Source organism: Diadema antillarum, unplaced genomic scaffold (assembly GCF_040938485.1).
Source record: "Diadema antillarum isolate AM-2024a unplaced genomic scaffold, OU_Dant_1.0 seq00001177_RagTag, whole genome shotgun sequence".
NCBI classification, from domain to species: Eukaryota; Metazoa; Echinodermata; class Echinoidea; order Diadematoida; family Diadematidae; genus Diadema; species Diadema antillarum.
The window spans coordinates 149-72,237 of record NW_027271980.1 but is presented as its reverse complement, the minus strand read 5'-3'; the positions used below and the strand labels follow the sequence as shown (position 1 = coordinate 72,237).

Sequence of the window (72,089 nt, the reverse complement as noted above, 5' to 3'; positions counted from 1 at the left end):
ATGGGTAGTCCCACATGTGCAAATTAATGTCTTTATGTTATGCCTTCTTTCATGACAACTGATATAACGAGATATCGGCTATAACGAGGAAAATGACTCGGTCCCGACCATCTCGTTATATCGAGTTTCCACTGTATCTATTTCAGTCCCCTCAGATTGTTTTCTTTTATCTTCACACTTACTATACCAATCTCCTTCTCCCTTCCCTTTTGACGATAAGAAAATTGGCGCAGTGACCAGCGCAGTGAATCCTTTGGCTGTATGGTGGAAATAATTGTTTGTCTCACAAAGAAATACCTTTAATAGATTTCTTCACGAACCAACAGTTATTTCTACCCCAAAGCCACAACATCCGTTTAATTTTTTGTAGAGATAATGAGAAACCTCATATGAAATGTGAAAGAGCATGTAATTCCATGAGGAATTCAACATCTATTTGATGGAAATTGGTTTTCAAATGGCTGAGATATCATCAACAGAGCCATTCTACTAAAGTGTGGGACCCACCTTTTATTACGACTGCTTTGTTTTACTTTGTTTTTGGATGTTTCAGTCATTCAAAACCCAATTTTCATCAAATAAACTTTGAATTCCTCTTAAAATGGTATGCTCTGTAATATTTCATAAGTATTTTCTTGGTATCTCGCAAAAAGTTAAAAGCCCAATTCTCATCTCCACCAGTACTATACCATCCCTTTAAAGTTGTCAGCTCACCTCCTGTTCTGAGTGACTGAAGAGGAGGCCGCTGCCAAGGGGAAGAGGAAACTGGAGGCGCTGGCAGGGCTGATGGGGGTGAAGGGCGGCATGTCAGGCAGGTCCATGGAGAAGGAGAACCCAGTGGGGATGAAGGTGTCCATCAGGGTGGGGCCGCGCTGCCTCGTCACTTTCTGGGATATCTCAGCTGTTGACATGATATCAATATTTACCACATTTAGTACATATGATGAGTTTGATCGAAAAAACGGGCTCAGCGTCATTCTAAAAATTTTGAAGTAAGATACATATCCATGATTAGAAATTAAACCTTATCTGCGATACCTCACTTGCTACAGAACTCAGAATATTTTTGAAGTTAAGATTACGAATGTCTCATATTTTATCATTTTCTTTGTTCTTAGCAGCCCCATTTGCATATTATCTCCAGTTAAGAAGAATCAAACACTTCATATATTTACAGTGAAGTCTTGACTAAAGACTGACATGATTAATAATGAAGACATGAAAGAAAAAATAAAACTAACAGTGTATGAGCTCATCATCTTGTTCCAATTGCTTCATGCTGAGAATGTAGCATCATAATATTTCCTATGTTACAGCCTACTTAGGTAGGCTGCATTAATTAGTATATTCAGTATTGGTATGACTGGTAGACTTTGAGCATTCTCCTTCTGTAATTCAATTGTAAATCTTGGCTCTTACAGTATTTTGGTTTCTTTTTTATCTTTTTTTTTTTGGGGGGGGGGGGGTATCTTCACAGTTAAAATTGGTCTGTTCACTGAAGGAAAACTTTTTATCTATCTGACTTCCCTTTACAATATGTTATTTTTACCCTCCATTATCATGCCTTATACAGGTAAATGAATCATCGATGATGAAATGAATAATGACGTGGTAAGATTGTGAACAGGACATGAATTTCCATACTTTGCACAATCTCTGTTTGTGGTCCAGACTCAATCTTTTCTTCCTCAACCTCCTCCTCCTCCTCCTCCTCCACTTTCTCTTCCTTTGGTGGCTTTGCATTCACAGCCGGCTGCTTCACAACCTCCCTCTTGGATCTGGTTTGGACCGGATTGGGCTGCCTCGATCTGGTCTGGGCAGGCTGCGGCTGCTTGGATGCGGTCTGAATTGGTTTGCCCTGCCTGGCGGCCAGCCTGGCAGACTGCCTGGTAGAGGATCTGGTGGCAGGGCCACTCTGGGGCGGGACAGGGGCGGAGACAGGTCCCCGTCTGGGTCTCTTTGTGGGGACAGGTTCCTATGCAAATGAAAATGGAGGTAGAAAATTGATACTGAGGGCAACAAAAAAAGAAAAGAATTCTCCAAACCATTCCCGTCCAGGGAATCCTGTTCATGTTTGCTCAAAATGACTAACACATGTGAGATCACTTATATTGTTACAGAGATAATGCCATACCCTGCTTACTGCATAAGCTGTTATTTAAATTGCGAATCAGGGTGTCACGGATGCTTTTCGCGAGGTGTTGTTTTCACGAATTGACACCGAGGCTTTCGTAAGTTTGATATTACACTAGTGCATGGCGACACTTTCGTGTGTCGTTACATTCATAGTTCAACAGCAATTTGTGAAAATTAAACCCTCACAAAAATAACAGCTTATACAGTATACTGTGTGTGGGTTTCAGTGCCTAGTCGAGGAGGTTTGAAAGCCCGCTCTGAAAAAAGGGCCTCTCGTCTGTCTATAATCTATAGGGAGGCCCTAGGAGGCCCAACCTGCTGATCCCCTCTGATACACGGCACAAGCTTGCAAGTGTGCAAGTTGTGCAGGTTTATCAGCAGGGATATTGTACATGACGGCTGGGTGGCCGACTTTCAGCAATAACTTCTGTTTGGGATTTAAACAAAACAGCTTCCTCTAACCCCCAACATTCATACTGCAGCAGAGGCTGCTACAGCAGGCTCTGAAACCACCCCCTGTAGGTGGTTTCAGAACCTGAATAGATCAGTCCTGACTGGATCACCTTTGTCTGTTTATACTGAGCTAAAAGGCTACTTGAGGCAGATATAGTGAGGCTTCAGAACCCCCTTTTTGCTTGATATATCGGGGCTATTAGAGTGATGTATTTCAATACTTGCTTATAACAAGTAACGATAAGTGAAGTACTGTAAGAGTGTTGCCATGAAAGAAAGAAGCAAACATACACTTTATTATAAACAAAATCAAGGAAATGCTGCTTCATAAATCTGTTCCAACGAACACGTGATTTACATTACTATTTTAGGATCGAAAGCTCAGGCCCCTTTTGACTCCAAACATTTGCAAGCATACAGACACTGTGATACACACGATGATACTTAATCATGTACATGTGTCTTATGCCAACGCTGCACACTGGCACTGGTCTGACGGTCCCTAACCAGTAAAGAATCATTGTCGTCGGACCAGTTAAAAATGGAAAAATTGGGTACCTACTGATCTGACAGACAGGTCGGACAAGTAGAAATAAAAAAAGGGTTAGTGTGCAGGCCTGCTTATGCTTACCGCAACCTTGGCTGGAGCTTTCGTCCTTCCTGCATCCTTCACAGTGGCTGAGGTCGTCCTTGTAGATGACCTTGTTCGCGTAACTGGTGCAGAAGTCACTTTTGCCGTTGGTTTCTGAATGTGAAGGACAAGGAATGTGATACATGCATTCAGAATCATATCCAGTCACAATATTGCTCTAGTCTAGATGATAACAATCATTGAAATAATCATGATGAAAGGTGTAGTAGTTTCTAAGTAAACATTAAATGCATTCCTTTAAAAAAAATGGAAGTGAAATACATGTGTCTGTGATGTTTAAAACTTTTTGATAAGGTTCATGCAAAAAAAAAAAAAAAATGGACTTTCAAACAAATTCTAAATGTGACCCTGCACCTCAAAACAAACAAAAAGTCGCCAGACAAGAATTTTTAGTTCAGACCATATTCTGCAAGAACAGACTTTAAGCTTTAAAATGATGTATAACTCAAATCAAATGGACTCTCCTAACCTATCTAAATATTGGAAAGAAAGCACAAACTCAGGAAAAGTGTGAACTGAGAAAAGAGGCTCTGAAGTACAATGTCTATTCAAGCGCTTAATCTTTACCAAACCGTGCTGGCTGTGCGATGAATGGGACAAAAAACAAGAAGTAAACCACCAGAGTAACAACAATGAAGGGATTATCAGATTAAAGTGAAATTAAGCATGCCTCATTAACACATCCTGTCCATAATTAATGCCTACTTTCAAAGCAGTAGCACTATCCTTTCGAACGTTATTAGAGTTGAAAGTGAAGAGTGTGGACAAGGTTTTTCAGAAATTAAAAAGGGATTCTAAAGACACACCTAATCACACTATTCTACCAAAAATGTTCGTGATAAACTGCTAAAAAAACACACTTTCCTGCCCGTTTTATGATACCAAATTTTAGCATAATGTAAAAGAAGACCCACTCTTTCAGAAAATATGAAAAAGTCAAGTTCGGCTAGGTTGACCCATTTCACTTATTTTCAGTCCTCACGCAAAATCAGTGTGTGCGACTTTGTGTTCGTTTTGAGGTGCACGGTCACAAAAGGACAATTCGTTTCATTGGTTATGGAGAACACTAGAACTGCCTTACAAATGAAGCCGTGGCAGAGAAGTAATACTGCAATACACTCTAATACAGAAGAAAGTGTTGAGTTGAGGTTTAAGGATTAGATGAAGCGGTAAGAAGTACATATAAATTAATCAAACACAACAACTCAAAGTCAAGACCCTTTCCTTTTTTGCCTGTGTGCATGTGAAAAAAAAAAAAATTAAATCGCAATTCGAATCACAATTTTTCCATGGGTCTGAATGTGCCTGGTGGAAACAGTCGTGGAGCTTAACCCTCACCTGAGCTGCTTTGGAGTCAGACCGGAACAGGCTGCTATCTGATTTGTGGTCCACTGTTTTGGAAACTCTGAAGACCTGGAAATAATAAGGTCAAGAACCTTTCAAAACAAGATATACCTCCACCAAGGCCAGCGGGTCAAGAACACCACAGAACTGTGAGCACATCTTTGAAAAAACAAACAAAAAAACAAACCCCACTTTTCAAACAAACCTTGTAACTTGGAACATATTCCCCTGAAAATCTCATTGAAATCTGCATGACACTTTTTGATGTAACAAATAATATAACTGACCAACAAACAAACAAACAAACAAAGGCCAGAAAAACTGTAACCTCCTCTGCAGAGGCTTTTAAAAGAGGAAATGAAATTCAGGTGCCAGTTTGACAGTGGTATGGTTTGAATTCCTAAAACATCTTCCCATTAACCTCGTTACACACAAATAAAGATAAAATCAAACATACGCATGTAAACCAGAAAATGAAACAGAAGTCCGTTTCCAGCCAATCAGAATTGAGTATTCACAGACTTATGTTTGTTTTCCTGACTCATGTTTGATCTCAACCTTTGTGCAACAGGGCTAAGGACTTGAAAGGTTGCGGAAACGAGGAATGTTTGTGTGCATTTTGATTTCGTAAATTTTACAAGAGGCAATAAGATTCGCGAAATTAAAATGTACATGAAGGCTCTTGTCTACACCATACACATTGAATGCCAGCTCTAGGCACATCGCAAAAAATTTCATGTCGTGAGAAATGCCGTCGGCTCCAGTACGCGAGGATTTCATGCCACTAAAATGTCATGTTTTACAGTAGTCAAGCTCTAACGCTGCTTGGATACCTGAGGCTTCTTGCTCTTCATGGCCATCTGTCTTTTCTTCATCTCTTTCTCCTCCTTCCATTTCATCAGCTTCTCTCGCCTCGTCATCCCTGCCGCGGCCGCTGCTGCTGGTGGTGGAGCAGCTGTTGCCCTGGGGCGGGGCTCCGCATCTTTCGCCGGAGTCTTGCCGGATGCTCCTTTACCTGAACACGTCACAATGGGTAGAAACTCAATGAACAGGGACGGGCAGATGGAGGGAGATTTGCAGCGAATTCAAATTCACCCATAGACTTCTCTCAGGTGATGAGTCAGTGGAATGTAATTCATACGCTAAACTTTCTCTCTGCATCATTTGCAACTTTTTTGAATGCATACAATGTAAAAAACCCCAAGTCTACAAACTTAAAGGAAACTAAAACCCACAGAGAAATGTGGATTGAGTAAAAACAGCAACATTAGTAGAACACATCAGTTAAAGGGGAAGGCTAGTAACTGATCAGTGGGAATCAGTGGAAATGCTTGGAGATGATTGTTCCAATCCTTATGGGATTCATTCAAGAGTTCATTGTATATCTATCGTTGTGTGAAAATGATTTGCTTCAGAACGGTCTCATATTCAAGTAATGTGCAGATTAATGCTCCGTCACTGACCAGGGACGCTAACCTGGAAGCATTAAACTGCACATTACTTGAATATGAGACCATTCTGAAGCAAATCATTTTCACACAACAATAGATATACAATGAACTCTTGAATGAATCCCATAAGGATTGGAACAATCATCTCCCAGCATTTCCACTGATTCCCACTGATCAGTTACTAGCCTTCCCCTTTAAAGTTTGAGAAAATCTGACAATTGATGCAAAAGTTATCAATTCTTAAAATTTTGGTGTCAGAACTGCTGGATGAGGAGACTACTAGAGATTATGGCATCATGGGTGGACAATACTGTAAAGAAAATATAAAGGGAATTCCACAAAAATTCACTTTTCTAGCATAATGAAAGTGCACTTGACTAACTGCTTTCAGAAAGCAGGGGGAATAATTGCTACCCTTAACATACATGTATGTCAGCAGCAAGTTGATGGAAAGTGTGATTTTCATGAAAAATCAACTTTTGTGGAATTAAAACACAAAACACAAACCTTTCTTTGCCTTTTGAGGAAGACTGGTGGGAGGTGGCATCAATATCTTAGCTGGGTTCTCCTTCTCCGGTGAGAAAATGATGTCGTCCATCTTTCGGTGGTTCATGAAAGACTTGTTTCGGATGGCCCTCTGGTCAATGGAGCGGCGGTGAAGTCGCGCAAACTTTGTGTCGACTGTGGAGCCTTTCTTTTTGAAATAGTCTGCTCTGTCCATTTTTGTGTGTCTGTGAGTGTTAAGATTCAGAGGACATGGAATGGGGAATGACATCAGATGAATAGGTCCCTGCATGCAATTGAGTAAAACCAGCATTGTTATCAATGTTACAAAATGATCAGATATATATATCTACAATGACACAATAATGTAGAACCTTTTTAGTAGAACAACGTTCTTAGCATTCTATTTCTAAGCAGAAGTTGATTTTGTATACGCTATATATTTCGCGGGGGTTTTATTTTCACGAATTTCGCGAGTCGGGAGCTATTCGCGAAATTAACAACACGCGAAAATATTACCTTCCAAAATGAATCCCTTGCCTTGATGATACGAACATTTCAGTACTTCTAGTATACCATGTCACGGCTTACCGTACAGACCATACTGGCTAAGCTTGTTTACGCACATCGTCGTCCACGTCTACTTATGAATACTGTGGAGAGCCAATCCATTATCGCAAGGGGACCACTCGTCAGAAATCTAGCGTGATGGACTTAACCACTTCAAAAATGTTGAATTCTAACTTACTAGTTCGCAGAGTTTGGTAAGTTTTTTTCATGCAGTGTATAACTAGAACTAGAAGTATCATTCTTATTTGCTAGTAAGTTGAAAATTCACACTTTCTTTGTCACTTCATATTTTCTCTGGTCCCCCAATCGCGAATTTAACCACTCGTGAAAGTGTGTGACAGCGGCAATTCGCAAAAATTTATGTACGCGAAAATTATAGCGTATATAGTACATCATTGATTGCATCATTACTTAGAGCAACTATCTACTGCACTCTGCAGAATGACCTAGAGCGCTATAGTCCTAGACCTTGGAAATAATCAAGTTTTTGAAAATTGGTGATATAAAAGATGTCAAGAGAGCCTAGATTTACCAAATACTCGTTGTAAGTAGGCCCTACTGTACCACTGATATCCTCACTTGATTAATGGGGGCATTGTGGCATAGTGGATTTAAGACTCCCTATTCCGACTTCCAATTGAAGGACCCGAGTTTGATTCCTGCCCAAAGCTCACTTCCTTGGACTATATACAGTATGTTTTTACCCACCATGTTTCTCTCGACCACAGTGTAAAAATGGGTACATTGTACCCTGCAATGCTAGCCAGGTAATAATAATGGCATAATGACAAGGCCCTCTGGTAGAGTAGTGGCAACACTGAAGAGCTCAAGACATGAGGCTACCCTGGACTAATAAGACATTACTATTATCATTATTATTGTTATTAGCTAATCAGGCCATACCCAGGGGCGGATCCAGGAATTACATGAAGGGGAGACGCATCTACAAAATGAAAGGGGGGGGGGGGCATGCGCCCCCATATTTTCTCTTTATTTCTTTTGTTTTAACACAAAATAAACAGGGCACACATGCTGGATGCGCCCGCCTCTGGATTTGCCACAGATACCGTTCATGTCACTGAATTATCATTAGCCGATTACATTAACCAATGATCATCTAGGAATGATGATATGGATAAATATTGCTCAATGAATTTGGAATGTATATCTCTATACTGTAGAATTGTCACCGGCTTTCATTATCATTCAATCACACAAAAATGACAAAATACAGCCTGGTTAGCACTGGTTGTGTATACAGTGTATACTTGGGTGACCCGCATCTCGTCATAGTTAATGTTTGCGCAGATTTGAATCACATTTCGCCATTGAAATTCAACTCACTTACAGGAAAAATGCTGAAAATTCCAATGGAATCACAAGTTCACTGATCGATATCGAAAATTTGCAGCTATCATCGTTAAACGCGAGCGATGCGAAAAAGTTGCGTGGTATTAAAGGAAGGGGCCCACACCTCGTCACCCGCGTTCCCATAGACAAAGCACGTAAAAGACGTGTGCGGGTGACCGTGATGCTCCCATAGACATACACGTAAAAGATGCGTGCGGGGACAGTGGTGATACTTATAACACATATTCCGATTAAAATTTCAGATTTTCGCGAAAACTGTTCGGTTTTCATGATTTCATCACAATTTGCTTGGTTGTGGTAATCCTGCCAAGTTTCAAGCGTACTGAACACAGTCCCGGGCATAAATGTTTGTTTAGTCCGCTTAAAACAATCTTAAGTGGGGTAATGATATTCGGGCCCTTGACGAGGTGCGGGCACCTCCTCACTATACTCCCTCCAGCTCCCTCCACTGTGCCTTCCGCCTGAGAACGCATGAATTAAAATGAATGGCTTCATTTTAAGATATTTGTTCAAGTGCTGTAAAACATGCAACATTACACAGTCACAGTCAAACACTGGTGACACTATCAATTAAAGATTACTGAAAACAGACTCCCAATTAGACTTCTTCTTCTTTGTTCTTCTTTCTTTCTTTCTTTATTCTGCTAACACTTAACAGTTAAAAGGTAAAGTTAACATGTTTCAGATCTAAGTTAGAAATTACATAGGCCTTGTTGGGTCGGAGGCCTCACGCACATGCACACCGAGCCGAGTACCGAGCCAAACTCACCTGCTCACCGAGCCAAACTCACCTGCTCACCGCCCTCATCCGGTGCATCTGTAGCAGCACAATGAGTCACACTTTCATTTTCTCGCACTACTAAGAATTGTTTTCGTCCACTCGCTGACCATATCCGCTAGTGGTCACTCTACGGCGTAATACAAGCACATTTTTACGACCGCTCTGGCCCTCTGTATCGCGAGCATTCATATATTATCATCTGTCACATTCCTCGCGAACAGCGTAACTTCACCTCCGGTCACTCCTACGGTCACCATGACAACGCGAGATGGACATCATTTCTAACCAATCTCCTTCTTTCTTCGCTCCACTTCTCGAAGAAGTTTCGCACGCGTGTTACAACTCTCCATTCACAAAAATCAACTTTTCACGCACACACCACTTCTTGACCAGCTTTCGACGTGAAAGCACGAAAACGCCAAGTTGTCAACTCGCCAAACTTCATCATCAAACATCGGACTCGCGAACTTCTCTCTCTCTCTCAATCTGTCTATCTCTATTTTTCCTCTCTAACTTCGCCGTCTTCTGGAGCATTCTACATTGTGCTACTTCGCCTTATTTACTGAAATTATACTGTGTGTCGCGTTATGTTTTTGTGTATATACCAAACGGGAAAGTGCAATAACTGAACTCTCAATTGGAGGACCATTTCCTGCAACAGCATCGACTCCAGGCGCAGCTCGGCAGCACGGGAGATATTGTGTTATAAAATCAACGAATGGTGAGTAGAAGGATACATTTTCTACGTTCTATTAACATCCTACTACGAAATCCCTTCACATCCATCATGCTCATTTTGTTAATACATTGTAATAATATATCTATTTCGTTTTCTAATTTTTCAGACTCCTTCTCCCAAACTCTCGATAGCATATCACGGTACAGCCACATGCGACTACCTCCTACTAACGTTAGTACTACAGTCACTTGTGACGTGTATACAGCGACGTGACAGGGTAGGGCAGGGCTGCTGTCGAGCTACTGACTGTGTGACAGCGATCATTTAGGAGCATTACACAAATTGCAATAGGTGGGACCGTTATGCATCTACTCGGTATGCATGCGCAATGCTCGATACATGTCACTTTTGACACCATATAACTGCAATGAAGTAGTATTCTTTCTTACCAAGTTGATCAGATGTTGAAGAATAAATTGAGAAACTATGTGCCTATAATATATTTGTTTTCCCGTAAACCATTTACAAATTGTAGACTTCCTTGCTTGCGAAGGTTCAGGCACTCGGGCAAAGTATCACTCGTGTCACTGCATAATATGCGCAATGCAAATTTTGTCTGTAGAACCTACTGAGTATTTTGAATTGACAGGCCGTGGGGAAAACACGTTTGTGATTGGTCAAATCTGTAACTAGCTTTATTTCAGGCGCCACCTTACCGTAGTATAATGAAATGCATATTTCATCGGTATATTCAGGCAAGAATGATTATCAGTAACCAGTGATTATCCTTTTTCTGAGAAAAAAGTCATTTTAGGAATAGAAATGCACATTCATATCATCGTAAAAGTATATAAATATGATTGGTGGTGTAATGGGTACCTTATATTTTGAAAACAACGACTTGCATTACGAAATCGAAAATGAATAGTCTCAGTCTTCTAAACCGTAATGAAGTTGAAGCCACAGACTGTAGACTGGACCCTGTTGCATTTAAAAAGTAAGTCAGAAAATCAAGCCTTTTCTTTTCTTTTTGAACAAGTCAGATATGATCCTATCAAAAGTTCTTATTCAGAGACCTTTGTTTAATTGTTTTATTTGTTTTTTATCTCTCTTTGTCTTTTTTTCTTTTTTTTTTGCAACATAGGGTAGGTGCCCACTCTCAGATCAATGCTGAAGCTGCCAAACTGCCCCACTAACACACATGCATTGAACTACATTTTGAGGGGCTTTTGGCTCTTATAAAGAAAATCCCCCAAAGTCAGGGTATGGAAGCCACAAGAAAAACCACTACATTCTTAGAGTCTCTGTCAACCCCCTTCATTAAAAAATGAAGTAGAAAGAAAGAAAGAAAATATGTCTAGTTCCTCTTTACACCTGTAACTGGATAAGCAGGGTTTAATCGATGATTAGCCCGGAGACTATATGCCTAAATCTCAGATAATCATCAGTTCATTTTATTAGACGAGTGTCTTATTTTATTATGGTAGTCGTTTTTGTATAGGCCCCACTGAATGAGAGGGCCCTGTTTTGCATTTTTTTTTGTGTGAATGTTTGTGCATTTACTTACAGGGATCGCATAGACGTTGGGTTGAAACCTACACATTTGTAACATCAGGTTTCTAATATTTTTGGGTTAGATTACTTACTTGGGATTACTTGGGTGTAGAGACTGGAAGCAAAGCTTATTTGTCCCTCGTTACAGTTCTGTCCCGTCTCAGGTAGGGCTCATATTTGATTGGGTTGTTTCTCCAGTGTCTTTCTAGGGACGACTTGAATTGGTTTATGGATAATGAGAAACCTCTTATAGAATATGACAGAGCATGTAATTCCAAGAGGACTTTAATGTTTATTTGATGAAAATTGGTTTAGAAATGACCGAGATACTCAAAACAGAGATATCTTAATAAAAGTGAGGACCCACTTTTATTAAGATTGCTTTGTTTCACTTTGTTTTTAGATTTCTCAGCCATTTCAAAACCAAGTTTCATCAAAGAAACTTCAAAATCCTCTTAGAATAATATTATGCTCTACCAAGAGGTTTCTTGGTATCTCGCAAAAAGTCAAAAGCCCATTTCTCATCTCCATCAATACTATAACATCTCTTTATCATATCTTGTCAATACAAACACTGGAAAGCAGTTGCAACAATATCCTGCCGAAAGACTCTTCAATGTCGGATATAATTTTTTTCCAACTTTTGATTTTACAAACCTTGTAAATTCGTCGTTGTCACAAACACAGTCAGGCTTAGATTTCAGACTAACTGTATAAACAGCTGCTCTGGTCATGCATATTCATTAGACGTAACGCGGAAGTAAACCTGCACAAGGCTCCCGTAGCAACCATTCATTGCCGTACCTTGGCAACGTGGATCACACGCGCGACATAATACACACATGCTGTCGATGCCAGTAGAAGAAACGCCTTGGTAGAGAGCCAGCATCAAGTAGCGAGAATACACTTGAAGAAACCATCGTAGATTTAGTAGTGCCGTCAAGTTATTTTTTACAAAATATGGCAACGGTTGAAACAAGTAAGTTCTTATCATTCTCTGTCCGCAATTTTAAAATATTCTGAACACTTTAAAGCAAAGATTTCACTCTTTTACACTGACGTTCTTTTTGTCTTGTCTTCAGGTTCCGCGAGGCGCATCGACGTGCTAGCCCACCCCAAGCAGCTGCCGCCTGGATACCGGGAGGACAGGTAAGGCGCGACCGTAGGCGTAGACATAGTGACTAGTATATTGCCCTAGTTTGCATAGTAACTCTCCCTCGGTCCGGGCCCTTTCAAGATGAATCTTTGCACATCCGTCGACTGATAGCAGAGCGCCATGGGACGTCACTGTCTTCAGCTTCTATTGGTTTCCTAATCCTATCACATTGTCGTATAGTCATTACCTATTCGCTTTAGTTCTTCTTCTTCTTCTTCTTCCGGGTGAAGTACTGACCTCTGGAAAGAGTATTTTCGTACTTTGTGCAGTGCTGAAACTAGTGTGCCACGCTGCATTGTTTGATTTTTTAGTTTTATAATACATGTAGAACTTCAGAAGCTAGAATCGATCATGCAGTAGGACTAGAAGTATACACTTGTAACTTTGAACAGTAAGTGACAGTATTCAATTCAAACTTGCTTTTGATGTCCACAAATATTTTGTTTGTACCCAAAGAGTGTTGTCATCGTCACTGAGTGTTTGTGAGCAAATGAGGTCAAATTTGTTTCAATTAATTTCATAAACATATTTGTTTTTCTTTATCATCTTGTGTGGACATCTACATTTACATATACCAAAAATATTGTTTGTTTTTGTTTACATCATCACTGTGCTGTATTGATATTTACCTTAGACATCTAATACTATTTTTACAATATTTCTTTAACATATATTCCAACTACCATGTTTCCCTCCAGGCGATCGGTTTACTGGGTCGACAAGCCACCTCTTATGCCTGGCCCAGATGGCACCACAAAATTTGGTAAGTATCATATGCACCACTAATATTTTACTTTACTGTGATACTGAAATAATCAAATTTTAAATGAAATAGATAATCTCAAGCAAATAAGAGGGTGAAATTACTGGTGTTGTTGATTTGTATGCAAAACATTTTATGGTGGTTTTATTTTCTTGAAATTTGTGACTCTGCTAATATTTGCAATATTAATGACACAAAAAATATACCCCCTGTGACAAATAATCATTTACTTAGCTTTAAAAGGGATAACTACATTAATTTCTCCTTCTATCACTGAGATTCTTAACCATAGATTTCTCCACTCACAAACTTGTCTTACAAGTCCCAATTTGAATAATATCTTAAGATATGCATACCATACCATGCCGACAATTATTTTTGACTCTTCAGTTTTTATCATATTTGATGCCTTAATGAATTCAACTTTGCAGTCATTCATTATGAAACTTGTTTTTTAGTATAAAAATATAAATGACATTCATTTGCAGAAGATGTAAAATCAAGGTGTCCATTCCATGGGTAATTGGATATGATGCATCTACCCTTTTTTATGATTTCTAACAATCCAATAGTTAGTCATTTTGCTGGGAAATATATGCACGATGCATTCATATTTTATACCCATTTGGCTTTAGACACAATGTATGTCGTCACTTCACAATTTGTTCATTGTTTGCATCTCAGCAACAAGTCAGTTTATACTGATTCTCCATTTTTCTTTGCAGGTGTAACACAGTGGGTCGATGGCCTTAGCAAGCACAAAACCTACAGTAGATATATCAGTGACAGGTAAGCTACTGAAACAAGGGTAGAGCTTAAAGTCTACTGAAACTCTCCTCTCTTTTTTTGTCATTTTGTTCTCACACTTCTTGCACTCACTGTCTTATGATCTTCATACACAGTGATAAGATTTTGTTCGTTTGTTTGATATGGCCACATCATACACTAGGGCCATTTTATGTGCCTTGTCTTAAGTCATGCTGTGCAGGTTATGAAATTCATATCCGTTATAGAATGAACTAAGCAAGATTTTGCAAGGTAGATACATTGCACTTTATTTATTCTGTTTTTATTTCGATTTAGACTGTTTTGGAGGATGCTCATTTCCTATGTCTAATGAACTGTGGCCCTAATGACGTATTCTTATTTTCTCCATGTTGCATTTTACAGACCGTCCCCCAAGTGGCCTGTGAGTAAAGCAGCTCAAAAAGCTGATGCCAGTGCACGTGTAGAAGTCCTCGCTCAGCCTAAGAATTGGGCCAACTACTTCACTCTCCATCGTCCTATCATGACGACTGTTAGCGATGCGGCCAAGAACGCCGCACCTTCTGCACGCATCGAGCAGCTGGCAATGCCCAAGACGTACCAGCCACTCAAGATCAAGGAATCGTGGGAGTTTGACTGCTACCGCTGGGACAACGAGATCACGGACGCTGCCAAGAATGCCCGCTGCTCGGAGCGGCTAGAAGCACTCGCAGAGCCGAAGAGCCTCCACAACCATTTCCGCTTCGCCAAGCCCATCCGCTGGAAGACGGAGGACTCGGCCCTGAAGGCCATAGCAACGCTGCGCCTCCAACAGCTTGCCCGCCCCAAGAGTAGGGGCAAGTCGGAGCAGTTTGACCCCTACAAGGTGTCGACCGCTGCCACGCACGGTAGGCCGACCCCGCGCATTGAAGAACTCTGCATGCCTATACCAAGGAAAGTCCGCACGAAGAAAGGTGTGACGGCATAGAAACACAAGACAATTTGCTATTTATGTGTGCTCGTATAGCACCCTGTGCTCAGATATGGCTATTTCTGCACTGGAACCATGATACCACCATGGCTGTAGAGTAAATGTGGAATGTTTCTGCTAAAAGGGAAGAAAAATCATAAATACTGTATCTAAATTTCCATGTTACTGTGTATCAAATTGTCATGATGAAAAATGCCAAACTTTGATGCAATAACTCTTTATCTATGTAAATGATTTTCAAATGATTGACTTATTTATGCAAGCTCCCATAAAGCGTTATCATTCTCTCGGTTTTTGCTTTCTCTACCACATATCACAGTTTATGCATTTTTTTTAAAATCTATGCAAGTTTCCTCCCATATTCCAGGTGGAGAGAGTTTCCATATTTGTGTTCACTTGCTGTCATACATGCAATGTGTTTCGCATGCAGTGGCATCTACCTATTACTTTTGTTCCGTCCAAATTCCAAATGGCATTATTAATACCTAATGTATCATTTACCCTGGGGATAAAAATGGTGCAATCTATATCATAGTAGTTCGTGATCTAGGCGTGGACAAATCGTAGTTGTTCATGATGTAGCTATAGATTAAAAATTGTTCCTATCGCTAAGGAAAAGAAAAATTGTCTATTTCTTACAAGACAGACCATGCTGAGTTTCTCATTACACCATACTTGCTTGGGCATTATCCTAAAGAGCGCTTAGATGCATATTCTATGTCATCACGTACATGTATTTATATATCATGGGCATATCGCGCAAATGAATCAACTTTGTTACCGTTCAAGTTTCTATCCGTATGAGTCTTTATACCATCTGCTTTGTTTTACTCTGCATAATACAGACTGCAGGTCAGTGTTGTATGCATGGTAAACATCCTGCTGCATTGGTAAAAACACAAAGTGTGCAGACTATTAAAGGGATGGTATAGTTTTAGTGCAGAGGGCAGGATCCCAATTCTTTGGTAAGATAGTGAGGAGCCTCCTATGAAATAGTAAAAAGCATACAATTCTAAGAGGAAACCTAAGAGGAATTCAAAGTTTATTTGATGAAAATTGGTTATGTAATGGCTGAGATATCCAAAACTAAGCAATCCTAATAAAAGATGGGACCCACCTTTTATTAGGATCACTTTGTTTTACTTTATTTTTGGATGCCTCAGTCATTTCAAAAGGGAATCTCACCAAGTAAACCGAATTCCTCTTAGATTTGTATGCTCTTTCTTATTTCATAAGCAGTTATGTAATTATCTGGCAAAAAGTTAAAAGCTGAATCACCATCTTAACCAAAACTATACCATCTCTTTAAAATTGTCAATGTTTTTAGCATTGATTGTCGGTCTCATGAAACGGATGTTAGTACACTGTAGAGTGATGATACAGCGTACACTGTAGTGTTTTGAAGGATGGAAAGAATATGTACTGCAAATAACAATACAGAGCCCATATGATTTGAAGGAAAACGGCCCTGATAGACGTTCACCTACTGTGGCTAAAACTTGAATATCTGACATGATCAGCCTTTGATTATTACCTGACTGAAATTTCTGTACCATGATCTGATATGTGACATTATAAAAAGTTTTTCATGGGATCTGTATTTTTCTTATTATCATTTTTCAAATTCTTAACATAAACCCTGATCTATGCAACTTGGTGGTGGTTATCTGCGCAATCAGTATCTTTATTACTCATGCATGTACATATGAATGAATTTTATGTTCTTCTTTGAATGAGTATTATCTTATTTGCATGACGAATGCATAATGGTATTATTTTTCACTCCCACCATCATTTTTCAATCCCAGCAATTTATTCAAATAAAATGGATTTATGCATGTACCAAACAATATTTAGTGATCGTTCTCTTTCATATTGATGGTCTTTTTATTTTCAAAGCTATGATATGTATGAAGTGGTTCGCATGAAAGCACCTGTTTGAGAATGTTCAAGGTGCTGTTTAACAAAGAATTTTAGTCGGTCTTGAAAGTTGAGATCAACATAGAATTATGGAATGCTACTGATATCTTTGTTTAGTTTTACTGAATGTTTTCAGAATCCACTTCAAAGCGGTATCAACATTTACAGAGAAATTCCTTTGTCACTTATCATGGCTACATTAAAGGTAGGGAATCCCATTTGCACGCCTTAAATGAAGAGTTGTATAAATACAGTGGTATGTTGAAGAGAATATCATTTTAGAAACTCCCATAAAGTATTGAAAGTGGAAGGTAACATTTAGTACATTTTTTTGACAGTTAGATTTTGAATTGAATTGTTTTCGGGGCTCACCGTAAATTCCAGTACATTACTAGGCTACCTTTGCAGACCCATGTACTGCATGTGTGTCCATCATGTATATTTTGTGAAGAAAGTTCATCAACACTCAATACATTCTTACCACACACTCTATATGTTATTACATCAGCTCTTGTACTTTTAGATTTGTGTTTATAGATCACAAATACAGAAGAATGCAACAAAAAGGCTTAAGTGTGGCTGACACACAGAACTACTGAGTAGTTGAGTTTTGTGCATTATTCAAATTTTAGATAACTGTTGACTTCCAAATTTCTAAGCAGTGGCCTAAGCAAGTCCCCTGAGGTTCATATTTAATGTTTTGCAGCATTTTGGGAGGTCTGTAAAAGGTATCCCCTACCTTTAAAAAGTCTCCGAAGTTTTCATTTTATATGAGGAGCCCTGAGTCACATGACCATTAAAGACACATACAGCATACCATAATAATTTATCAAGTTGATCTGCACTTTTAAGATTGTGACTCAAATTCTTTCTGAAACACCCCTGGAGATCTCTGGTTTTGTGTCATGATGAGTGTGTGCATGAGTGCAGGTGTAAAAGCAGGTTGTTATAATGGTGTGCATGAATGCTTTTTTGCGTTGTGCTCCATGAGCTGTGAAGGATAAATTATTCACTACCAACAGGGAGATAAATTGTAACAATGGATTACTTTGTGAATACTACCTCTCCTGCACAGTGGGGTTTGAAATGCAGCTTAAGATTCAGGATATTTGTGAATGTTGCCTGTGTTGTGTGCCTCATGACCCATATGTAGGATGAATTCATATACAAACATGACGGGACAAAAGAAAAATGTCACTATGTACACAGGGCGGGGGGGGGGGGGGGGGGGGGGGAGGCGGGCGGTTGAAATGTAGCTTACATGCTGCCAGTTGCCTTCACCCCACTCATATACACGCATCCCAGACATGCATGCACACACACAAGATGCAAAGATGACACACATGCACACACACACACACAAGCAGTATGTAATCGTACCCTAGAAAGATTGCTCAACCATATAGTTCAATTTTCTTTTAAACCACACAACGCACTTAGAATGCACACATAAATATTGTCTTAATGCATTTCCTCCTTTATTTGAAGAGTTTTATCACAAAACGAGCTAAATCCATTTTCGTTAAGTAGAGATTTTTGTGATTAAAGCTGTTAGATACAGAGAAATTATAAGAAAATACGGGATATATTTTATGATAACTTCTAGAATATTCCTTTGTTATGTTACAAGTGAGATATTACTGGAATGGTTTAGTTTTGCTCTATCTGATGATGGACTTACTTTGAAATGTTTAAAAATGGCTCAATTTATCGACCATTTTCCAATAAAACTCTTCATGTGTACAGTGTTACTATTCTTAAGTTCTATCTGCCTAGTAACTAAACCCTACCTCTGTATGTTACATTTACTATATGAAGGGTTTGTTCGCAAAAACCGATAAGTCCATTTTTGAAGATTTTGAAGTACGATCTCTGTCATAAAGTACAAAATAATACCTTTTAAATGATATATTGGGCACTACATATAAAGATATATTTTTTAAGTTATGGTCGAAAGAAGCACTAAAATTCTTATTAATCTCTTTATTTTTCTTGACCTTTATTCGCAATTATCTCCAATTGACAACTATGGACTTATCGGTCTTTGCAAACAAACTCTTATACCTCACCGGGGGCCCGTTGCATAAAACTTACCGTTGAATTTCAATGGTAACTACAGTCAAAATTAGGCATCACAGCCAATCAGCATCAAGGATTATAATATTTACCGCTAATTTGAAGACTTACCGCTAGAAAGGAGCGGTAAGTCCAGCGGTAAGGGTTTTATGCAACAGGGCCCAGGTGTCTCATTTCATATAAGATGTTGAGATAGCAAATCTAAGAATATCACCATCCCATAGCAACATCCAATCAAGAAGATGGATTCTTGTTGTTACCATGACACTTGCCATTCCAGCAAGAGTTGCCTTCATAGCAACTTTTTTTTATTGAAATGCAACCCACCCCGACCCCATCCCCACCCCTTTGTCATTTTTCATGATTGACGGGTAGATAGCGACATTATTATCAAGAAATTGTTGTCACTGTGCCTAAACAAGTGCACTCTATCACCTGGTGAATTGTACGTGTATTTAGGCGGGGAGAAACACAATGCGTTTTATTACTAGACAAAGGCTAAGAGTATTGATTCTCTACCAAATTCTAGGCCGGGACAGTATGGACCTTAGATAAGGATCTTTGAACACAAAAGAAAGCGCCACCTGTCGAAGCAAATGCGAAGGTACATCGTGACAAGGTGCAAAAATCAATATTTAAATTATGTTTTTTCTCTTTAACCTTTTATTCTTCATTGTTACCGTAACGCATTGTTCGCCACCTGACAATCACTCTGCTGGAAAATAAAACATTGGATACGATTGTGCAATGAAGTTCATGGCATTCATCTATATACTTAAAGGGTTATGAAGCCGAAATAACATGGGTGGATTAAAGTGAATACAATATTCATCAGCAAAGTTTAAGGGAAATCGGACTGCTCAAAGCTATTAATATTTTCAAAGTTTAGGAGCCACCATCGCTGGCTGATAAGAAGATTGCTACAATTCGAGACATTACGCATGTACAGTATAACGACATACAGAATATGACTAGAATATAATCCACAACATTTCACTTGTAGTATGAAAAGTAAACATTCCGTCGACTTATTACTGATATAATGTCAAGGGTAATGTTAATTCCCCTGCTTTCTGACAGATGTAAGTCAATCGTTCTTTCAACATATTATATAGAAAAAAAAGTGAAAAATACAGACTACAGTCTGTACTACAGTATTATATTGAATTTTCCATGGTATCTTTACTATAATTATCGTTTTCCATGCGTGACGTTTCAAAATGTTGTCTTCCCATCCATGTGATGGCGGCATGCACCGAACCTTTCATACATTCACATTCATAACTTTTGAACCAATTGCTCGATTTTCTTCAAACTTCACTGAAATGTCTACATATAAATATTGCTGTTTACCCTCATTCCACCAGTGGGACTGCATGCATATTGGGATATAAGTTAGTCTGGATAAGAAAAAATAAATTCTCACGAGTTAAACGGTAAAAATTTGACTGTAATCGGATGACAAATATTGAAGTTAAGACATTTTGATTTTTTTCTAATTTCTGCAAAAATTTCTTATACAGTGGATAATATGGATATGCAAATGAGTTCACCATGTCATAAGAACTTCACAATTTTCCATTGATCGTGTTAAAAAATGATGAAAATTCAATGTTTCTGTCATTGAAATCTGAGACATGACATTATTCCTGGTTGAATAACTTCCGAATAGTGATCAGTAATAGATACCAGGATTTGAGCCTCGAGCACAATTGCGTTTTAATGAAAAACTGGACATTTCAAAATGTTATGTATACAAAGAGGATGACATTGCTCAATTTTCCATTTGCATATTCATAATTATGTAATGACTGTTCAAGAACATGTTTCCTGAAAACTTAGTAAAACTTCAAAATGTCATAACTTCCTTATTTTTCCACTCGATTTCGATCAAAAATTTTACCAGTGAACTCAAGATATTTACTCTTTCTCATCAGACTAACTTATATTTGGAATAGATTTCCCCTTTAAGTAAGGCTTGTCATTGGAAATAACATATGATGGAATTCTAAGTTCTGTTCTATTCGATTACAAAGCTATTGCAATTGGCCAAGTTTTGAGTAAAAAGAAAGGTGGGGGACAACATATGACTGATATTATGTCCCACAGTGTGGATGATAAGTTGACGACTATTAGGTAACTAGAATAATTAGGCATGGTCGCGTCAAAGGTCGGATATTCTTATGTACCCATTACACTAAACAGGGGGGAGGGGGGGGGGGGTGTGGTAACAACAATATCCAAGGGATAGTATAACAAAGGTGTGAATGACTGCAGGTCTCATTATTACGTTAGCATGAAAGAATCATTCGTGAAGATTGAATAATCTATTATAAAATGCATTTTTTAAAGTAACGCCATCATCTTGATTGAGAAGAAATAGATATTTTCAATGGTAATGCACTCCTTACCATGTCAAGAAATATTAGAATTTATGCATGTAATGTTTAAACTTTTTTCATTTAACAGCTCAAATCTGTAATAGGTTGATTAAAACTGGATAGGCTATAACAATATTAGGAAGAAAGAACAATACTTGTTACTGTCCACGCCGAACCAATGGCGCGTGCTCGGCACTTGGTGACCGAGAGATACCAGTACAACCTATTCGAAAGAGGGCGGCAGAGATGTAAACAAAACTTTTGTTCTGACCACGCCCACAAGCCAGTAACATTAGTTCTATTTACAGACAGCTGTCTTAAATAATGGGATGTTAGAAATTTATACTTTCTTTTTCGCAAAAGTATTTGACTTGTCTCTATCGAAATTATTTTAAAGTAATAAAAATATCAATGCATGTTGCTTATATGCAATTTTAAACTATTTTTGGTGGAAATAAAAGTAACTTATCTCTGAAGTGTCTTGCTTTATAGACTAGGGTTTCCGTGATGGGCTCCTTGATGAGTCATCGGCACATCATCGCACTGTCTGCAGAGTCCTAGTGTGTATGTGTTGGCAGGGAACGAAAGTGCAGTCAGTGAGGCGGACTTTCGGTACAGTCAGCAGGGGTCAGGAACTAGACGGTATGAAACTGCGACGAGCTACGAGTAACCTGAATAAAGTAGGCGTACCTTGCTGCCAGTTTTGCTGTCAATCTGCCCAAGAAACAAGACAACGCCATCCACTTCAATTTTACATCATTGTCCCTCTTGAAGAGTAAGGTATGTTGACCCAAACACCAAATATATCTTTTTATTCTTATACGAAAATAGTAGCGCGCAAAAGTAGTTGGTGATCCCGGAAGTAAGCAGTCATTCACCAATGTTCACTGCGTGGACGATGGACGCTATGCGACGTGACATACACTACACGTATGGTGTAGATCCTCGATCCTCCATTCGTCCTGGCAGTACAAAACATCTCTTGTATTATTTCTTCTGCCAGAAGTTCTGGTTCACATCGTCCTCTTCTTTCAAATTGATTTGATTTTGGGAATCGGTGTATGTTTTTTTCTTTTTGGGGGGTTATTAATGTAAAGTAAACTAAGTGTGGTTAAGTCACAAGAAATGAATGTAGATCAACACTGTTTTACTCTGGCCTCTCTGCCCCTGGGTATAGTGTTAGTATTTAACTTAGATAGGCCCTAAAAGCAGAGACTCCAACCCCACCCATGCAGCCCAAACTTATGTAAGTTTAATTCTGATATCTCAAGTACTTGAAGTAGATTCTCCCACATGAACCCTTGGAAATGGGAGACTCCAACATAATGTGTGCGAAGCACAAAGTCCCTTGGGTTAGTAGGGTTCTGGTTGACCGAAAGATTGGTCTGTATCTGTCCGTCGGGGAATGTTCCGCGGAGACTGCGTCTGGCTTCACAGATCCCCTCCACGGAGGACAGCGTTAATGGCAAAAATATAAAAGAGTCCTCCGGACAGACGGATCTTTCTGTCTATGGTTCTGGATGCTCTCTCGTGCTATTGGGCTTGTGTTTCAACATACGATGGCACTGTTCCCCACTAAGTATTCATTGTCTTGATTCAAATAATATTTTGGCTTAATAAAAATTCATTACATATGATGCAGATTCTATTAATGAGTGCATATGGAATTGACTGGCATCTACAAAACCGTACAAGTGCGAGACACAGAGCCAAGGCCGGAGGAATTTAATCTCAATCAGGAGAACGGGAGATTTTGCGAAAATGGCTTTTCAGTTGGTGGGAAATATCTCCGTCAAAAGCGGGGGAGTTGGAGTCTCTGCTTAAGAAATTCTGTGAAAGTTTTAGTGAAATGTGTTCGGGAGGCTTCAGATTAATATCTCTCTTTCATCCTCGTATGACGTCTCTTTATAGATTTCATTGAGTACAAGTTTATAGCAAGCAGAGGTTTCTGAAGATGGAGTTTGCTATGGAGGAAGACAGTCGCATGGAAGATGATATACATGATGACATGGTTGGTGGGGCAGAGTCAGAAGAAGAGCTCTACAATCAGATGGTTCAAGGACAGAATAGAGGTAACTTCTTGCCAAGAGTTGATCTGCTGATGCTTATAGTAATCTTTATTAGTGTGTATTAAAGACAGGAGTTGCTGTTGTACAAAGTGGTGTAGCAGAATTGAAATGAATTCTGGTGTGATCAGTACTCCATATATCAAAAACTCTTTCCTGCCCTAAATAGATTATAAATTGTCAAATTGAAACTGCCTGATATCTACCTTCAGTCTCCTGTAATGTACAAATAACCAGTATTTTGATAGCATTGCAGATTAATTTCATATAAATGACTGCTCATCATGAAGGACTTTACAAAATCTTGTGGAAAATCTTTAAAGGGAAGATAAACCCTAAAAGCAATGTGGATTGAGTGAAAGCAGCAACATTAGTAGAACACATCAGTGAAAGTTTGAAGAAAATCGGACAATCGATGCAAAAGTTATGAATTTTTAAAGTTTTGGTATTGGAACAGCTGGATGAGGAGACTACTAGAAGTTATGACGTATGAGTGGACAACAATACAAAAAAAATATAAAGAAAATTCTACAAAAATCCATTTTTCATGAAAATTACAAAGTCCGTCAACTTGATACTAACATATATTAAGGGTAACAATTATTCCCCCTGCTTTCTGAAAGCAGTTAGTCAAGTGCTCTTTCATAATGCTAGAAAAATGAAATTTTGTTGAATTTCCTTTATATTTTCTTTGTATTGTTGTCCTCTCATACGTCATAACCTCTAGTAGTCTCCTCATCCAGCGGTTCCAATACCAAAACTTTAAAAATTCATAACTTTTGCATCGATTGTCCGATTTTCCTCAAACTTTCACTGATGTGTTCTACTAATGTTGCTGCTTTCACTCAATCCACATTGCTCTTTGGGTTTACCTTCCCTTTAAAGATAAATGTGTTTCTTTCCCGAAAAGCTAAACAAATTCAGGATTTTTATAGTGAGAAAAATATGAAAAGGGTGCTTTTTTCCTTTTCACAGATTAATACACAAGTTAGGCTAGTGACCTCCACATCTTCAGTACATTGTCTAATTTTTTATCAACTGAAATGAAATAATTATAATTCATGTCATGCACTCAAATCATGGTGCAAATGTAGGCCTACCTTACTAACTTAATTATCAAAGATGACATTAAAGCTTGAGAAGGTTGAAGTTCTTTCACTAAATCATAAGCCAGAATATAAACCTATAATATTTTTATTGAAATAAAAGTGAGGGAGTTGTGAGCAAATTATGCCATCTCTTTATTCAGTGTGCATATGACATGATATGGGTTTTGACAATCTATGTCATTGTTTGTGAAATCATGTGAAGTTGTAGAGTTTCATAACTTCCTATTTTCATATTTATATTCATAAAATTTCATAAGTTGAATGAGACTTCTATTGTTTGTGGTTTAAAAATTCATAGAAATTTCTACAATTTCTACAATATCTCCTGTTTGTAGTATGCTTGTGAGAAAAATAGAGAAAAGCCTACCAGGGCTGAAGACGACGTAAGATTTAAGGATGGTGAATGAATTTTATTTTATGACTATATGAATTTTTGTGTACAGTATGTCCTCAAAAAAATTACAATTGGATTTTTGCATGGATAACACCCAATATGATTAAACTGTCTAAATGCTACTTCGGGGTCTTGAAATATAACATCTTAGCTCTATTTTGCAGAAAACCCCATTCAATTTGGTTGAGCAGTCACAGAGAAATGTTGATTGTTATAAAGCATGTCATTAGTCTTGGAACTGCATTTGTGTGAACACAATAGACAGAACTTGGAAGGAAGAGATTCCTGACATGCTCTACAAAATTCCTCATTTCTCTTTGACCACTGAAGCAAATCAAATGGGGTTTTCTGTAAAATGTGGGCATTGAGTTATATTTTCATACACTGAAATTGCATTTGGATTGATTTACTATTTTTAAAGGTTCGTTGCAGAGGGTACTGCTGTATTTTTTTTATTTTTTTATTTTTTGCTGCGACATAGGGTATACTGATTGCCGCCTTCAACATGGGTATTGGGGATGTGTTTAGTATTTGCAGAGAGGATATCAGAGGCAGAGTATGCCAGACAAAGGGATCTCTTCACAAAGCAGTCAGTGGCGAACCTGGTCCAGAGCCAAGACTACCTGCAATGGCACCAAGTCTGTACCAGGTGAGCCATATACAGTAGCCATGGTCTGGTGCCCTCTTTGCTGGAGACATTGCAAAGAGAAATCAAGCAGAGGGTAGTGGTACATGTATGAGACACAGAGTCATTCAGACCTACAATGTCTCACAAGTACATGTATCAGGCATGAGCCTCTCAACTCAGGGGTCTTAATTCTCGTGCTCAAACGCATGACAAGCTTTTTCTCATGCCTCACAAAAAAACCCCACAACAACAACCCCAAAACAAACCCAACAACCTAAAACAAAAACATAGACTAACAACACACACACACACACACACACACACACACACACACACACACACACACACACACACACACACACACATATATATATATATATATATATACAATTGTATATATGTATGTATATATATATATACGTTATGATACAAAATATTTCAACACGTGTGCCCCCTTTACTACTGCTTATTTCTGTGTATTTTTGTTAATGCGCATGCGCAATTGTTTGTTGTTGTCATAGAAGAAATCATAACAAAAGAACGCTTTCATCCACTGAGCTGTTCCGAGTCCAACGTTACCGGACACCCCGCACTCTCGCTTGTTTTGTGGATAATTTATCCACATTTAACACCAGTTAATATCGGTGGCTGAGGCATACTCTCGCCATCACGGAGTTTGTCAGGACTTTGTTGTCTGTCTCCTGTTTTAACGTGCACAGCCTGGATCACGATGGAGATGGTTTAGCTCTCTACCTTGAACACAGTGTTGCGTTGTTTTAGGTTTACATTTTAATTTCATTCTTTGTATTCTTGTATTCCAAAATATATTGTTTTGTAATTGTTATTCAGATCTAAAAATAAATAAATAAATAAATTTATTATTCAATTTAAAAGAATTGCTAATAATGCGTCGTTCTTTCTCCCCCAGTCTTCTTATTTGAACAACAGATTTAGAAAATTGCTCTCCCACTTTGATATTTATATTTCTTTTGTATTTACTTAAATACCGAGTGGACGCCTAATTGTCCCGTCGGTGACATATATATATACATACATACATATATATATATATATATATATATATATATATATATATATATATCTTGCAGGTTTTTTTTTTATTTCCATGAATTATGTGAGTGGTATGCTCTCATGAACTTAGCCACACATTAAAATGTTAACTTTGATCAAGACATGAATGCGATCGACGTAACACGTGTTCATTTCTCCATCTAGCATCAGTAGTGTACTCCACAATTGTAAAATTGTCAGGAAGTCCTGATTTGCAAAAAATTAGACTCCCTAGATATGTGGCATATACTTACTATAAGTCAGTGTTAAGTATGTACCAAATCTAACTTCTTACAGCTTTGAAAGACTAAAGCTCTTTACCGCTGGAAGGGGGAAGGGGGAGTACGTTCCTAACCCTTTAATGTGAAGGATGTTGTGACTTCTGATGGAAGAATGGATGTTTAATCCATGATTTTACACCATATATGCAATGCTCCATCTGCTAATCTTGAGGTGAAGTTTACTTAGGAATCATGGAAACAATGTCTGCTCTATAGACACAAAGACTAACAGAAATGTTTGGATCAGTTGTCTGTGTGATTTTTCAAATATGCTGCTCTTGTTTGTTTCAGTTGTCATGCCAACTGGTACCATGGCAACTCCTCCCCTGACTGTAAGGAGTGTGATGGATACAGCATGACCAGACCTTGTCCAGTGTGCAGAGGGGACGGAAGATGCAATGCTACATGGAGGAGAGATGTCGCAATGGTAGGCATCTTTAATTACTCTTCCGGTATTTTTTTTTCAATTTCTCATTTCTTGATGACTTAGAGAAATGCTGCTTTTTCTTTCCTAGCAATTTACAAGAATTACTACATTTCCTTTTCTTTTTCTTTTTATTCTTTTCTGCCATTCCTCCTCCTCCTCCTTCTTCTTCTTTCTCCTTCCTTCTCCTCTTCATCTGCTTTTCCTTTTTCCATCTTCTACTAGTACTTCCCCTTCTTCCCCCTATTTTTCTCTGTTTGTATGGTAGTAATGTTCTTGCTCTTCGATGACACAACATTGGAAGTGTTTGTTTGCAAAAAACGATAAGTCAATTTTTGAAGATTTTGAAGTACGGCCTCTGTCATAAAGTACAAAATAATACCTTGTAAATGATATATTGGTCATTACATATAAAGGTACATTTTTGAAGTTATGGTCAAAAGAAGCAAACATTTTGTTATTATTCTCTTTATTTTTTTTGACCTTTAATCGCAAATATCTCCATTTGGCAAATATGGACTTTTCGGTTTTTGCGAACAAACTCTTCATTTGCTCCTGCAACAATTGCGTGCTACTGCAGTAAAGTAGTGTTTGAGATTAAAGATTTTTTTTTTTTTATTCAACTATGAAACATGTGCTCTTTCATTCATTACTAGCATGATTAAGAAAAAAAAAACATGTTTTTATATGATTTGCTCTTGTTTTTGTTTTTCTACATCTAGTCGCACAGTTTCCACATGGGCCACTGGTGCGGCAAATGCAATCTTCCCGAGGCTGAGCAACACGCCCTCATGCTTCGGCACTTGGTAGAGGCGGACCCCGACTCCCTGGCCGATGCCCTGGAAGACCTTGGCAACAGGTGACCCTCCATCTCCGAGTTTTCCCCCAAGACATCATCTCTGTACCACAGTTTCTGTTCGTCTGTCTTCTCGTTTGCTTCCCGCCCACCATCATCAAATTTGAAGGCCTCAGAAATTGTTCTAATCTTACATGCTGAATCTGGTTTGTTTTGATGGTTGTGTGCCTATCGTATTATCCTCTTATCTAACCTGTGCTATTGGAAAGAGGCAACATGTTTAAAAGAACTTCTTTTATTGTTGTCTGCTGTGAAAAAAAAATGAATATCTGATATTCAACTTATTCATATTCCTATCCCCATGAGTGTTTCATGGGCCGTTCGGTTTGATTGATGGTATACAATATTGGTATAACTTTGAGACTGTGTCGTAAGTTTAGTTCTTGTATCATTATTATGTTTATATTTTATAAGCTGACTAAATGGTCATTTTCACCTTCCAGATTGCTTGCATTTAGCATTTCCTATTCAAGGTTCACTGGGTTTACTACTTTTTTTAATATGAAAATTTATCTCTATGCAGTATATTTTTTAAGACGTTAAATTCTTTTTATATTTTGCCCAGTCTAATCTATGAGGTCAGCCACCAGATTTGTTTTTTCTCTGGGTTTATCCATTTTCATGCCTTTTCTTGTCAATCACATTCTTTATGATGCTATATATGCCAATAAGCCAGTTTGAAGTTCCAATTTGCTCATGAGCAGAAAAAGGTCATTTGTACTAACAGACATGTTGGTTTTTTTAAATTCACTGTGATAAGAATGTGTAATGTTAAGATCATTTGTGTTATCTCAATAAATGGTGATTGCCAGCACTTCCACCCAACAGCAACAGAGTGTTCATGAAAGCCTAGTATTTGACAATATCAATAGAAAAAAGAAAATTGTTTCTACATTCAATGTAAAACAGGGACGTGGATGCTTCTCAAGTGTTAACTAGCTGACAGGCCTTCTGGTCACTGGTCTACACAAGTTCATTCTTTGTTTGAACAAGAAATTCATAGATTGTTACGTTGGGCAAGTTCATGCATTATTTTGCTTTGAAAATGAATCAAGAGCCTATTCCAGCTGAGAAAGAAAGAAAGAAAGAAAGAAATGTCATTTGTCCAACTGTGCACATGAGCCAAATATGAACTGGCTTATTGGTACTGGTGTCCTGGAACTTAAAGGACAAGTTCACCTTCATAGACATGTGGGTTGAGTGAATGCAGCAATATTAGTAGAACACATCAGTGAGAGTTTGAGGAAAATCCGACAATCCGTTCAAAAGTTATGAATTTTTAAAGTTTCTGCTCAGTCATGGCTGGATGAGAAGACTACTATAGCGTGTGATGTCACATGAGTACAACGGTATAAAGAAAGTATAAAGAAAATTCACCTTATTTTCACTTTTCTCGCCTAACAAAAGAACACTCGACTTCTCTCTTTCAGAAGGCAAGGGGAATAATGTTATCCTTAACATACATCAGTAACAAGTCCAAGAAATGTGCACTTCATTCAAAAAGTAAAATTTTGTGAAATTCTCTTTTTATTTTCATTACATTGTTGTACGCATGTGACATCACACACTGTAGTAGTCTTCTCATCCAGCAGTAATTGCGCAGATACTTAAAAAATTCATAACTTTTGCACGGATTGTCGGATTTTCCTCAAACTTTCACTGATGTGTTCTACTAATATTGTTGCATTCACTCAATCCACATGTACATGAAGGTGAACTTGTCCTTTAATGGTGATAAAGTGATCCTTGAAAGAATGTTCATGTCAATATTGCTTACTATTGGACTTATTTTTTGTTGTTGACACTGTAGTGTTTCCATCTACCTTCAACAATGCGATTGTCAAAATTATTGGGGCATTAACTAACTGGAGTTTAAAGAGTTTGCAAGTTCAGTGCAACATAGGTATATGAAGAGTACATGAAGCTATTTTGTACTATAGAAATCTTATTTCAATTTGCATCCAGTGTATACACATTATCTACAAATTTTTTTGGCAAAGCTTTCTAGTAATGTACATTGCCAGGGTTCTTCCCATGATGTGTTAGTTGATAGAGAGCAGAGTATGTCACCACAATTTTTGTGCCTGAATATATATCATTTGAGTTAAAGATAGAACAAATTTGAGTCACTGTGCAACTCATATTATCAGCTGCAAAATTACCTTGTTTCACCCCCCAAAGAAAATTGAGTGTTTGCAATCGCAATCGCAAAAACTAGTATGAAATTAGATAATAACCAGAAGGTCAAAAAACAAAATACTGTATGTTGTTTAAAAATACCTACAGGTGCCAAATTTCTATATTTGCTACTGTATCTACCGCACCACCAAGAGTTGTTGAGTTCATCAAAACAGCAACTCTAAAAAAAAAAAAAGTTGGTACTATTGACATCTGCAGTTACAGATTACACCTGAAGTTCTGGTTGCCGTTTCATTGGAGTTTGGTGCAGTGAAAGTTGAGTTTTAGTTGACACAGCAGTGAGCTAGTGCACCAAGCAGTACTCAGGAGGTTGATCGTACATGTAGTTTGGACAGTGACTTGACATTTTATGCCTCTAAAATGTAGAGATATTGTATCATATTCCACCTAAGATGGTCCAGAATAATGTCTGTTGTGGTTCACAAAAAGGAAACATCTGGTTAATGTCATCCAAAATCATATACAAAGCATAAGAATGGTGGGTATTGTAACATAGTTATGGTTGAACAAAATTTTGTTTGTACAGTACGTGATATAAGCAAGAAAAAGACATTCCAAAATGATAATGTAAGCATGCTGCAAAATGAAACTTGAAAGGCATTACACATACACTGTATATATATATAATTATACACATGCATACATACATTTATGTAATAAACACACACACTTATGTATGCCTAGGCCATTGTGACATTGTGCCTGTACCTGTTATATACTCTGTGTAGTTGAATGATCTTACACTACTAAGTGTTTCAGCGCAATGTAACAATTTGCTGCATCAAATTGATGAATGAAAACCTTGATACAAAATTTGTGTTTTCTCTCCTCTTCAAGCGCAGCTGCTTCTTCATTTTCTCTGTCACAAAGGTGTCACATGAATAAAAGTATATATTAATGCAGCCACAAAACAGTCCCACTTGTCAAAAATTGATGTATGTACATGTGTCTCACCATATCATATCATGGTTCTGGAATGCTTTGTGCATTTAAACTCCATATCTATGTTTTAATGTGTATTTTAGATATATTCTATGACTAATGTACCTATTATTGCTTTTATTTGCCGCAAATCAGATCATGTTAAATGCATAACAACAAAACATATATTATCATGGTGCAAAATTGTGGGAAACCAAATCAGATGATTGCTCACTTAGCCTGCTCGGAAAAAGAAATGCAAAGAATATATTTGAGCTGCAGTAATATGTGTATGTATACCGCATTATATCTCTCGACCTGTTGCATATCAACCTTACAGAACATCTCTTTCCTTACACCATACAAAGGAATACATAAGGAGTCGTCACTTTGGGCCCCCCCCCCACTTTTTTACCCCGGAAGTACGTAAGTGGCACTAAAAGAAATAGATAGAGATCTTGAAGTGTGAGTGCGGTATAAGGTTATGTTTTTGCACTGAAGACCCCCCCCCCTTTTTTTTTTTGCTTGTCAGCTGAAGAAACCCGGAAGTGGAAGGAGAAAGATGAGCTGAAGACTTTTTTTTTTTGCTTGTTAGTTCATGAAACCCGAAAGTTGCCCCCCCCCCCCCCACCCACTTTTGAAAACTCTCCGCCGGCCCTGTCTTTTCTCTCACACATTCTCTCTCTCTCTCCATCTCTTTCTCACTCTGTCCCTTTCTCTCAAACTGTTTTGCCTTCTCCTTGATCTATACTCGTGTCAGCAAACCCGTTGAATCTCTGATTTGCAAGCCTGAGTACTCGTAAGAATGTATATCTGCAAAGTAAGACAGATAGAATGATTCTTGGTATTTAAATTAAATTGAGATGAAGACAAGATGGCAGTTCTCTCTACTGTGGTCGGTCAAATGTCATTACTTGATCGCTGCCGCTAATTCATAGTTAATTGCAGTGGTCACTGTCAGCAGTGCCTCGTGGTTTGCGCTTTGTGATATTTTTCCTTTTTTTTACTGACAGGAGCATTCATTTGTTCCAATTGTTAGCATATGGTATACAGTGTAACTATTTGGTGCCTATTCGTGTCTTGAGCACTTGCTCATACAGTTGTATGGACTTGGCTCAACGAATTATCTCTCAATAAAGCTCCTGACTTTACCAACTGCTCAGTACACTTGTGTCTGTCCGAGATTTTCTTGCCTTCTGCTTTTGTTATAGTGAGAGGTGTTACGATCAAGTGTATTCTTGGCGAACAATGAACACTACCCAACAATGAAATATTTGTTTATTAAATATCTATCCGTCTATCTATCTATCCGTCTACCTATCTATCTATCTCTATTCATCTATTTATCTGTTTGTCTATCAATGTATGTGCAGCATAATTATAGTACTAGTTGAAGATGATATGGATAAAAAGCATAACTAAGTCCCAAATAAGTACAATATAATATACAAGTATTATACGTTCTTAAGACTTTAAAACTATCTTACCTTATGTTAAATAGGATGTATGACAACAGCAAAAACAACAACAACAACAACAACAACAACAACAACAACAACAACAACAACAACAACAACAACAACAACAACAACAACAACAACAACAACAACAACAACAACAACAACAACAACAACAACAACAACAACAACAACAACAACAACAACAACAACAACAACAAATTTGAGCTTTCAACCAACCATGACTGGTAAGCTTAAAATTATCCACTACTGACAGCGGGCTTTCTCAAGATGTGAATGATTCTTGTCATGCCTCCTCCATCTGTCTGGTGAAAGCTACACTGTATTAAGTTGGGTTAACACTCTATAAATATAAAAACTATCAAGTTGGGTTAAAACTCTCTAATTGGATAGTATGGTTGCAAAATGAGTCAACTTCCATCTTGTTTATTTGAAATATTTGCATTTAAAACTGCTAACATAGAAAATGATAAAATACTAATGAAATCTTAATCTTAATCCTAATATCAATTAGGTCCTACTCCTTGTTATTTTTAAAGTGAGGTACCACAAGGAAGATTTTATTTTGCTCCGTATCTGATGATGGGCTCACTTTAAAGTGTTTGAGAATGCCCATTTTAGCCAATTTTGCTGATATATGAATGTTGAAGGATATAGGCCTAGTGTTTGCACTATGAAGTACCGTAGTTATAGGCCTATTGATACTTCCACCAAGAACATACTATATGCCAACAGATTAGAAAGGGTTAAAAGCATAATCCGGATGCCATGAGTGTATATAGTTTCCATCATACCCCCTCCCCAATCTTTCCTTCTCTCTCTCCCTCTCTTTCATTTCTGTATCTATTTCTCCCCTTTTCTATCTTCTTCAATTCAATTCAATTCAATTCAACTCAATTCAATTTTATATGTTCAATTCCACCAAGAAAACAAATTACAGAAATTGTAATATTGGGTGAAGACAAGAAATCAATGATTAGACAAACATGACAGATAGCTAAAAAAGAGTAATACACAGGGGCGGATCCAGGAATTCTGTAAAGGGGGGGGGGGGGGGGGGGCGTGACTAATATTTCAGGTGCCACTTCCGGGTTTCATTTCATTGTTTTTCTTTTTATTTCTTTTGTTTTTTATGAAAAATGAAGGGGGGGCATGTGCCGGTTGCGCCCCCCTCTGGATCCGCCACTGATACATGAGGTGGAAAAGATAGGAGTCCTGCTGAGAAGCAAAGCTTGTAAATTTCAGAAACTCCTATTTACAGATACAAAACTAACAAAAAGCCACTAGATACACAAGACTGAAAATTTCAGCCTGAAAACTATGTACAATATATACATACAGTATGCGAAAATGAAGTGATAATTGTGGGGGGGGGGGGGGGGAAGGCAGCACACTAACGGATGTTAAAAGAAAAAAAAATGTATTTTTTTTCTTAATTCTTCCTAGATCATCACCCTACTTCTTGTTGTGCTCCTACTGTAATTCTCATTAATCCTGTTTGAGCTATGAACTCTATAAAACTGAACTATTGTAAAAAACAACATCAACAAACAAACAACAAACACCTGTTTGAGTGATCGTACTTTTTTTGTTATGGGACCAAAATTGTGGAATCAGTTACCTCTTCAGTTAAGGGAACTGTCATCGACAGAGTCATTCCAATCCAAACTTAAAACTTATCTGTTCCTTTCATACTGAGGACTGTAATTGCTGTATGTCATTAATATTGGATCAATATTATATTTTTAATTGGTATATGTTGTATTCTTTATTTGGTATATATTTGTTTTTGTTTACCATTTTCTTATTAGTTGAAATGTTTGAATATGTATATGCATGTAAATATAATATATCTTTTCATTTTTGAAGCACATTGAGCACTGAAAAGTGGACCTGTGCGCTATACAAGTAGCCACTATTATTATTATTACTATTATTATTATTATTATTAACACTCAGTTCATCAGGCCAAAGTCGATATGATCGATTGTCACTTTTTTCTTGATCTCCGGTCGATCCATCGCTGGCATGCAATCGATACACATCCCAGGCATCAAAATGGCAGCCACCACGAGTGCATTTTCCCCAGTGGAAGAAGACTCCGTTGTGTATGTTTATGATCGTCGGAGTGGATCTGAGCCTGAGAAGAAGATCACTCTCGGTGGTGTCTTTAGTTTCAACGATTTTAAGGACCTGATAAAAAAGGTGAGCCAAAATGCCGCGCTTAAATTTCCCGCAGGACGTACGCCATATTTTAGCAGTGGCAGATCTGTGGCGGGCGGGCCTCGCGTCCCTCCACGCACATGGGCCAAGCGCTACCCTACCCGCCCGCCAGTTACTGGAATCTGCTTGACTAGCCTGTGCTGTGTGCATGTGAACCGCTTTTGTGGGATTGTTCCGCGTGTGTGCTGTTGCTGCTCGCTTTGCACGTTTGCTTGACTGACTGTTTGTTGTCATACGTCACGTACCCTGTACTAACAGTTAGAGTACTTGCTTTAGATCTGAATTAGTGTTACTGTTGAGTGTTGGATATAAATTTAAATTCATTGCAGAATGAGTTTTCTCTGTCGAAGGTCTGGTACCGGTAGTTTCCTGTTCGCTTTTGTTAAAGTTTATCTAAAATAGTGACATAAATTTAAGCAGTCATGATGCACAAAAAGATGCAAATTGAGTTGTAAATGCAAAGGACAGTGCAGTGGAGTGGTAATCTGGATTCTGGGTAAACCGGGCCAGTACTAAAAAGTGTTTTCTCGCCCATGGCCATATATGCTATAACAAGAAGTAGAAATGTAAATTATAAGAGGATGTTAAAATAAGACATCTTGCTCTTGGACCTTCAAACTGAGTAGACATCTTGGTCACAAGGGATTTCTAGCTAGCAATTTATTTCAGTTGCGCTAGACTAAAGCTTCATTTCAGCTTTTCAGCAACCCCAAACAAATTGCCAAACAAGCAAACAAAGCTTAAAAATTGGATGAAGCAATGATGACATTATTGTGTCATATTGAACTTTCCTATTGTGAATAGAGTAAAAATGAGGTCTAACGTTTGATCTACAATTGTATAGATCTACAAAAAAGAAAAAAGAAATGGGTCTAAATAGACTGGTAGAACTCCATGGAAAATTCTGAACTCCATCCTCCACCCAGTCATTGCTAAGTACATTAGTCATTAGTACTCTTGGGTCTAAACTCTCCAACACTAGAGTGATTTTATGTGAAGGATTCACCTTTTTTATGTGATCCACTCGTAGCAGATCACATTTTTCTCTTTTGCTTTGTTTTTACCCTTTCTTCCTGAAAAAGAGCAAAAAACAAACTGAACACAAAAAGCTCAAAAGTACATGTACCACTACCAACTCACATGAAATTTTCCAGCAGTCATATCACATGACATGGCCATGATTACCGGTAACTGCATCAAGGTTTTTCATTGCGATTACTCACGAGTGACATCATCTATTGTGTCATTTTGTGATTTTAACATCATGTCAAATGACTGCTCAAGTAGTCCTTAACTAAATGTCGTTCTACTGTAATTTTTTATAGTCACAAACTTAAGTCATATCTGATTGCATAATGTAGTTGGATTCAGTATCATGATGATAGTGGTGTCGAAATGTTAAATGCTCAGTGTAGAAGTAGCCTATTTAGTTCACCTGAGTTAAAGACTCAAACTAGCTATTGCAAATTCTCATTGTCTGGCATTCATCATGCATAAACTTTTTCACATTTTCAGCTTTTCTTGACAACCCAGTGATGGATTCTTACCAAACTTTACCGGTGCATGAAATATAAATCTCTGAAGTGATAGGATTCCAATTTGTTAAGAATGGATTCATTGCCTCCAAAGAAAGGAATCTTTAATAAAAACTTCCTGTTTGGAATCAACAGTGATAGAGCTGAATTAGTGCTATGAGTAAGTACTGTACATTTAGAATAGTGACTGTAGTTTAAAGGACAAGTCCACCTTCAAAATGTGGTTTGAGTGAATGAAGTGCTCAATATTTGTAGAGCACATCAGTGAAAGTTTGGGGAAAATAGGATAATCCGTACAAAAGTTATGAATTTTTAAAGTATCTGCACAGTCACTGCTGGATGAGAAGACTACTAGAGTTTATGATGTCATACAGGGTTGTATGTGTACAACGATATAAGGGAAATTTAAAGAGAATTTCATAACATTTTACTTTTTGAAAAAGGTGCACATTCCCTCGACTTGTCACAGACGTATGTTAAGGGTAATATTATTCCCCTTACCTTCTGAAAGACGAAAGTGAAGGGTTCTTTTATTATGCGAGGAAAGTGAAGCATTCTTTTATTATGTGAGAAAAGTGAAGATATCTTGAATTTTCCTTATACTTTCTTTATATCGTTGTACACATGTGACATCACAAGCTGTAGTAGTCTTCTCATCCAGCAGTGACTATTAAGCAGAAACTTCAAAAATTCATAACTTTTAAACGGATTGTCTGATTTTCCTCAAACTATTGCTGATGTGTTCTATTGATATTACTGCATTCACTCAATCCACATGTCTCTGAAGGTGAACTTGTCCTTTAAAGTTTGTTAGTGGCGGATCAAGCTGGGGGGGGGGGGGGGAGGGAGGGAGGGGGAGGGTACCCCATGGGCCTGTGGGGGTGGGGAACCAAACTGGGAGCCAATATTTCACATTTTCATATTCTTAAAAATGAATTGTAAAACTTTCACCAAGTATATATTTGCACAAATGAAGGAAAGGAGAAGAAAAGAATCTTTCAATTTTTAACCCAGAGAGACAGAGCTACAGATTGCTATTATAAAGTTTGAAGTACTATGTACATAATCTTATAAAAGCATAAAATTAGCAAGTAAAGTGCATGTTTGTTCAGGAGATCCAGGGGTGCCCCCATAGAGGCTCAGTTTGTTTTTGTTTTTGTTTGTTTGTTTGTTTGTTTTTTTGGGGGGTGGACCGAAGTAGGGGCCTATTTTCACATGTTTTCATAATCTTCTTGAAAACGCATAGTGAATTTAGTACCAAATTTGTCAGACAATATTACTACTAGGGTGATACATTTAATATTTGAACAAATGGACACCATGCCCCTTACAACGTAGGTCCTAAGGGGACCCCGAGACCCCCCAAAGTAGAGAATCTTATGAGAAACTAAATCTTTTTTAAAACCAGGGTCTCTTGATAGTGATAGAGCAGTGATAGAGCTGAATTAGTGCTACATTGTATTAGTGAGTACTTTTACAGTAGTGACTTAGATGTTATGACAATATTATTATTAGATATTATTATATTACTTATATATTATTATATATATTATTATTGTTATATTATTATTAGTGATTTAGATATTTCATGAAGGCAGTTCTCTTTGTACTTTAAATGATTCCATACATTTGTTTGCTTCTTACCTCTCTGTTTTTTTTTTCCAATACAGAGATTTGATATTGCAGATAATTCACGTTTCGTCATAGCAACAACAAACAGAGATGAAATCCATGATGACGAGACATATGGTGAGTCTTCTCCTCCATGCATTCCTTTTTTTAGCTCACCTGAGCCAAAGGCTCAAGTGAGCTATTGCGATCGCCCTTCGTCCGGCGTCCGTCGTGCGTCGTGCGTCGTGCGTCGTCCGTCGTCCGTCGTCCGTCGTCCGTCGTCCGTCGTCCGTCGTGCGTAAACTTTTTACATTTTCATCTTCTTCTTGAAAACCCCATGACCGATTTTCATCAAACTTGGCAGGTAGCATCCCTAGGGGGTTAGGAACTCAATTTGTTAAAATGGGCACTATGCCCCACCCAGGGGGCCCCCAGGGGGGCCCAAACCCCCCAAAATTAAGGAATCTGTAAAAATCTTCTTCTCTAGAACCAGAAGTGATAGAGCGAAGTTAATACTATGAGTTAGTACATTGATGACTGTAGTTTCAAGTTTGTTCATGGCAGAATCAGGGGTGCCCCCCTTGGGACCCAGGGGAGGGGGGTGGGGAAGGGTTCTAATGGGGCCTAAATTGTACATTTTCATCTTCTTCTTGAGAACTCCATGACCCATTTTCACCAAACTTGGCAGGTAGCATCCCTAGGGGGTTAGGAACTCCATTTATTAAAATGGGCACCATGACCCACCCAGGGGGCCCCCAGGGGGCCCAAACCCCCCAAAATTAAGGAATCCGCAAAAACCTTCTTCTCTAGAACCAGAAGTGATAGAGCTAGGTTAATACTATGAGTTAGCACATTGATGACTGTAGTTTCAAGTTTGTTCATGGCAGAATCAGGGGTGCCCCCCTTGGGACCCAGGGGGGGGGGGGGGGTGGGGGTGAGGAGGGGTCCTAATGGGGCCTAAATTGTACATTTTTATCTTCTTCTTGAGAACCCCATGACCCATTTTCACCAAACTTGGCAGGTAGCATTCCTAGGGGGTTAGGATCTCAATTTGTTAAAATGGGCACCATGCCCCGCCCAGGGGGCCCCCAGGGGGCCCAAACCCCCCAAATGAAGGAATCTTTAAAAATCTTCTCTGGAATCAGAAGTTATAGAGCTGAGATAATACTATGAGTGAGTACATTAATGACTGTAGTTTCAAGTTTGTTCATAGGAGATCCAGGGGTGCCCCTCTTGGGGGTAGGGGGAGGGGGGTGGTTGGAAGGGTCCAAATGGGGGCCTGAATTGTACATTTTCATCTTCTTCCTGAAAACCTCATGATGGATTTTTGTCAAACTTGGCAGGTAGCATCCCTAGGTGGTCAGGATCTCAATTTATCAAACTGGGCACCATGCCCCACCCAGAGGGCCCCAGGGGACCCCAATTCCCCCAAATTAAGGAATCTTGAAAAAATTGGGCCCTTATTGTACATTTTCATCTTCCACTTGAGAATGCCTCGTCAAATTTTGGTAGAGCTGTGAATAATTTAGATTAGTGATTGCGTGAAAGGTGAACTTGCGATACTCAGGTGAGCGCTAGACCCGCGGGTCTCTTGTTTTAAAAATGACACAGGTGCAGGGTGTTACATGTATGTCCCCTACTCCATGCGATGAATGAATGAAGCGGAATCTGTTATGTGTGTGGGTTGCGACTCCTCAAAAAGGGACCTTACTTTATTTTCTTGTCTTCTATCTGAGGGACAGAGTGTTTTACTTCTATTAGAGGTGATGTCATGATAACACACAACGATCTGTGAAGTCTGAAGACATGAAAATAGCAATCTTGTTCAATCAAGAGAGCAGCAGATTCGCAGCAAAGTCGAGCCGTAACTCATGATTTGACTTAACCTCTAACCTTTACAAGAAGTGTTCTTTCACCCATGTCTTTCTCCTTTACCCTCCCAGTGGAGCTGGTGGATGATGGAGACACCCTGTACCTGCTGAACCACATCAAGCAGACTCTGCCAGCTCCGGCCCAAGAGAGGGTGGAGTACCTGCCCCACTTTGACACCCTCATCAGGAGTGGGATGTACGAGTACTATGCCAGTGAAGGCCAGAACCCACTCCGTAAGTTTTGCGCCCTCTTGCTTAAAAAAAAAATGTTCACTTCAAGGAATCCTTTAAACAGAATTGTACTGAGATCACGTAATATTGTAATAGCAATACTTTAATCTCAGTTGTACTGAAGATAATGAGGTTGATGATAATGATGATGATGATGATGATGATGATTATGATAAGAATAGTGATTTTTTTTTATAATAACAATGATGATGATAATATCTTTAAGCAGTGATTGCCATAATGTAATGATAACCTCTTGTAAATATCAAAATAGCGTGTTTCTGCATCCATCATAATTTTGAACTTTATTTCGATTATTTGAATTGTTTCATACTTTGTAGAGCACAATGGTGAGGTAGACTTCTAATACCAGATAAGCAGCCTTGTCAATTTTCAAATTATTGACCTACATTAAAAGAGATGTACCATGTACTGTGTGACCATGTTACCCTGTTGGGAATGTCAATATCTGTGTAGCAGTGGCATGAATGAGCAGAACATTTTCCGGCTCAGGCAGTATTGTCATCAGTTGTCAAAATGTCGATGAGTATGTGTCACCTCCCAGTTATTTCCACTTTTTTTTTTTGTTTCCTTAACAGCATTTGCAATTGCTGAGCTCATTGACAACTCTCTAGCTGCTACCAGCAACAACGAGGGGGCCAGGATTATAGAAATCAGATTGGTAAGTATGTAGTTTGAGGGCATGTGAGCCAATTTTGTTGAGTGATCCGTGTTCGTGAAGCAACTAGAATTCACCCTTTTGTTACGTCGGCAACGTTTCCTACTCCATTGCTCTGCAGTTCTGGTCCTAAGCCCACCACATCGCTTGTGAGAAATAGTCCAGGACTGTTGGTTGGGCTAGCCGGCTTCCTGGAAAGCCACTGAGAACAGAAACAGGGCTAGGCCTAACTCCATGAAACCATGGGGCTAGAATCCTAAGCTGCCGCAACTATTGCAGGTTGAAAGCCAATCTTTGCAAGTGAGAAAAGCCCTGCTGTCTTTAACTTTATTCAAATAGGAATTATTTTCTCTATCAAAATATGGTGCGATGTCATATCATGTTGGTTTTTTTGTTTGTTTGTTTGTTTTTACCATTGAGGATGTTTCAGGGATTGATATTTGGAATTGGTAATCGTGATTTTGTGATAATTTTAAAATCATATTTAAACCTGTGTAAAGGAATTAAATGGTAAAATAATTTCCTCTCTCTGCAAGTGACACTCTTGTTTGTCCTCTGATTAATATTTGAACTCATGCATGATCTGCAGTGTAGATCTTTACGATGTGTTGACAGATGTTCATGATGCAGAAAAAAACAAATAAAAGTTGTTCAAAACTGCTTATCCAGTGGTGGGAGCCAGTTGAATGATGTTGAGTCAAAAGGGGTCTGCACTTTTGATCGTTGCAGAATCTTCGTTAGAGGCAAAATGACAAAAATAAAAAAAGAAGAAGAGGAAGATATTCTTATAACAACTGCAAATATATCACAGTATAAAATGCACTATATTGGAAGGGCTAGAACTACCACTGAATGTGATTAAATGTTTTTTTCTTACAACATTGGTGCTACAACCTTGTATGGTGACATTTCCATAGTATGAGTTTATACCTGTGGATGTCAATTTTCAGTGGGAAGATGTTGATGTAAATTTGATTATGATTTCCATATTGGATGCTGTTTGGTGGGCCATCAATTTCCATAGTACATGATACTGTCCATTGTACATTTGATGTTATGTACTGTGTATGTGCTAATTGGCTCACTTTTATTTTTTGCCACACCTGTATACACCAGCATGTGGGCCTTCTGTTTAGCCCCCTCTTCACTCTATGCCCATCACTCTGGTATAGTTCCTGATCTTGTTTCACATTGCCTCCCCATTCATCTTTATCCTTCACAGGCTACCCACCAATGAGCTTGTGGATTATCACTGGTCCCACATTACCCTCCTTTGTGTTTGCTCATTCCAGGGCTCTAATCCCCCTCCCATATGTGACTTGCTCCCTGCTTACAACACCTTACCCAACCCTTTTGTTTTCATTGTTTTGTATCCCCAGGACCTCCCAGATAGTGTCTATCATGTTGTTCTATGTCTGTAGCCCACATAAGTGTCTGCTTGCCTTTTGTGTTTGTCATTTTGTCTCTGACAAAGATTCTGCTAGGATTGAAAGCTTGGATCCCTTTTGACTCAAGTGTTCATCAAGTGTGACTACAGAACTTAAACATGCACACTCTTCCACAGACACCACCATGTGCACATTTTCTCATTGATTTACTTGTGCAAGGTGGCGCACTAACTGTTGCTGTTGTTTAGTTTTGTTTTGTTTTTTTGACTGCCCAATTGGGCCACCAAATCCATCAAATTCCAGTTATTGGTGGCCCAACATTAAAATTTGGTGGCCTGAAAAATACGAAGGACATAAGAAAATGAAATGATTTACTAACACATTAAGATGATACAGTAAACCATGATAATAAAGTGAAAGTTGGTAGGTATGACAAGAGGCTTAAAATAAAAACACACTCATACTCTGTCCAACAAAGAATGCATACTTACAGAATGTTACTGTGTCATAAATGGGACAACACCTTCATCTAAAAGCCCTTGGGAGGGCCAGTTAGAATGCTTTCTGCATGTATTTTAGCATGCCCTCTTCTATATGCTTGCAGCCTGGCTTGGTTTGAGTTAAGTTAAACTCATATCGTAAAACTGGCGTGTAAATTTAACTTGTAATTATTCTAAGTCAATCAGCAAGCATTTCACTCATTGGGACTTCATTATTTTGATAGATAGACTATGGCTGTAAAATAGGCATGGGGGACTATAGTGTTGACCTGGCAAACCTGGTGGCTGCAGCTAGAATGTAGCCGAAATGTGTTCATTTATAAAGCGCTGAGCCTGCAAGTTATCCTCCCCTTTTCTGGACAAGAATAAAACATATAAAAAGAATTTGCTGGTACGTGATTACATATTTTTGCCGACCCAATCCGGCCATCAAAACATAATTTGAAATAATGTGCCTTTTGTTGAAGGCCCTGAATGCTTGCAGATATTCCTAGTCACCCCAAACCATAGGGCCAATTCTAATGCCAAGCCTCTCTCTATGATTACCCCTTTTTATGGGGGGGGGGGGGGGGGTATACGGATGATGAGTTATATGTACATGATTAGAGGAATGTTTGGTTATTGCAGGCCTTCTTTATCACTAACTCTTAACTCGTCTGTGATGGAACTCTTTATACTCTAGTCAGATTCACATCATGCGGGTATACTGAGGCCTCACTTCTTTTCCGTTCCCACTCTCGCCCCCAAAGTACCTGGACGAGACCAGTGACAAGAACATGGTTGCCGTTATGGACAATGGGCGGGGCATGACGTCGAGGGAGCTCAACAACTGGGCCATCTACCGCCTCTCCAAGTTCAACCGGAAGCGGAAGAAGAAAGAGGTTGACAACACCAGGTAAGGGCGCTATACTACCCTCTTCCATCGCTCAGACTGCTGCTCTTACAGACTTGAGAGATTTACCAGATTGATGTTAACCCTTTAAAGGGACTGGGGATGAGTGTTCGGTTGTGCAAAACATGCGAAAGAGAAGGTGCTTTGGGTATAAAATGAAAGGTAGATATGTAACTTAACATGTGTGAAAATATCTTGGAAATCGGAATCTTCTCAAATGTTTTAAAAAGCGAAAAACAAAACATACTTTTCTGGAAAAAGACCCTTCGATACGATGGCGATACGTATTTGAATTGCGGAATACTGCTTGTTGACTGCGAACATCAAGCCAACTTACAGCGAAATCAAGCCAACATGCCGAGTGAGCTGCGGAACTACTAGTAGTTATACGTAGAGCAATTGTGGCTAGCTCTACGGCTGGCTGTGCTATGGGCGCGGCGAGCGCTGGCCGCACTTCACTTGCATCATCGTACACAGTGTCCAGTGCTAGTGCTTCTAAGCTCGAGCTGCTGTACGATCTTGCGTGTTTTCATTTGATGAGAGCGCTAACCTAAAATCAAAGGACTCCTCCTTTTCAGATTCACATGTCCTTCTTCCAAGATATTATGAGAGCTAGTTCTATCGTCAGAAGACTCGGTAGGCTACGTATCCTAAAAGCCATCAAACTCCATTTATTACAAGATTCTTCGTTGAGAAGTACCGAAAGCGGGATAGGTGAATGCGGTAAAGTAATACGTAGCCCGACCAGACGCCGGGCGGGCTATTATGTACAGCGACTGGGCTGTGCGTGTACGTACATAGAAACTTTTCCGGGTAAGGACGGACACAGCCGGCCCAGCGCTAGGTCGGTACCATGTACGCAGTAACTGCCGTGCTTCGCACGGCGTCTAGTCGGGCTACGTAGAAAAAAAAAAATCAACGAAATCTCAATTTACAATAATTTACAATTCATGTAATTATTACATGAAACACAAACGGGTTGTGTTATTACATGTACATGCAATTCAATGCAATCTTCATGGCAAACCCATTTTTTTTTTCTTCAAAGATTTGATACACAAGTACCGAGTAGGCCAGAGAATTCGAAGTATCCGGTACAATGTTATATCTAAACTTGCATTGGAACTAACCAATAGTTCATTTTTATTACCGGTACAACTTGTCATGTATTTGTAATTTCATGTGACTTTAATAGTTGTAACATTTATTGTGGATGATTTTCTTCACAATTGACACATGCACATACTAGGTTAGAAAGTTGGTCATTGGTATGGCTTAGGCCTTACCTATTTTCTGTATAAATAGGGTTAATTGGAATTATTTCACAGATACACACAAAAATGTTGGGAATCAGATCATTTTCAGTCTTCTAGACTGAATAATGTGACACCTGTAATAGTCTAATAACCAATCCAACAATTTCTGAGGCTATCTTATACATTTTCTTATTTATCGTATGTACAATGCAACCATGCATGATGCAATGTCTTGTTCACCTATACAAGGAGAAAATCAAGACACAAGGAATAATCTGTTCAAGTCAATTATTTCCACATAGGTCAACAACATTCACTCAGTTTTATCTAGAACCCTGATTGGGTTTTTATCATCAGAACACATTTTTTTCTCATTGGTAAATTGACGCTTAACAATTAGGCCTGTATACACAGGTAATATCTTGTTGTGATATTTCAGTGAATTTAAATCTAACACATTACTTATGTAGGGCTAGGGTTCACTTGGCTCTCTAGCACTCATCACACTAAAAGCAAACTAGGGCAGCACACATGTGTTACTTGGAAGGAGTCCCCTGGCTAACTAACTTGTAGCCAGTTTATTCTTCACATGATTTGGCATGGGTTTACATGTAAATGTGGGTTGTTACATAAATATGCATACACAAAATCAACATAACAAAACATGCAAATAAAGAAACAAAGGTTAAAACTAAATATTCATAATAATATGTAAATGATGTGCAGGCTTGGGTGATTTAGGCATGATTTCAGTATTACAGGGAACAATGGGTGAGAAGTGAAAGAGTGGAAAATGTCATGTGATATGTGGTGTGTCTGTGATACAATTGTAGGTAGGGTGTGTGGATGCATGTGGATGTGAATACCGGTACTACTGTATGTGTGGGTTGACGTATTTATGTGTAGAGGGGTGGTACCTGTAATAAAAGAAGGGGGGATACACTTATAATAAAAGGTTCAAAATAAATCCCTACACTTACGTTATACTACCATGCATAAATACAAATTTCATGTGCACATATAAATTGCATGTGTACATGGGACCTACATTAGAAGTTGTGTGTACCAGGGTACACTGACCTTACATTTTCTTTTATCTTTGCATGTATATTTGCATTTGGTGTTGCATCATGAGCACAGGTTCTAATTGCAAATGTGCTACATGTATTTAGAAACTGCTCTCACAGTAATGTGATGTGATATACAATGTAGAGATAACAAATCTGTGCTGGCTACTTGCATGTAGGCCTATATCTTTTAAATATAAAATGTCATAATAGAAATAATTGTATAGCAAAGATTGCCAATTGACACAGGTAAGGTAATCATTTGCAGAAAAAAAAAAAGAAAAAAGAAACTGCTCAGCATTCTGTCATTAGTCAATTTGGGCATCTACACATTATACTCCTATCATATTGAACAATTATGATAATAATACTACAATGTATAACATGTAAATTAAAAGAACCTTACAAATGCAACCACTTTCAAATAACTTGTACATTTGCAGGGAAAAAATATTGAAGTGAAAGTCCAAGAATCAATGTCACAGGGTTAATGACTTCAAGTACAAAGAACACTATACTATTTCAGTGTGGAGACCTTCTACATATTGCATTGTCAAAACACAATTGGTTTAGGGTTTGAGCATATACAATTATATCAGTAGAACATCATGTAGGGACCTACCAAAATGTATATTACAATGTATTTTTATATCTATGTGAATGAAAACTGAACATCTTGTTTGAAGCACTTCCAACACATTTGTTTATCAAAATTCATACTTTTTTTTTTTGGCCACAAAATATAGATGCAATGAATATTACAAGGGCACAAACTCCATTTACCACAAAAATATTGTCCTCATAATAATGTGATTTGATAGAGTTATCACAAAATTTTGTGCTGAAAAAGTGTCTTCCAAAATGCTGATGGACAATGCTACTGTGTAGGACCTGCTGTGCCACTTGAATGTAACACATGGCATGATATCAGTGATCACATAAATGATGAGGATAATAATCATTATGAAGATGATGATAGTAATAAAAAATTAGCAACAACAACAATAGTAGTAGTAGTAATAATAATAATAGTTAGAGCAATAATGAAATGTGTGAAAGGCCCTTCAGTGATGTACACTGTTGTGCATGACAGCCCTGCATAAGTTCACTTTAAAACACTGATGCAATATTTTATCGTAACGGAGTAATTGTAGTTTTTCACCTCTGAAACACCTGGGAAACACAGGGGGAAAAAAGACCAAATGAAAAACAAGAGACCCGCGGGTCACGCGCTCACCTGAGTATCGCAATTTCACCTTCCATGCATTCTTGCACACTCTTACCTGAGAACATTGGAAACTTTAGGTCTGCATATGGATCCCTCCCCCCCCCCCCCCCTCAACTCGGGGGGGGGGGGGGGGGTAGGGGGGGGGGAGGGGGCAGGCAGTCCTGGATCTGAATCTGCAATTAACAAACTTGGAACTAAAGTCATCAATGTTCAAACTCATGGTTAACTTTGCTTTATCATTTCTGGTTCTAGAGCAGAAGATTTTAAATATTCCTCAATGTGGGGGGGGGGGGGGGGGGTGGGCCCCCTAGGGGGCCCCCAAGAGGGACATGGTGCCCATTTGAAGGAATTAAGATTCTATCCCCCTAGGGATGCTACCTGCTAAGTTTGGTCGAAATTCATCTTGAGGTTTTCAAGAAGAAGATGAACATGTACAATTCAGGCTCCATTACAAGTGTTGGACTTCTCCCCAGCCCTCTCCTGGGTCCTAAGGGCGTGGGGGGGGGGGGGGGGGGGGAATGAATCCGCCAACCCCATGAAAAAAACTTGAAACTACAGTCATCAATGTACTAACTCATAGTATCATCTAAGCCCTATCATTTCTGGTTCGAGAGAAGATTTTTAAAGGTTCCTTAATTTTAGGGGGTTTGGCCCCCTAGGGACCCCCAGGTGGGCAATGGTGCCCATTTGAACAAATTGAGATCCTATCCCCCTAGGGATGCTACCTACCAAGTTTGGTGAAAATCAGACATGGCGATCTCAAAGTGAAGATGAAAATGTACAATTTAGGCCCCATTAGGACCCCTCCCCACCCCCTCACCTGGGTCCCAAGGGGGGCACCCCTGATTCCCCCATGAACAAACTTGAAACTACAGTCATCAATGTACTTACTCATAGTATCATCTAAGCCCTATCGCTTCTGGTTCTAGAGAAGATTTTTAAAGGTTCCTTAATTTTAGGGGGTTTGGCCCCCTAGGGACCCCCCAGGTGGGCAATGGTGCCCATTTGAACAAATTGAGATCCTATCCCCCTAGGGATGCTACCTACCAAGTTTGGTGAAAATCAGATATGGCGATCTCAAAGTGAAGATGAAAATGTACAATTTAGGCCCCAATAGGACTCCTCCCCACCCCCCTCCCCTGGGTCCCAAGGGGGGCACCCCTGATTCCCCCATGAACAAACTTGAAACTACATTCATCAATGTACTTACTCATAGTATCAATTAAGCCCTATCACTTCTGGTTCTAGAGAAGAAGATTTTTAAAGATTCCTTAATTTTAGGGTGTTTGGGCTCCCCTGGGGCCCCCCAGGTGGGCCATGGTGCCCATTTGAACAAATTGAGATCCTATCCCCCTAGGCATGCTACCTGCCAAGTTTGGTGAAAATCGGTCATGGGGTTCTCGAGAAGAAGATGAAAATGTAAAAAGTTTACGCACGACGGACGACGGACGACGCACGACGGACGCCGGACGAAGAGCGATCGCAATAGCTCACTTGAGCCTTCGGCTCAGGTGAGCTAAAAAAGGACAAAACACTTTGTGCCTGGATATTGCAGCCCTTTCAGTTTCCAGTAACAGTTTAACGCACATGCAGTTTAGGAGTTTACAGGATTTATTTTCCCTACTTGCTACATAGGGCAAGAACAAATTTTCCAGGCAATCAATTCACTGTTTCATTCTGATTCACACATTTGAGTACTAACATGTTTGTTGTTACCTCACAGGAAAGACAGAAATAGAGAGTTCAGAGATGTAAATGTAGTGTCATATCAGTTATCACTGCCATCACATGAATGTAGTCTATGATTGGAATTGATGTTATTCATGTTCAATGTGCATTTATCAGAATCCCCAACAATCCTGGTACAAAGGTGCAGCTTTTTCATTACTAACATGTCTTTTGCTATAATACACAATGAAGGCATAAATTGACAGTAGGCCTACAGGAAGAACTGGTGTCAGAGCTATTATCATTGCCATCACTTGGATGCACTCAACATAATTATGATATTGAAGTCATCCAAGTTCAGTTTTCAAACATTTGCCAGCCACAAAGAAGAACATGAGAGGGGATGTCACTGGCTTCATGGAGCTAAGTAGTTGGGAGGGCTGGTTCTGATTGATGAGAGGGGATGTCACTGGTTTCACTGAGCTTGGTGGCAGAGAGGGCTGGTTTCCACTGGCGAGATGGATGTCACAGGTCTCACCGAGCTGCGTAGCCTAGAAGAGGCAGTCTTATTTGGCGAGAGGGGGTGTCACTGGCTTCAACAACCTGGATATCTGTGATGGCACTTGGATGTGATGCTAGCTGTTCCACTGCAATAGAGGCCAACAAGCACATTCTATTGATCTCTCATCTAATGACTGAATGTTGGTAATAAAGTAACTACTACACATTTACAATGAAAAATTATTTTACTACTCATATAGACTCAATTAACTATTCAGTAATACACATAGTAAATATTCTCTTTAAAGACTATCATTCAAGCAATGACAAGTTTAGTACTGATGAAAGCAATTATGTTATATGCTGAAAGTCCAATGAAAATAGCTCATTTTATTTATGATATTTACATAAAAATTCCCTAATATGCATGCCAAAGGGACGTCTTCATCATCTACTGTAAAAGTGGAAATTTCTTGCGGTGTTGGTTGAAATTTTCACGCATTTCGCGTAAGCCGAAACTAGCGCGAAAATAAAAGCATGCGAATATTTTTGCTCGCCATTTGTTCAAGTAGTTGATGTCTTGATTCCGCGGAACTATAAACATGCGAAGCTCTTCTTACCCCGCCGACCGCAAAAAATTAGTCGCGCTAAAATATCCACTTTTACAGTAACCTGTTATCTCCTTACATCTGCCCAGGCTCTGATAAAATCAATATCTGTCAGCACTCTCACCAGGTTTTGATCCACTTCAATTTGACCCAAGTCCTTTCCTCAGAGTAGCATTTTCCTCCACAACTAATTGGAGAAGGCAACGGCATTCATGAACTTGTCCTTTTTCCATTTCACAGGGGCATCTGGACTGGAGTTCATCTGTATATCAGACACAATGAAAGGCATTAACACGGACTTACAATTAGGATAGTCCCGTTAGTTCTTCACCAATCTGTAAATTTAGTCACAGAACTTGCTATCCCATGTATTTCAGTGTAGAGTCTACCAGGTAGCTTTATCTTGTAGTGCTCACATACATGCAACAGAGAAAACTCCATGAAATATGTTAGAAATAGACTGTCTACTGTAGAACTTAAATAGCAAAAAGGAAAATAAGACCTACAGAGACCCTAGCCAAATTTTTGATGAGTTGACACTGCACATGACGTCGGGATGACCTCAGCCTCTCATTGTGCATCTGGGTAATTCTGTGAAGTTGGGGCACGAAGTGTGACATTTTAGCATAACTCAATACTAATTATGCTATACATGTATTGTTTATAGGCTTTGCAGTTGTATTGAGACCATACATTTTCCTGGAAATTTTGTGCCATTCCGACTCAATTTTGATGAAATTATTAAAACGATATGTAATGGTGTCCTGTAGCATCGTGACGTGTCCATGTAGCATCGTGATAGTAAACATTTGGTCCTAAAAGACAAATTAAGGCAATTAGCTTGACCAAAATTTGATATAATATGCATAATTACTAGATTAGTCAGATAGCTAAATATCTTAACTCTCCTTTCCACAGTTTTACACAAAAAAGGACACCGCATAGCATCGTGATACATTTTGTAATTTTCTTTTAAAATTGAAACTGTGTACAGGAAATTTGAGATATTTAGCTATCTTATTCATACCTTGTAAATATGCATATTGCATCAAATTTTGGTCAAGCTCATTGCCATAATTTGTCTCTTTGGACCAAATTTTAAAATATCACGACGCTACGTGGACACGTCACGATGCTCCAGGACACAGTGTTACATATTGTTTAATAACTTCATTAAAATTGAGTCTGAATGGCACAAAATTTCCAGGAAAATGTGTGGCCTCAATGCAAATGTAAAGCCTACAAACAATAAATGTATAGCATAATTGATATTGAGTTATGCCGACATGTATTTTGTCAATATCACGATGCTACATACATGGACACTGCCCCAACTTCATGGAATTACCCATCTACAAAGTAGGCCCTATTTATTTATATGTTGTGTATACAACCTCATATCGGGCCTATGATGTCTTTCAATCCAGCCACATGCAAGGGATTTGGGGGTCTGTATAATTCCACATACAATCATATAGTAGGCCTATATGTGGCTGCAATGTACAAACTATGTAACTTGTAACCCTAAAAGTAATGATCAAGACAACCATAATCTTATTAACCACTACCACAGCTTTGGGTTTTAAAAAAAAATGTTATAAGTTAAATTACAGCAAGAATAAGAACAGCATCGTTTGAGAACACAGAGTTATCTATTCAATTTATTGATGTTTTGTGTACTAAATATCAACATTAACTTTCATTTGCAGGTTCAAAACAGTTGTTGGATCTAGGTGTATTAAAATAGTACCAGGTAATTAAAGTTAGTTTGTACAAACCTTTTGTACCAACGGAAGGGCTGGTCTCAATGGGCAAGAGGGGATGTCACTGGCTTCATCAAGCTGGGAGGGCTGGTCTCGACTGATGAGAGGGGACATCAAGCCGGGTATAGGCTAGCTGGTCGAAACTGACGAGAGGGAATGTCACTGGCTTCATCAAGCTGGTTAGCTAGGAGGGCTGGTCTCAATTGATGAGAGGGGATGTCACTGGCTTCACCGAGCTGGGTAGCTGGTCAAAACTGACGAGAGGGAATTTCACTGGCTTCATCAAGCTGGGTAGCTGGGAGGGCTGGTCTCAACTGACCAGAGGGGCTGTCACTGGCTTCACTGAGCTGCCTAGTCAGGATGGTCCTTGAATGCGATGCTGGCTGTTGCTCTACAAAAGATACCCACAATAATATCCGACAGACCTTTCTCAACAATTAGCACCTACTGTGCTACAAAGCATACACCATTAACCACTACACTATAGAGACTGAGTGAACTGCGCTACAATGCATATACGCCATTAGCCACTTATGTATGTACGCACAATAGATACACTTCAATCAACATTTTTGCAATGCCATGTGTACCGGAGACAATAACAAGGTACTGGTACCTTACCAAACATGTGAATTCACGTTTTTGGTCCGATCATAGCTGTGATGACAACATATACACAGTTGAGTCTCCACAAAGTATTTTGTAAAAACCGAGAGTTACCAGATTCGCTGACACTTTCATTCATTCAGTGTCGTTTCGTAAAATTGGATTTCTCGCCTATCGCCAATTTGTAACAAACGTCAGTTCTGATGAGTGTCGTAACTTTCTTATTTCGACATTTTGAGACCCATAATTTGACATGAAGGTAGAATAGGGCAACATAATCCAGAATACGGTAAAATAGGAATTCGCGTATTTACATGCAAAACACAAATAGCGTGCCATTTCTTACTGTGAACAGCGATTTATGTGTAATAGAGAAGCACATTTCAAAAAGGAGAAATGTTGAGCCAAATTTGGGATGTCATTCATACTAATCATAGGCAAAAAAATTTCCATGTTAACTTATGGTAACTATACACAGCCCAGTTGCTGTACGTAGGTACATAGCGACAGGATTCGCACAGCGTACCGTACTTACAGCGTCTACCACTCCTAGTCCGAGGCCCTTTTTCTCTGCCATTATAGCTGTAGCCCGACCACACGCTGTAAGTACACTGTGCGAATCCTGTCGCTATGTACGTACAGCGACTGGGCTGTGTATAGTTACCATAACTGGAAATTTTTTTGCCTATGAATGACATCCCAAATTTGGCTCAACATTTCTCCTTTTTGAAATGTGCTTCTCTATTAATTACACATAAATCGCTGTTCACATTAAGAAATGGCACGCTAATAAAGTGTTTTGCATGTAGATAATACGCGAATTCCTATTTTACCGTATACTGGATTATGTTGCCCTATTCTACTTTCATGTCATTAAATTATGGGTCTCAAAATACATAGGTCTAGGTCTAAGATACCTACCATACCTCAATCGCATTCTGAATACACCTTTTTGTGAATCTGCATGTAGCCTTTCTCCACATATGTGAGTATTAAAAATCTCAGGCAAACTCTGATAGGCCTACAAGTACCGGTATAGGACTATATCTTTTAGTTTAATAGAAAAATGTTAGGGTGTGGCATAGGACACCTAACAAAATTACTAATCTAGGCCTACTATCAGTATTACTAAATAGTAGGCCAATAGTGTGTGTAGATCCTCTAAGTGACATCTCTATCAATTAATGTTACACTAACAACACTAAACACTGTAACAGTTGTTATAGGTCCTACTCACACTGAACTAGTATGACTATGAGGTCTTCTGAGTTTCACAAATTTATTACCGATCCAGCCGAAGTGAAATGACATCTCTGTCGTTCAGCCCCTTATCTTCTAGTGTCTTGAGGGGAATTGGGACTCTACATTTTATTTTTCTGTCACCATCTCCATACTCTGTCACTGGTTTTCATGGTCTTCCTCTTCTTGGAGACAGATCTCTCGCTCTCCACCTGCGGCTCCATTGTTAGTGTGGATGGTATTTATACGCAGCCAGCAGATCAGAGTTCAAGCGGACCCGTGCCAGCTACAAGCTGCCGGGCGGATCCCGGGAAATGCACCGATAACGCTCGCTAGCCAGTGAACAGGCACCCGGGTTTCGCCTCGCAATAGGGGCGATATCTTGGGCTTGCTTTTCGCCGAGGAGAAGGCAATACATTAACGCTGTGCCAAAATCGGACAAAAGAGGGAGGCAAAAACAACACTTGAACGGAGAGCCTCTAAGCCGACCCCCCGTGATTTTGACAAGCGTTACATGTAACGCTCTTCAAAAAATCATAGATATCTTCATAATGCCGTATTTTTCATCGATTCTTTTTCATTGCTTAGTCCTTTCATAGACATTGGTCCTTGTTTTTGCCTGTTTCACTTCATGAAATAGCACTTTTGCATTTTGGGTTCCAACACTCATCCCCAGTCCCTTTAAGGACGGTTTGATTTTGCTGCAACACGCATTTCTCACAGACACCTGCCCGAGTATACTCGGGACTCGTCCTCAACGGTTTAAAGGGGCATTCCTGATGAATTTCATAATTTCACATCATGTAGTGCGTAAATCAACAGCTCCATGTATAGACTTATGGAATTTATTGTGGCCCTTGAACAGAGAAACCAAAAACCTGAAAATCTTGAACAAATTACACTGAACAGTGTTGATGACGTAGGAGCCCCACATATCTCAGAAATGAAGCAGTGCAATTCCATTACAATACCACTTGTTTTTAAGTTTATCTGTATAGAATCTACAGTATGCATGCCTTCTTCTTTTGTTCTGCTTCCTTGAGCCCCAACTCGTGCAATCTTATGGTGAGGCTGCAATGTCATCATCCTTGTTCATTGCAATTTGTTATTACCGGTATTCGTCATCCCAGTCACTATAACTTCTGAAACTGTACTCAGTATAACTCATTTATAGTTGTTTAAATGTAAGAGTCTGAAAATCTTCCGGCGGTCCCCTTTAATTGTATAAATCGTGTATAGTCAAAAAGAAAAAAATGACACACATAGTCCCTCAAAACCTTGCTCAGTGCCTGGGCGCAGATAAGGTTGTCAGAAAAACCTCAGTACAATGGAGTTTTCGGCACTGAAAATATTTGGCACGTGGTGTGATATTTTTGCTAGTTACGCTTGCTAAGTTGGGTGGTTCTGCCACATACAGGCTTCTTTGTAACTGTTAAGACATTGTTATGTTTAGACATTCTGGGTTCTTCCTGGTGACTTTATTTACCATATTGATGATGATAATGATGATAATAATAATGATAGTCTTGAAGATGTTGACAGTAGGCAGGGAATGTTGTTATTATTGTGACTACTTCTACTACTGCTACTCCTGCTGCATCTTATGGTACTTATATTTACTATTTGTTTGGCTATTTAACAAAAGGCACAATACAATATCATTAAACAATACAATATAATTATTCCCTTAATGTTTTGCTGTTATGGTTTGGAATGCAAATGAATTAACCTGGAACAAATAATAATTCCACAAGAATTTAGATTGCATAAAAATATATATGAGATAGAGAGAAACAGCAGAATTTCTCTTTGATCACTTTTATTATACCCCCGCCAAACGAAGTTTGAAGGGGGTATATAGGAATCAGCGGACGGTCGGTCGGTCGGTCGGGCGGTCGGGCGGTCGGGCGGTCGGGCGGTCGGTCGGGCGGTCGGTCCGTTGCAAATCTTGCGTCGCGAACTACTTCCTCAGTTTTCAACTGATTCCCATAAAACTTGGCACAGATGTGTGCCTTGGGTTGTAGATGTGCAAGACGTATTTTTTGACAGTACCCAAAAGTACGTTGCCATGGTAACGGCATATTATGGGCAAAAATGGGTACAAATCTTGTGTCGCGAACTCCTCCCACAGTTTTTGATCAATTTTTATGAAATTAGGTACAGATGTTCATCTGAATATGTTAATGTGCAAGACACATATTTCCGCAGTGGCAAAAAGTGCGTTGCCATGGTAACGGCATGTTATTGGTAAAATATAGGGCAAAATGCTTCATGGCAAAACTGCTTCATCAGTGTTCTTCCAATTCTCATGGAATTCATATTGAATGTTTGTCTTAGGATATAGGTCAGCATGACACATTTCTTGACAGTGACAAAAAGTATGTTGCCATGGTAACAGCTCACATATTATGAGCCAAAATGATGGAAAATTTTGTGTTGCAAACTACTTCCTCAGTTTTTGCCCAATTTCCATGAAACTTGGTACAGATGTGTGCCTTTGGTTGTAGATGTGCAAGACGCACTTTTCGACAGTACCCGAAAGTACGTTGCCATGGTAACGGCATATTAATGGCAGAAGATCAAGGAAAGATCTTGCGGATTTAATTACTTCCTCGGTTTTTTCTTCAAAGCTTATGAAATGTTGTTTTGACCAAAGCTTAATATGAAATGTTGTTTGGCGGGGGTATAACCAGTCGCTGTAGCGACATTTCTAGTTATTTTTGAAACACCACAGAAAATTAATTTTTGAGCTCCAAATGTTCATGTCAGGACTGTTCATTTTTCATTTGTTCACAGTGTTAATGTGCTCACTTTCTCTCCTAACTTTTGCTGTATAATACCTCGAACAAATTTATCACTAAGGTGATGATTTCGTTGAGACAGAATGACATGATGTGTACATGGAACAATTGCAAAAAAAAAAGTTTTATCACAGGTGCCTGATTTTATGATTGCTTCTTATAATTTCTACAGCGAGAATAATGAGAATGAGGAGGAAAATATCCCGCTGTCACTCAACAGCGACATCTCTTATTTTGGCGTTGGTGGCAAGCAGGCGGTGTTCTTTATCGGCGATTCCGCTCGGGTGAGTCAAAATGGAATCCAAATCTTGCTCCTTTTCGTGATGCCTGTGCTTTACCTTGTAAATCACATTTAACTCTGTGCGTGCTTTGAGTGCAGATTTGTACAGAAAACCCCAATAGTGTTCCACACACAGTCCAAAGTCCCTGGCGCAGAAAGGGTTAAACAATGGTAATTGACAAGCAGAACCACATTAATGTGATAATGTTCGACATAATGTATTTTTTTGTTTTGTTACATGAGGAGAAAAAAAAAAGATGGCCTCTTAGTGCAAGAGGAGGTTTGGGGGCATTTCATGAAGCATTTGGTTGGATTTTTTTTGTGAAAATTTGTTCTCAGCCAATCAGATGTAAGGATTTCAATAGCTTATAACAGTTGGTCCAAAACAAAAAAAAATCTGACAAAATGCATATTCTGAGTTGGAGAAAGAATTCTGTTTGGAGGAATTTGGCAAATTGATTTAGTCTGCACTGAAGCTGAAGAAAATACTCAGGTATTTACCAATTTGAGCAAGAAACAGGGACTGTTTGGTCAATTTAGACAAAGAATCGGCCAAAGATTTACATTTGCAAATTAAAATGCTTTTTAAATTAGCTTTTAACATTTTGCGAGATAAATTCAGAAACCACTCTATGAGATGTCAAATAGCATGCAGTTCTAAGGGGTATCAAAAGTTTGTTTGATGAAAATCGGTTTTGAAATGGCTGAGATATCAGGAAACAAGGTGAAACAAAAAGATCATAATCAAAGGCGTGGCCTGTTGCTCTTTATTATTATCACTTTTTTTGGATATCTCAGCCATTTGAAAACCAATTTTCATCAAATAAATGTTTAATCCATCTTAAAATTACATGCTCTTTCATTATTCCAAAGAGGTTTCTCATCTCACTTAGGAATATTATAAACCTGACTCCCCACCTCAACCCGTTGTGTACAGTCCCTTTCAGTCCTGCAATCAACCTATTATGTATCTGACAACAAAGAGCTCAAGTGAATTAGTTGTTTGTTTGCTTTTTTTCTCCTACAAATGAAACAATCGCAATGATTGGTATAAATTATATTCAACAGATATAGCACCACACCAAAGATATTTCCTGGACGTGGTTAATAAAAAAAAAAAAAGAAGAGAGAAAGAAAGGAAACAGTATTCTTTGGAAGTATGACAGTACTATTGGCCCAATATTCTGCCAAACTTTATGGGACCACAAACTATGACTTCCTTCTCTTCCCCTCCCTCCTTCAGATGATCAGTAAACCAAAGGATTCCAAAGACGTGCATGAAATGACCGTGTCGAGGGAAGAGTTTGAGAGACGGGAGAGGAATCGGGAGGCCATCTACAGTGGCATCATCAACAATCGTCAGGTAGCGTTTTGTACTCCTTTTAGCGCCAGCGCACCTTGCCATTAAGTTTGCTGCTCCACTGTATGCGTTTATATGTTTATCCTCCTGTATGCTGATGTTCTGATATGTGAGACAAACTTACCTTGACAACATGGAATTCAATCTGCTCCAACTGGACTTTCACTTACTGCTGAAAATCACAGTTAGTACAGTTTTGTTACTCGTCCTAGTGACTTTGTCAGCTTGAACTGGCTGGCGAGCATTCACCTGTGATGGACGAATGCGCGACGTTACTGCCTTTATTGCATAGACGCTGAGGAATTAGGTAGGTAGGTGGGTAGGTAGGTGGGATGATAGATAGATAGATAGATAAATAGATAGATAGATGGATACTGTAAAAGTGGATATTTTCGCGTGACTAATTTTTCGCGCTCGGCCGGATAAGAAGAGTTTCGCTTGTTTTTCATTCCGCGGTATCAAGACATCAACTACAGGAATATATGGCAAGCAGAAATATTAGTGTGCTTTTATTTTTGCACTAGTTTCTGTTTGCGCGAAATGCGCGGAAATTTCAACACCGCGAAAATTTCCACTTTTACAGTAGGTAGATAGAAAGATAGATAGATACTAGATAGATAGATAAATAGATAGATAGATAGATAATGGTACCTCCTTTATTGATTAGACACTGAGGAATTAGGTAGGTAGGTAGGTAGGTGGGTGGGAGTGGATGGATATGAATAGATGGATAGTTAGATAGATTGTAGATTGAGAAAGAAAGAGAGATGAATAGATAGATAGATAGATAGATAGATAGGTAGAGTGAGAGAGATTTGTTGTAATGTTCCTATTTTTCTCTTGCACTGTGACTTTCTTCCACCTGTTACTCACGTCACAGCCAGGAGAGTGTAGCCACGCCCTGGGAGACGATGAGAACCTCCAGGAACTGATCAAGGAAGAGAGTAGGAAAGAGAGCTTCACCCACGTCATTATCACCGGAATCCGGCAGCAGCACATCCGCTTCCTCAAGGAGGACTTCTCCCACTGGAGCCGACAGCTGGCGTGAGTTTGTTACCCCCCCCCCCCCCCCCCCCCCCCAACAAAATCCCAAAGGTCATAGCCCCATGCATAAGAATTCATGTAGGGCAGCTACTAATGTGAGTTTGTTTCCCCCACAAAATCCTCGAGGACATAGTCCCATGCATAAGATAAGGATTCATGTAGGGCAGCTGCTAACGTGAATTTGTTTCCCAGAATCATAAAAGTCATGGTCCCATGCATACAATTTAGGGCAGCTTTTGGTATGAGCTTGTTTCCCTGAAATTTTGAAAGTCATAGTCCATGTGGAAAATTTCGTGTGGAGGGATATTTTTTGCTACAAAGCTTCCTGATCATGATACGCACAGCTGTGGTCTGCTGTGAATGCAGTACATAGAGAGACAGTACAAAGATTTGTTCGTCATTGTGAGAAAAATTGAGAGAAACTTTTGTTCCTATTACTCTAAAGGACTGCCATTAATATGACTTGCAGTTGGTACAGTGAACTTCGCTTTTAGTGATAATATCTAGCCCTATTCACCCAGGGTAGCCTCCTCAATATTTACACTGTTTTTTCCAGAGGGCCCTGCCATTAATATTACCCCAGCATTCCCTGGTACCCATCTATACATGCGGGTCAAGAGAGATATTTTGAGGAAGACATTTTGTCTGAGGTGAACGCACCTGGCAGGATTTGAAGCCTAATCCAATACTAATCCAATACCAGTATACCATGGTGCCTCCACAAACCTTCTGCAAAGGCTGTCCCAAGTTTGAGGGGATGACCTGTAACTCAAGTGGAATCTTTTGGAGTAATACTTTTGTCCCGCGGCTGTCCGTGTAGGAATGTTGCTTATCATTCATACACCCATCTTCTAGAGCTTGTATTTTGTTTGCTCTCTCACAAAATACAGCCACATCTATCACTACTACATCCACGGCCCTCTCGGCAACCAGTCCCACCTATCAAGCACGCTCAGCCGCGCCCCAACCCCGTTCAAGAACATCGACATCAGCATCACGATGTACAAGAAGGGCCACATCCCCCGCCAGCGCAACCTCCGTGACATCAGCGACGACCAGCAGTCCAACTTCATCGAATCGGCGGTCGACACCTTTGAGTTCAATGTCGTCGTTGAGGGGACGGGACTCGTAGAGGGCTTGGTTCGCTATCATCCATTTCTCTACGACAGGGAGACATACCCTGTGGACTGCGGCCCGAGTACGTCTTGTAGCTGGGTATTTGTGAGGTCTACATTAAAAAACCTAGAAGCATGGGGATGCCATGGAGTGGGGATGCTGGCCTTAACTTGTATATATGTGACCTTGCATCCCATAACCAACAAAAAGTCGCCAGACACAGATTTTTATTTAAGGGCAGATTCTGAAAAAAAAAACAGACTCTAAGCTTTAAAATGATGTATAACTCAAATCAAAATGGACTCTCCTAACCTATCTAAATATTGGAAAAAAAGCACACACCCTAGAAGGTTTGAACCAAGAAAAGATGTTCTGAAGTATAGGGTCTATTCAAGCGCTTAATCTTTGCCAGACTGTTCTAGCTGTGCGATGAATGGGACAGAAAACAGGATGTAATCCACTGGAGTAACAACAATGAAGATATTATTTGATTAAGCTGAAATTTGCCATGCTGTATTAACATATTCTGTTCATTATTAATGCCAACTTCCAAAACAGTAGCATTATCCCTTCAAAAGGTATTACAGGTAAAGTGAAGAATATGCAAATGATTTTCAAGAAATGAAAAGGGGCCCCTAAGACTTACCTGATCTCACTACTGTAGAAAGAAAAGGATTGTAGGAAAAATTGCTGAAAACACACTTCCCTATTCATTTTATGATCCCAAAGTCAGGGATAATGTAGAAGAAGAATAGCTCTTTTAGAAACTATGAAAAAACCCCAAGATTGACTTGGTTGGCCCGTTTCACCTTTTTTGAGTCCTCACGCAAAATCAAGGGGTGCCACTTTTTGTTTGTTTTGTGATGCATGGTCACCATATGTGAGAATCCCCGTAATGAATCATGTTCAGCTTTATCACTGGTCTCTATGTAAGTACACACACAGCCAAAGAATCTCAGCTAGAGTTGATTGTTACCGATGAGCGTACGGTTTGATGCCTATATTCGCCCACACCTGGTTGACGGATGCTGTTTCTACTTTTGAAATGTTCCCTATTGGGCAGCAGAGGAAGATCAATCCAATCGTACCATCCATGTTTACCCATGCTTCCAGGCCCATATGAGCTGATGTCCTGCAGTTATGGATGCTCCTCTTTACAGCACATCCGCAGACATGAAAATGAAATCAATATTTCTGCAGCTTTTGTACACTGTATTCTCGAACTAACTCGTTGCATTGACTGTATATTTAGATTCTTCGTAAAAAGCAAGTGAATGTTTAAGATGACTTTGACTTTAGATCCTATACTGCATGGGAGACACAAATTCCTCTCGATTTACCGTAAATTTTGATGGCTTCAGATTGACATTACATTCTAGTTAAGTCTCTGGGCGGCAAGTGATTTTTTTTTAAAGTCCATTAAATCATCATAAATATCCCAGGTACACTGCCTGGCCAGCCTGTAGTGAAGTGATTCTTGTCAAATCATATTATTGCTTACTTAACTTGTGGGCATACAAGCATTTTTCGGTAAATTTTGATAGGGTGAAATTACATCCTCAACACCCCGTAGAGTGTATGTTGTACTGCAAAGCTCATGCCTATCAGTAGTCCCCTGTAATCATTCTCAACCCGCACAGATGTCCAGGATCCAGATGAGGAGTGGGCAGACTACCAGCAGTTGGATCCCCCTGCCAGGGGCAACAGGGCCATCTTTGAGTGCTACTGGAATGGCCGGCTCATCCCATACACCTCGGTCCACGAGTGAGTGTCGGTCAATGTGTCAGACAACTGAGATATCTCGAGGCTTCTTGTTTGTTTTGGTTTTCCCCTTACAAGATGACTTGGTGCCCTGAAAGGAACTGAATTGAAAGATTTTATAGTGACTAAAGTGTCTTCAGTAGACGTAGATTTGCCTTTGTGATGTGATACCCTGGGGTAAAGACTTCCTGGTATTTGCGTGTGAAAATCAAACTGAATCAGACCAGAATAAGCTAAGGGGAAAATTAAATATGAAAAAAAGTGGATGGTGCCACACCTTTTGCTTCAGGGTACCATGTCATGTCATCACAGTGACTTGTTTGAGGAATTCAGTCCCAGTGTTTGAAGCGTGCCATGTGAGGTACCTTTGTTATGTACTTGGGCGTTGCAAACATTTTTAAAAGGTGTAGGACATTCGTAAGCAAAGACAGAAAATCAGCAAATATCAGAGCTTTCATATGAATGAATTTGTTCTTATATTTTACTGATTAGAGATGCTTTTGTTGATTTATGTGCTCTTATCAACTAAGCCAGAGAATGATACGGTAATGTGCATAAATATGTCAATGTTTATGGGCAGTGATCATGAAATCTTATCTGTCACAAATTCAGTGCTTGCTTCAGGCACTGCTGTGTCCTAAAAATGGATACACTGTGATAATTCTGCTACAGGCGCTTAAGATAAAGATACATTTTGTAAGGAATTGTTAAATAGTTTAATAAATTGTTGAGAAAGTATTATTGAGTTTGGCAATTGGCAAATGAACAAATTTAATAATTATTTCTTTGTCAAAATTTTGTGTATGCATCAGGCTTTCATCAGCCTCGACATAAATGCGAATGATATACAGTGCTCGATGCTAGACAGCGTAGAATATCAAACTACACACTTTCTGTGACTGATCATTGCTACCTTGTTTTCCTTGTTCTATAATATATATCAAGATTTGACTGGTGCAGCAGCAACCCCAAGAAGCGTAGTAATGTCCCGGCCGAATGCTACAACAGGATCTCGGGGGTCCTCTTCGCCAACAGCAAATTTGAGGTCAGCACGAACAAGCTGACCTTCATTGACCTGGAGATGAAACTGAAGGACAAGAATGCGGTCTTCCAGAAGATTGTCGCTGGACAGGTCAGTTGTCGCTGGACATCGATTGCATTCTCCATCCCAGTGCCGTGTTCATTCTTTATCAAGTGTAAAAACTTCCCACGTATAAAACGAAAACTTGCGTACTGTGGAACGATGCGATTGCATTCTATTTCTCCCTGGTTGGGCCGCTCTTTTTCTATCAACTGACCCTGACAATGCTATTTTTTACTGGTCATGTCGGACCAGTAACTTTGGCAATTCCTGAAAAGTTACTGGCCCGACAAAGAATTTTACCGGTCTGGGACCAGCAGACCGGCACCAGTGTGCAGTGTTGGGCTATTACACTAAAACACTGAATACAGGAAGTCATGATAAATCATGGCTGAACTCATCATGGCTATTGCTCAAAAACACTGAATAGTCATTGCTTATTCACATCAATGAATGGCAATTTGTAATTGGTTGCAACAAATGCTTTGTCTTCTTTAAAGTGTCAAAGACATAAAATTAGACAGATGAGTTGCATACCAAATTTAACTTTTCATTTCCCTTTGACCATGTGATGCAAATACATACTGTTTGACAGTTGCCTGAGTATGTCTGAACCTCCGACTCCCGCCTCCCCTCCTTCCCCATGCAGCCTGTAAGAACGAACATAGAGCGACAGTTCACGGAATGGCTTCTCGATTGCCACAAGAGATACGACAAACAGATCTGCTACAGCGACTTCGTGGAGGTCATCACGAGGAAGGACCTTCCCAAGCGGCAGCAGGGTCCGTGGTCGGTCTTTGAGACCATCGAGTGGGAGGGGAAGACCTACCGCACCGGCCAGGTGGTGAGTAAGGACATCCGCTCCCCGCATCTCATCTTAAAGGGATTGTATAGTTTTGGTTGAGACCTAACTTCAAGTTTCTAACATTTTTTGTTGAAATAATGAGAAACCTCTAATGAAATATAAAAGGCCTTTTAATTCCAAAAGGAATTCACCGTTTATTTGATGAAAATTGGTTTTGAAATGGCTGAGATATCCAAAACAAAGCAATCCTAATAAAAGGTGGGACCCACCTTTTATTTGGATCGCTTTGTTTTACTTTGTATTTTGGGTGTCTCAACCATTCCGAAACCGACTTTCATCTAATAAACTTTGAATTCTTTTAGAATGGTATGTTGTGTATTATTTCATGAGTGGTTTCTTGTTATCTAGAAAAAAGTTCAAAGCCAAATCCTCATCACCACCAATACAATACTATCCCTTTAAACCACTCTTTCTGCAATTCTCTGAGATATCCCTTTAAACCACTCTTTCTGCAATTCCCTGAGATACTTCAATATCTCCCAGCAAAATTCTTTTAGTTCATCTACAAAGGAGAGATGGATGGGGATGTGCCTGTGCAAAAGCAGTATATGCATTCCCTTTCCCACAATGGCCGACAGCCACAGGGTGCTATGGTACTTTTAACTGAATGTCATGTGATGGGCAATCGACCAATCGGATAGCTACATTCTTTTTAGGTGTTGTGTAATGCAAAATATCAATTGGGGCGTATTAAACCCCCAAATAGCTTGGCTATAGATCGTGCAATTGTGGTGAAAATCAGCATTTCTGTTGCTCATTACAATCTTTAAGAGTGAATATTAATTTTTGCCAAAATATGGTTGTTGCTCTTTGAATTCTGCTAATTTATGCGTATGACTTTTTGTGCAAGCTCTACATCCCTAAATCAAGTTACGAATGGGCAAATTTTTTTTTTTCTGTTCTTTGTAGCATCATTTACGAAGTTATGGAAAGGATATTGCAGAATTTTCTTGCAGACACACACAAACCCGTATGAGTGCATGTCAGAGACATTCCAACATAGTACGTAACATAGACCAATATAAAGCTGTGTTCAAGTGCATCAAACACATTGCCTATCCTGTAGTCTGTGTACCAGGCGGCAATCAGGCATATTTACATGTATTTTGCTACTAATGTGAACATGCCCTTCCCCGAATCCAGGTGCGCACCCAGAAAACCAAGCCTCTTGTCCATGGCACCATCCAGAGGTTCATGCTCTTTGGTGACTTTGACTCGGAGGTGCAGAATGGCATGGTGTTTGGGACAGGTGGAGAGTTTGAACTGACCCAGGTACTGTGAACGCAATAATATTTTAGGTACACTTAAATTCTTGGGGATTTTGTGCTAATTCTTGCTAGCACGATTTCTAAAATCCCACAAAGACGTCTTCACAATTTTTCCATGCTTATTTTGAACATGTTGAACCGTGCATTTCATCAGCTGATAAATGCTGACTGCCGTGTTTGTATACTAGTAGCGTGCTGTGCATGTCACATGTGGGCCTTGTATTCAAGTTGATTCTTTGTGTGTATTTTGTGATCGTAACGTGTGTACTTGAGCACAGAAAAAAATTTAAGAACCTGTGATTACATTTTTGAACAGTTCAGAGCAGAAATTTAATTGTGTGAAAATAAGGATGTTTTGCAGTTTGTGTGTGCGTGTGATAATTTTGTTTGCACTGGCCTTTTCAAAGGCTCTTATGCTGCAGTTAGCCCTGATAGTTGTGAATGAAGAGAGTCTTTGACAAGCATGTCAAACTGAGGGCCTTTCAAAATTTGCAATTATAACATAATTTTTGTTAATGACTGGGAGAAAGCCTAACCTGCACATAACTCATGCTGAATAAATCAGTTGTCCACGTCAGGCAATGAAATTACTTCATTTGCCCATCGGCTGAATGCTGATTGCACAAACAGTAAATGAACTTCAAAGCAATATTCTGAGGCGTCCTGATAGCACAGTGGAGAGATTGCACCGTGACTGATGAGATTTCCAGATGACATTGTGGCATACCTATAGCTGCATCCTACGTAAATTAGATTATTATATGATAACCCAGTAATGAGAAAACTAAATAAAGTCGAGTGGAATGTACACTTCTTTTGATATGATATGCCCAAACTATTTAATTTTTTATTATGATGATGATAGCACCAGTGATATTTTGATTTTAAAGATGTGCAATAATTCTGAATTTACTCAAAGTGATGTTAATTAAAGAGATGAAATAACATTGTGAAATGTGAAAGTAGCCACATCAAATTAAGCTAATGCCCCAGTCACATAGACATCCTGGATCACCCCGGACCACCCCGGATCTGATCCGGGGAGAGATCCGTGTTGACGCCGGGAGGCCAACACGGCAACTTTTGGAGGTCAAAAACATCCGGCGTCATCCGGGGATTGCCGTGTTGGCAGAGCAATCCGGGGTGGTCCGTGTGGCTGCCGTGTAGATGCCGTGTTGATCCGTGTAGCTGCCGTGTTGATCCTTGTAGATGCCGTGTTTGTCCGTGTAGACGCCGCGCTCTTCCGGCCTTATCGGTGTAGACGCCGCGCTCTTCCGGCCTTATCCGTGTAGCTGCCGTGTTGCCGTGTGTACAAATCCCGGATCTCCCTGGACGTCCCCGGATCACCGTGTTGATCCTTGAGCATCCGTGTTTATATGTGACTGTGGCATTAGTCTAAACCCTGCATGATGATTTCTTCTTTTTTTTTGTCCCCGCCGAACGAGTTCGAGCAGGGACTATGAAACGGGCTCCGTACGTGTGTGTGTCTGTGTGTCCGTCCGTCTGTGCGTCCGTGTGTGATCAGAATGTTCAATTTGCTACTCCTTCGCCATTTCTAACCCAATTTTGATTCTGTTTGCTTTATATGATAGCACTACATGGGAGCTTTGAAACTTCTACACAGAAATTCAGTTGTGACCTTTGACCTTGACCTTTGACCTATATTGTACATTTTGCTTCAAAATGCTACTCCTTCGCCATTTCTAACCCGATTTTGATTCCGTTTGCTTTATGTGATGGCACTAGGTGAGGGCTTCAAAATTTCTACACAGAATTTTGACCTTTGACTTCTTTGACCTTTGACCTTGATTTTTGACCTATATTGTACATTTTGCTACAAAATGCTACTCCTTCGCCATTTCTAACCCGATTTCGATTCCGTTTGCTTTATGTGATGGCACTAGGTGAGGGCTTCAAAACTCCTACACAGAATTTTGACCTTTGACTTCTTTGACCTTTGACCTTGATTTTTGACCTGTATTGTACATTTTGCTACCAAATGCTACTCCTTCGCCATTTCTAACCCGATTTCGATTCTGTTTGCTTTATGTGATGGCACTAGGTGAGGGCTTCAAAACTTCTACACAGAATTTTGACCTTTGACTTCTTTGACCTTCGACCTTTGATTTTTGACCTATATTGTACATTGGCTACAAAATGCTACTCCTTCGCCATTTCTAACCCGATTTTGATTCTGTTTGCTTTATGTGATGGCACTAGGTGAGGGCTTCAAAACTTCTACACAGAATTTTGACCTTTGACTTCTTTGACCTTTGACCTTGATCTTTTTACCTATATTGTACATTTTGCTACTAAATGCTACTTCCGGCGGGGACATATATTATGCACCGCGTAATTTCTACTTTTCCTTGTTTTCCAGGAACCGAGACTGCTGTACAACGAGACTAAGATCTACCCCTTGGGCAAACTTGACCGTGAAGCCCAGGATAAGGAGATCAAAAAGTGCATCAGTGATGAAGAAGGAAAGTGAGTATTGTATTCCTGGATCGCAGCTCCGATTAAAGGGATGGTACAGTATTGGTGGAGATGAGAATTGGGCTTTTAACTTTTTGTGAGATACCAAGAAAACACTTATGATATAGCACAGAGCATACCATTTTAAGAGGAATTCAAAGTTTATTTGATGAAAATCGGGTTTGGAATGACTGACACATCCAAAAACAAAGTAAAACAAAGTGATCGTAATAAAGTGTGGGTCCCACACTTTGTTAGAATCGCTCTTTTTTGGATATCTCAGCCATTTCAAAACCAATTTTCGTCAAATAAACATTGAATTCCTCATAGAATTACATGCTCTTTCATATTTCATAAGAGGTTTCTCATTATTTCACCAAAAAATGTTAGAAACACGAAATTAGGTCTCAACCAAAACTGTACGATCCCTTTAAACACAAGAGCATCTTCTGATCTTCTTGAAGATTACTGTATATGCCCGATATATTGTGAGGCTTTTATTCTTGCAAATTTCGCAAGTCAAGTGTATTCCTGAATTTAAAAAAAGCCATGAAAATATTAACTCTCATCCCAACATGAATGCAACATGCACACATACATTTCTCTGTTCAGTACTGTACTCTGGCAATTGCAAATTCAACCACTGGCAAAATTGTCGGGAAGTCCTTATTTGTGAAAAATCAGACTTGCTAAATATATTGTGTGTACAATATGCAATACAGCCGACTACCATTATTACAAAGTCTGTGGGACCGCCAGTTTTCTTTCATTATATTGAAATTTTGTAACCGAACAAACAATAGAAAACATGGAGCGGGCGATGTTGAGACCTGATTTTTTACTTATAACTATGTTCATTATAACTTGAGTGCACTGCAGTAACTTCTCAATTTCATTGATGTGAATGTAAAGTTCAAGAGGTTCCCAGAGAAATTAGTTGTCTGAAACTGTTGGAGTATGCCCCTATATTTCTGATTTATTAGATGGTGCTTTCTGCAACACTCACTGAAATTGATCAGCCAATGACATGAGGTGGTAGCACTTGCCTAGAATAGACCCCTTGACCCATGCCCTATTATCCTTTCCAAGGGACATGATGCTTTGCCTTGTTAAGGAGCGAGACAACTGTATGATATTGGCTTGACAGGTCTAATTAGGGCTTCAACCTAGGAACCTCTTGTTTGTGTACCAAACATGCTACCAACTTAGCCCGCTGGCCGCACCGCCAATGCTTCGGGCTGCAAATGGCGACAGTCTGCAAATGGAGAAGTGAGAGCAGCTTGGGTGACCATGGCCCAATTGACTCATAGCCACTAAACTCTACTGTGGAACAGACGTAACGCGCAGTGCATTGAAGTTGGCGATCGCCATTTTGAGACTCCCATACCAAGAACCGAGTGTGCACAGTGTCCCTTCCGTAGTAGAGTTCAGTGCTCATAGTTGATGTCTAGGTGAAGACTGGGGGTGCATTTATCAACTCAATTCTGGGCTCCATTTCATAAAATTTGTTAGGATAGCAACTGTTGCTGGAATGGCAACTTCCCATAGCAATAGCCAATCAGAAAGCCGGGTTCTTGTCGTTACCATAACAATTGCCATTCCAGCAAGAGTTGCTATCATATCAACTTTTTATGATATGGAGCCCAGGTGTAGCATTAAGGTTTCCAAACGATCAAACCAACATTCTTGTCCATCCATCTATCTCTCTATTTCTTCCTGTTTCTTGTCTTTCTGTCTGTCTATCTCATATTTCTCTCATTTTCTCTTCCTCTGTGATCAAACCATCTCTCTATTCCACTCAATATTCTTGTCCATCCATCTATCTCTCTATTTCTTTCTCTTATCCTCTTTCTGTCTGTCTATCTCGTATCTCTCTCATCGAATCTCATCTTTCTCTGTCTCTAATTCGCCAGGCTGCCAGAGTTCCTCGACATCACATGGCCGGAGGGAAATGAAATACACCAATCGGAGAAGCGACCAGCAGGCAAGCGCATTGGTGAGTTCTCCTGCAGTAGGTAGTAACTCCCATATATAAGCAGGTCTATCTGATTGGTCTGTCATGCACCAACAAACCCATCCGAAACACACACCAAGACTTGAATCTCACGAGAGCTAAAAATGACCATAACCGGTCACGCCCTTGTTGCAACCAATTCTCTGTTGTTTCCCAGATGGACACACTATGTTCTCCACCCTTGGATCTCGTAGCTGTTTTCCATCGCAAGAAAACCGACACATACAAATTTAGGTCAATATTTATTCAATTCCGTTGAAATACCTAAGTCGTAATTCAAACTGGCGTAATTGTGCTGAGTAACAAAATTCTGTGACTTGTTCACAAACTCACATTCAACAAACATAATTGTATTTCCTTTTAACTGTACTATTTTTTTTTGCACTGTAAATATACAAATTAAAAGATGATAATTGTAGCACATTAAAATGCTATTATTGAATTATCAATGATGATATGAGATTAGAGGAGGAGAGGGAGAGAGAGAGAAGGAGCATCTCACTGTATAAACAGGATAAAGATGGATATCACTCTATGTAGTCAAACTGACAAACATATTACTTTGGCTAAAATATATGCCACCTGTTCTCACGTTGGATACAGCAAATGTGTCCCCAGGTTGCTAGGAGCAACTACCAACCAATAATCCACTAAAATGTAAATGCATACTGGAACACACACACCCACACACTCACTGTTGGCAAAATGCCTCTCCCACCACGACCAAGCCAATTGGAACCTCCTAGACATTTTAATACTCTGAGTCCAGCTATCAGAGGCTTTGTTCTTGTTTGTCTTGCAGGCCCGATGAAAGTTGAGATCAGGAACCGCAAGGGACAACCCATGGGGCGCCTACCGGGCTCACAGCACAGCTCCAAGAAACTACAGGTCGAGATGAAGATTATTTGGAACTGTGAGTTGATGAAAGTTTTCGGTTTTAATCTCCATTTTATTTAACCCTAAAAAGACTGGGCTATTTTGGTCGCTCAAAAGACTGGGGGGGGGGGGGGGGGCCCTAAAGGGGCCCCCCCCCCCCCTTAAGATCTCGGCCGTGGATCGCGCGATCGCCGCCGAAATTTGCACAATGGTAGTGTGCGATATAATCTACAAGATCGTATATTTAAATTTTCCAAAATATTCTTCTTTTATTTTATTTTGATTAATTACGATAATTTATGCAAGAAATCAGACTTTTTGATCTAAATCAGTAAATAAAGCTCCAAAAGTGCTCATTTTGGGTCTAAATATTCTTTGTGGCATTCTTAGCAAATGTACTTGAAATAAAATTCAGTATCAAAATCAATTTCTTATGTCTTTCATTGTTTTATGAATTTCTTATGTATTTCTTTGTTTTTTCGACCTTCTGTTTTTGTTGTTTTTTTCATCGAAATTTGTGGCAGACCCTTTTTGAAGCATAATACCACTAAAACAAATTAATTTTAGCCATTGAGAGTAAAAATAAGCATATTTATATGAACCATGTGAAAAAACCCAATTTGTATTGACTTTGTACACAAAATCACATTTTTGAGCCATTTTCGGTCTCACGTGCATGTACGAAAGGTTATGTAACTTCAGAACCGTACCCCCGGGTGTCACAAATTTGGTGTCAAAATGTGCGGGAAACTCGAAAGAAAAAAGTCATAGAGCATCGCGGCGAGAGCATTGCGTGTTGCAGAGTAATGGCGCGAAATGTCGAGGGGGGGGGGGCGTTTTAGGCCCCCCCCCCCCAGTCTTTTTAGGGTTAAGGGGATGATGGGAGGGTGGAAGGGTTAGCATAATCCCAACAGCAGGTCGAGATAAAGATAATTTGGAACTGTGAGTGGATGAAAAGTTTCATTTTAAATTTCCATTTTTCTTTTAAGGGGGTAGGAGGGTGGGTAAAAGGCTAGCATAGTCACAACAGCGTTTTGTGTTTTGGTTTGGTGAAGTGAAAAGTAGTGTGTGGTACTGTATACGCCGTTATTTTCGCGTACGGATATTTTCAGGAATGACGAGGTCATAGACATTTTCGCGAGGTGTTGTTTTCGCGAATTGACACCGACCCTTACGTTAATGCTCTATCAACAAAGCGCAAGGAGACAATTTCGCGTGTTGTTAAATTTGCAATCCAACTGCAATTCGCGAAATTCGCGAAAATTAAACCCTCGCGAAAATAACGGCGTATACAGTAGTTGATGCTCTAAATTTAGCATTGTCCTTTTT

At 39.3% G+C, this 72,089-nt stretch overlaps 4 protein-coding genes and 1 long non-coding RNA gene across 5 annotated transcripts in view; 3 read left to right on the top strand and 2 right to left on the bottom strand.

The window, feature by feature from the left end:
• The window catches only part of LOC139744464 (uncharacterized), a 20,550-nt gene extending 18,815 nt beyond the window's left edge, over window positions 1–1,735 (bottom strand). Inside the window, exons 1-2 of the mRNA XM_071654899.1 lie at window positions 1,645–1,735; window positions 715–901 (exon numbers count right to left, since the gene is read on the bottom strand). Coding sequence (XP_071511000.1) covers window positions 715–857 — 143 coding nt within the window. The 5' untranslated portion in view covers window positions 858–901; window positions 1,645–1,735. The remainder of the gene's footprint in view (window positions 1–714; window positions 902–1,644) is intronic.
• A 10,672-nt stretch (window positions 1,736–12,407) lies between these two features.
• LOC139744463 (uncharacterized) lies at window positions 12,408–18,407 on the top strand. Its single transcript, XM_071654897.1, has 6 exons — window positions 12,408–12,474; window positions 12,578–12,644; window positions 13,350–13,414; window positions 14,140–14,203; window positions 14,585–15,134; window positions 18,279–18,407. Exons 1-6 carry the CDS (start codon window positions 12,456–12,458, stop codon window positions 18,405–18,407), a joined length of 894 nt encoding a protein of 297 aa, XP_071510998.1. The 5' UTR covers window positions 12,408–12,455.
• A 3,769-nt stretch (window positions 18,408–22,176) lies between these two features.
• On the top strand, window positions 22,177–28,362 carry LOC139744462 (uncharacterized). The gene is made up of 5 exons (XM_071654896.1): window positions 22,177–22,306; window positions 23,438–23,598; window positions 25,624–25,744; window positions 27,367–27,502; window positions 28,222–28,362. Exons 2-5 carry the CDS (start codon window positions 23,481–23,483, stop codon window positions 28,360–28,362), a joined length of 516 nt encoding a protein of 171 aa, XP_071510997.1. The 5' UTR covers window positions 22,177–22,306; window positions 23,438–23,480.
• A 6,649-nt stretch (window positions 28,363–35,011) lies between these two features.
• LOC139744461 (structural maintenance of chromosomes flexible hinge domain-containing protein 1-like) lies at window positions 35,012–70,797 on the top strand (the record flags this gene model as incomplete). Its single annotated transcript, XM_071654895.1, has 17 exons — window positions 35,012–35,158; window positions 38,382–38,460; window positions 40,266–40,427; window positions 41,024–41,106; window positions 43,741–43,872; window positions 46,275–46,279; window positions 56,793–56,904; window positions 58,144–58,263; window positions 59,141–59,304; window positions 60,195–60,502; window positions 62,061–62,184; window positions 63,127–63,313; window positions 63,912–64,106; window positions 65,271–65,399; window positions 67,776–67,882; window positions 69,784–69,866; window positions 70,687–70,797. Coding segments are annotated over exons 1-17 (2,248 nt in total), but the record flags the coding sequence as incomplete, so codon positions are not given.
• Window positions 49,198–52,086, bottom strand: LOC139744465 (uncharacterized). Its single transcript, XR_011711831.1, has 3 exons — window positions 51,990–52,086; window positions 50,336–50,473; window positions 49,198–49,749 (listed from the first exon to the last, which is right to left on the bottom strand). It is a non-coding gene; the product is annotated as an uncharacterized lncRNA (long non-coding RNA).
• Window positions 70,798–72,089: the final 1,292 nt, after the last annotated feature.

Coding starts and splice junctions, on each gene's coding strand:
- LOC139744463 (XM_071654897.1), top strand. Junction 13,415..14,139: donor AGATGGCACCACAAAATTTG/GTAAGTATCATA, acceptor TTTTCTTTGCAG/GTGTAACACAGTGGGTCGAT. Junction 15,135..18,278: donor AAGTCCGCACGAAGAAAGGT/GTGACGGCATAG, acceptor CTATGTACACAG/GGCGGGGGGGGGGGGGGGGG.
- LOC139744462 (XM_071654896.1), top strand. CDS start 23,481: ATGGAGTTTGCTATGGAGGAAGACAGTCGCATGGAAGATGATATACAT. Junction 23,599..25,623: donor GGTTCAAGGACAGAATAGAG/GTAACTTCTTGC, acceptor GGATGTGTTTAG/TATTTGCAGAGAGGATATCA. Junction 25,745..27,366: donor TGGCACCAAGTCTGTACCAG/GTGAGCCATATA, acceptor TGTTTGTTTCAG/TTGTCATGCCAACTGGTACC.